We start from the raw sequence: 72,089 nt of genomic DNA on the forward strand, positions 1-72,089 counted from the left end.
TCTAAAAATGGTATATCATTACCATTACAAAGCTTAAATAACTGCCTAACATACTGTAGTCTGAAAGCCTCTAACTGTACTGAATAAAGAGTTGATGGGACATGTTCCCAACTAACTCTATCGAGAAATTGAATTGAAATAGTAAATAAAGTAATAATCATATCATCCTCGAATGAGAAGGACTCACTACAACTCTAAACACTGGAATACCACTGCTGATCTGGAGCTCGTACTTCTAAACCTATGGTGTAAAATAAGAGAAAGCACCATAGCTCAAATGTGTCAGTATGTCTGAATGTACTGAGTATATGAGTGAGGTAGGATAAATGCAAAGGGTTATATGCATGAACAATACTGACTAAAATGAACATAAAATTACATACAATCATACATAAGTGTAACTGAACTCGTGGAAATACTGACTACTGAGTTTGAATACTGACAACATGAGTTTATTGGTAATGAGATACCGAATGACTAAGCTTACTAATATCAATATATGAATCAGTAATAAGTGAGGAACTGATACTGTGTTAATGAATACTGGGAGACTGATACTATATTACTGATAAAAGAGTAATTGTTTTTGATAGTTCTGATTATGAAGAACTAGTTTGAATGACTGTATCTGACAGTCCTGAAACTGAGTACTGGTAGTATGATTTACTATATCTGACAACCATGAATATGAGAAAGTGATATGCTTGACCGTATCTGACAGTCATGAAAATAAATACTGGTAATATAAGTTCTGAGAACTGATAATAATGATAACATGAGTTTCTGTGAACTAATATGATTGATAACATAAGTGGCTTTATCTGATAACCCTGATACTGAATGCTGATAACATGGGTGACTGTATCTGACAACCCTAAATTTGATGGAACTATCTAAGTCCCGTACTGTATCTAAGTTGACTATATCTGACAGTATTGATATACTAAAATCTAAAGAACTATTTGAGTTTTTTTACTGAGACTGAGACTAAAATTATGGGTGAAAGTTATTTAACCGACATGCCCCACATGTGCCATTATGGCTAAGCTAGGGTCTAATCTCTTCCCCGATTGGAAGGGTGTCAATACCGTACCACCGGTAAAGAAATTATGGGTAACCCACATCTGAAAGTGTCCCCAAAAAAGAATGGTGAGGCCCTCATCTGACAGTGTTAGGCCACCTTATCAACCCTTATTTGATAGTGTTGATGTCTCAACCTATGCTGGCCACATAGTTCTAGAATGCAAGGATAACTTCTAAGAATCACACCCTCATTTGGCAGTGTGTGTTCCTATCCTTGGGTTCAATCGGTGCTAACTTCTACTCCCATCTGAAGATACTGAACATGAATAACTAAACTAAACTGATTCTGAGTTTACTAAGTTCTGTAGCTGACAGAATAATACTGATATCTCATAGCTAATTAAGTTCATGAGATTACTGAGAGTACTAAATTATGGAGAATTACTGAATTACTGGGTGTGGAGATTTACTGAGATTAACTTAGTACTGAGATTTCTTAACTACTGAAATTATTGAACTACTGAGATTACTGAACTACTGAGACTGCTGAGATTTTTGACTTTTCCTGAGTCATATGACTGACTGAATTCTGTAGATCTTGGCTTGACTAAGTATCATGATAACATGACATGGCTCTAGAAACACATCTATATTTTCAGGTATGAATACCCCCAGATCTCAATGGAAGAAAACTGACTAACACATGACATGACTTGATCACAAGATTGGAGTCCACAATTCACAATATCATAAGTAAGGGATAGTACACTTCATGTATTTATTCAACCTTTCAAACATGGTAGGGAAAGCATGGAAATATATATTTCGTGTACATAATTCATATCTCCACTATCATACATGCTTCATACCACAACAATATCAACACATAAATAGCATGGAAATTTATATTGAAGTGTATAATTAACATAGACTTGTCATTTGGATATCATGGAGTCATGTAAATATGAATTTCTAGCATCCTAGGAATTTTATCAAACACCTTACCTGCATTCTTTAAGGCATTGGGGGATTTCATACTTTCATTATATAAAACCTCCAAAAGTTCATGTTTTTCAACTAACAACCACATATATTCCATGAAAACATTCTTAGACATCATCTTGAAACATAATCAACAATCATCAACAAGTACATGCTCATATCTAAACAAAAAAGTTTCAAAATATCATTTAAAAGCATGATTCTTGAGCTCTATGAATGAATTGAATCCATAGATGAAAACTGAAATAACTATCTGACATGCTGTAGTCTGAAAGCCTCTAACTATACTAAATAAGGAGTTGATGGGATATGTCCCTAACTAACTCTATCGAGCAACTGAATAGAACTAATAAATAAAGTAATAATCATATCCTCCTCAAATGAGAAGGACTCACTGTAACTCTGAACACTGGAACACCACTGCTGATCTGGAGCTTGTGCTTCTAAACCTATGGTGTAACATAAGAGAAAGCACCATAGCACAAATATGTTAGTATGTATGAATGTAATGATTATACGAGTGAGGTAGGATAAAGGCATGAATAATACTGACTAATATTAATGTGATATTACATACAAGCATACATAACTGTAACTAAACTCGTGGAGATACTAACTACTGAGTCTGAATACTGACAATATGAATTTACTAGTATTGAGATACCGAATGACTGAATTTACTGATATTAATACGTGAATCAGTAATATATGAAGAACTAATACTGTGTTACTAAATATTGGGAGACTGATACTATATTACTGATAAAGGAATGATTGTTTCTGATAGTTCTGATTATGAAGAACTGGTTTGAATGATTGTATCTAACAGTCTTAAAACTGAGTATTGATAGTATGAGTTACTATATCTGACTACCATAAATATGAGGAACTGATATGCTTGACCGTATCTGACAGTAATGAAAATGAATATTGGTAATATAAGTTCTGAGAACTGGTAATACTAATAACATAAGTTTTTATGAATTAATATGATTGATAACATGAGTGGCTTTATCTGATAGACTTGATACTGAATACTGATAGCATGGGTGACTGTATTTGACAGCCTTGGATTTGATGGAACTATCTGAGTCCCGTACTGTATCCAAGTTGACTGTATCTGACAGTCCAGATATATAGAAATCTGAAGAACTATTTGAGTACTTTTATTGAGACTGAGATTGAAACTATGGGAGGTAGTTGTTTAACCAACATGCCCCATATATGCCATTTTGGCTAAGCTGGGGTCCAATTTCTGCCTTGACTGGAAGGGTGTCAATACCGCACCACTAGTATAGAACGCTGTGGGTAACCCTTATCTGACAGTGTTCCGAAAAAATAATGGTGGGGCCCTCATCTGATAGTGCTATGCCACCTCATCAACCCTGATTTGATAGTGTTGATGTTTCAATCTATCCTAGCTACATAGTTCTAGAATACAAGGATGACTGCTAAGAATCACACCCTCATCTAGCAGTGTGTGTTCCCATCCTTGGGTTCACTCGGTTCTAACTTCTACTCCCACCTAAAGCGATTAAACATGAATAACTGAACTAAATTAATTATGAGTTTACCGAGTTCTATAGCTGATGGAATAATATTGATATCTAATAGCTAATTAAGTTCATGAGATTATTGAGAGTACTGAATTATAAAGAATTATAGAGTTACTAGGTGTGGAGATTTACTGAGATTAACTGAGTACTAAGATTTCTAACTACTAAGATTACTGAACTACTGAGATTACCGAACTACTAAGACTGTTGAGATTTATGAGTTTTCTGAATCACAGGACTGACTGAATTTTGTAGATCTTGGCATGAATAAGTATTGTGATAACATAACATGGCTCTAGGAACACAACGATAATTTTGGGTACGAATACCCCCAGGACTCGATGGAAGAAAACTGACTCACACATGACATGACTTGATCACAAGATTGGAGTCCACAATTCACAATATTATAAGTAGGGGATAGTACACTTCATGTATTTATTCAACCTTTCAAACATGGTAGGGAAAGCATGGACATATATATTTCGTGTACAATTCATATCTCCACTATGATACATACTTTATACCACAACAATATCAACACATAAATAGCATGGAAATTCATATTGAAGTGTAAAGCTAACATGGACTTGTCATTTGGATATCTTAGAGTCATGTAAATATGAATTTGTAGCATCCTAGGCATTTTATCAAACACCTTACATGAATTCTTTAAGGCGTAGGTGGATTTCATACGTGCATTATATCAAACCACCTAAAGTTCATGTTTTCCAACTAACAACCATATATATTCAATGAAAACATTCTTAGACATCATCTTGGAACATAATCAACAATCATCAACAAGTACATGCTCATCAGAACAAAAAAGTTTACAAAATATCATTTAAAAGCATGATTATTCAGCTCTATGAATGAATTAAATCCATAGATGAACACTACACATACCTTAGTTCTTGATTTAGTGAATATTGACGGGGAGATTCTTGGAATTTGATGGTAGAATTTGCTTGAACTTGAATCCCCCAATTGAAATCCTAATGTGTTATTGAGAGGATTTTGATGAAAATAGTATATTTTGGTGAAATTATGGCTTAATCCCGTGTTTGGGAGCTTATATAGGGGTTTTGGGGAAGTTACCATATTTCCCTTGAGAAGTTTTAAATGAAAACTTAAAACTACGTAAAATTTATCCCGATTTTGGGCCCTGGCGCAACACGGGGCTTGGTAAAATACCAATTATTGCAAACTGGATGCTTGGCGTAAAGCTGGGCTATCACGGAGGCTTTTTGGAAATTGACGAGGGCCATTTTGGCCTCCGGAGCGCCACACCATGCACTGAAATGGCATTCGTCTTACAGGTGAAACTTAAAATAACCATAACTCATTCACCGATTATCCGTTTTAGGAGAATTTGGTATCAATGAAAATATTATTCAATTATCTATCAGTTGGTAGGTCATGGTCTCAAAAATTTGTAGTATAATGAGAGATGTGATCATTTGAAGTTTATGATACCAATATCCTTCTCAAGAATTCAATCGGTAGGGAATGTTTTGATTCGCACAATAGCTAGGACATATTTGAGAACTTAATTCACATCAACCTTGATCATGAAACTACCAAGGAACCATGATGTACTACGCATGAGCTTGAAACATGGAAATAATATTGAGTTAGATTTTTCTCGGGGTATTACAATATCTTTCCCTTGAGAACATTCGTCCTCGAATGAGACTGAGTGATAGGGGAGAAAGAAAAATGATGTGAGTACTGAGCATGAATGATTGAACATATTTCATGGCTGACATGACTGAAAATTGAGCGTATCATACTATACATGCATATCTGATGCATGGGTAGCTGATTTATGAATGTAGGACTGAGTGTTCCGATAAGCTAAGTTTCTCAAACTGAGAATGCATATGTGATGCATAACTTACAAGCTAAATCCATGCATATCTGATGCATGATTATATGACTGACATGATACATGAATGCATGACTGAAAGTACTGGTAAGCTTATCACGCATACCTGATGCGGGAATACATAACTAAACTAACTCATGAACATGTAATGGTAAAGATACTAAGTTTGAACTATAAACTGAGCATGGAACTAAATACCAAGTTTGGTACTAAAATCTGAATGTGAGAATGAGTAAGCTCACAGAAGACTGCTACTATGAACAAAAAATACTGATGAGTCTGATATTGATTACTCAATATGCATGAGTTGAAACATAAGAACATAACTATGTCTGAAACATGATACATGAACTAAACTGAGTCTATAATTCATGACATAGACAGAGTATCTTATTGTGAACTAAACTGAGCCATTGAGTACATGGATTACTACTGATTTTTGGAGCTAGAGAGTAACCCTTAATCCAAGATAGATTCATCAAAGAAAATGACATGTTTAAATCATCGAAGTTTGGGGGATATAGTGCATTTACCCCTTAGGACACTATGTGCCTTAAAGGATGCTGGACTGAACTTGCTGAGATATTGGGAAAGTTGAGGCGATGCACAAGGCACCTAGATATGAAAGCTTGACTGGTTATCTGAGATCTGAAATTGAAGTGTGATGCACGAATACATAGACATACTGACTTATCTGAATAACTGAGTAACTGGTAACTGAATGTTGGGTGTGCAAGACTGAATTATAATTAATCTGAATAGTTAGGCTAAGGCAATAAAGTATTATACATATGAAAAGGGGCTAACTGAGTAACATGAGGTAACTGATCACGGATTTCATGAAAGATATACTATTTGAAAATGCAGGACCAAGTGTATTACATAATTTGAAAACATTCCATGAACTGAGGTACTGAAATACCTATAACTGAGAAGCTGATAATTGTACGCTATGATCAACCAAGTCTAAAACTGAACTAAATTTCTAAGTTGGATACTGATCTGATGCTGACACTGTAACTTAAGGTTGTAACTGTGATCCATACTAGAAATAAATGTTGGGTCCTGATAACTGAATACTGAAATTGAGGTTTAGACTGATACTGAAGTGCTTCATTCTAAGACTGAGCACTAATTACTGAGTGTTGAGTACTGAAACTATAACTGAGATGGCAACTGAGTTATCATAGTCTCATAATGAAGGCTGACATAAGTCAAGGATCTGAATATACATTCACACTCTGAATTTTTTTTCAATTTTCTAAGTACTGCCTCTTGCTAGCCCTTTGCTTTCATACTAACACGATATTCAAGCCTATTTTTGTATTTATGCCCTCATATAAAACATACATGTAACAGTCTGTTCTTAACATAAAACATTAACTCTGTTCCATCTAAGTGACAACTCACCACTACATTGTTCCACAAGGAGAGCTTACTGAAGGATTAAATCAGGAAAACTTGAAACATGAATGGATACTAACTAAACTTAACACATGACTAAAACCTAAGAAATAGAATATCAACAACATAGATTTACCAAAAAGGTCTGAACTGAGTATATACATGATATAGTCTAAATTTATCTAATTAGTGGGGGCGTATGAGTCATGAAAATTGAGTATACTGGGGAGCATGATATGTGTACATGAGTCATGAGCTGCATGACCTAAGTCTATAATTTTTGAGTTCATGGAATATGATTTGTAACAATGAGTGATCTAGAACTGAACTCCCTATACTGGGAACTGAAAGCACACATGATTCTATGGAATGTGTGTGAAAAGCTGTATTCATGGAATCTGAGACATGAAGCATGCATAGGCATTGTGCTGAGTGAAGTAGAAAGCTTTACGCTGAGAAAAGGATGGGTCGGGAATCTCCTTCCCTAACTACTTTTCTTTACATACTAGCACTACTATTGGAATCTGAGAGCCTAACTTGGGTACTTGATATCTCATCTCCCCCTTGACTTTAAGCCATCATCATAAGTCTGTGAACACTAAACTAATCTTTGAACTAAACTGCAATCATCATCACATACTAACACTCTGATCAACTTATGCTTGCCTTACTAAACACATCATTTTCCCCTATTTTCTCACATACTACTAATATCATATTTACACCTTTATCCTTAATTTTAAGTCGATAAACTTAAATTTCTAACTCACACTATTCAAGCCTACTGATTCATTATATCACAACTATCCCCATGAATACATACTCTATTCAATCTGGATAATATTATCCCAACTCTACTCCTGCTAAACTTCTAGGTTCATGCTTCTAACTCGAGCTCATATGGTAATACAAGATTTTGAGAAGGGACTTGATGGCATGTCTAAATTTGGGTTCAAGAACGAGTTCTCATGATCATGAATAAAATTTGTATAACTTTGGGATATAACTGAATTGATAGGATACGTTTAAGCGTGTGGGGAATACCATAGCTGTCTATAGGGACTGTCTGAGAAAGCCCTATCTTTAGGACTTAAGCTTCACTATTTTCGTTACCTTGAAGGTTAGGTAAGGTTGACATGAGGGGAGCATGATGTGAATATACATAGGTTCTTTAGAGAACCTTTCTATAGCATGATATGAGACATGAAAGAAGGGAAACTATTCCTAAAACATCTCATAGCCTCCTACACATAAGTGTGGTGCACAACGCACGCATGTACAGGACTCTACTAGATGCCACTTTCATACTTCCTAGGACTCTATTGAACCTTATGCTCTAATACCAAGTTTGTAATGCCCCAATTTTCTAAACTAGAATGCTCCACGGTGCTCATGACCTTGAAGGACCACATGCTAACCCATGACTGATATCTGTACCTGAACACTGAATAACCATACTATAAAATATGTGTAAACATAATATTGTATGGCCATAAGGTTCAAAAATTGATATAATAAAAAATGTCTGATAAAATAATGTCTAAAAATGGTATATCATTACCATTACAAAACTGAAATAACTGTCTAACATGCTGTAGTCTGAAAGCAACTAACTGTATTGAATAAAGAGTTGATGGGACATGTCACCAACTAACTCCATCGAGCAACTGAACTAAAACATTAAATAAAGTAATAATCATATCATCCTCAAACAAGAAGGACTCACTGCAACTTTAAACACTGGAATACTACTACTGATCTGGAGCTCGTGCTTCTAGACCTATGGTGTAACTTTAGAGAAATCGCCATAGCATAAATACGTCAGTACATCTGAATGTACTGAGTATACGAGTAAGGTAGGATAAATGATAAGGGTTATATGCTTGAACAATGCTGACTGATATGAACATGAGATTACATATAAGCATACGTAACTGTAACAAAACTCATGGAGATACCGATAACTGAATCTGAATACTGACAGCATGAGTTTACTGGTACTAAGATACCGAATGATTGAGCTTATTGATATCAATACCTGAATCAGTAATAAGTGAGGAACTGATACTGTGTTACTAAATACTGAGAGTGATACTATATTACTACTAAAGGAATGATTGTTTCTGACAGTTCTGATAATGAAGAACTAGTTTGAATGACTGTATCTAACAGTCCTGAAACTGTGTACTGATAGTATGAGTTACTTTATCTGAAAACCATGAATATGAGAAACTGATATGCTTGACCATATCTGACAATCATGAAAATAAATACTGGTAATATAAGTTTTGAGAACTGGTAATAATGATAACATGAGTTTTTGTGAACTGATATGACTGATAACATGAGTGGCTATATCTAATAGACCTGATATTGAATGCTGATAACATGGGTGACTGTATCTGATAGCCCTAAATCTGATGGAACTATCTGAGTCCCATACTGTATCTAAGTTGACTATATTTGATAGTCCTAATATACAAAAATTTGAAGAATTATTTGAGTTCTTTTACTGAGACTGAGATTGAAAATGTGGGAGGTAGTTGTTTAACAGACATGCCCCATATATGCCATTATGGCTAAGCTGGGGTCCAATCTCTGTTCCGACTGGAAAGGTGTCAATACTGCACCACCAGTAAAGATAGTTATAGGTAACCCTCATCTACCAGTGCTCCCAAAAGAGAATGGTAGGGCCCTCATCTAATAGTGCTAAACCACCTCATCAACCCTCATCTGACAGTGTTGATGTGTCAACCTATGCTAGCTACATAGTTCTGGAATACAAGGATGACTGATAAGAATTACACCCTCATCTGGCAGTGTGTGTTCCCATCCTTGGGTTCACTCGGTGCTAACTTCTACTCTCATCTGAAGAGACTGAACATGAATAACTGAACTAAACTGATTTTGAGTTTACTAAGTTCCGTAGCTAATGGAATAATACTGATATCTGATAGCTAATTGAGTTCATGACATTACTGAGAGTACTAAATTATGGAGAATTACTGAGTTACTGGGTGTGGAGATTTACTGAGTTTAACTGAGATTAATTGAGTACTGAGATTTCTGAACTACTGAGATTACTGAACTACTGAAACTGCTGAAATTTTTGAGTTTTCTTGAGTCACATGACTGACTAAATTATGTAGATCTTGGCTTGAATAAGTATTATGATAACATGACATAGCTCTAGGCACACATCTATATTTTTGGGTACGAATACCCCAAGGAATCGATGGAAGGAAACAGACTCACACATGACATGACTTGATCACAAGATTGGAATCCACAATTCATAATATCATAAGTAGGGATAGTACACTTAATGTATTTATTCAACCTTTCAAACGTGGTAGGGAAATCATGGACATATATATTTCATGTACATAATTCATATCTCCACTATGATACATACTTTATACCACAATAATATCAACACATAAATATCATGGAAATTCATATTGAAGTGTAAAGCTAACATGGACTTGTCATTTGGATATCTTAGAGTCATGTAAATATGAATTTGTAGCATCCTAGGCATTTTATCAAACACCTTACATGAATTCTTTAAGGCATAGGTGGATTTCATACTTGCATTATATCAAACCACCTAAAGTTCATGTTTTCCAACTAACAACCATATATATTCCATGAAAACATTCTTAGACATCATCTTGGAACATAATCAATAATCATCAACAAGTACATGCTCATATCAGAACAAAAAAGTTTACAAAATATCATTTAAAAGCATGATCATTCAGCTCTATGAACGAATTAAATCCATAGATGAACACTACACATACCTTAGTTCTTGATTTAGTGAATATTGACGGGGAGATTCTTGGAATTTGATGGTAGAATTTGCTTGAACTTGAATCCCCCAATTGAAATCCTAATGTGTTATTGAGAGGATTTTGATGAAAATAGTATATTTTGGTGAAATTATGGCTTAATTCCGTGTTTGGGAGCTTATATAGGGGTTTTGGGGAAGTTACCATATTTCCCTTGAGAAGTTTTAAATGAAAACTTAAAACTACGTAAAATTTATCCCGATTTTGGGCCCTGGCGCAACACGGGGCTTGGTAAAATACCAATTATTGCAAACTGGAAGCTTGGCACGAAGCGGGGCTATCACGGAGGCTTTCTGGAAATTGACGAGTGCCAGTTTGGCCTCTGGCACGATACGCGATGCACTAAAATGGCATTTGTCTTACAGCTAAAACTTAAAATAGCCATAACTTCTTCATCCGTTTTAGGAGAATTTGGTATCTACGGAAAGATTATTCAATTATATATCCGTTGGTAGGTCATGGGCTCAAAAATTCATAGTATAATAATAAGAGATGTTCCCGTTTGAAGTTTACGATACCAGTATCCTTCTCAAGAATTCAATCGGTAAGGAATGTTTTGATTCGTACAATAGCTAGGACATATTTGAGACCTTAATTCACATCAACCTTGATCATGAAACTTCCAAGGAACGATGATGTACTATGTATGAGCTTGAAACATAGAGCTAATATTGAGTTGGATTTTTCTCATGGTATTACAGCTTATGTACCTGCACCTCAGTTCAGAGATATCAATCATGATGGGGCACCAGTCTCCAAAGCCCAAAGTAGTGTGAGAAGTAAGTGTACCTATCTATTTTATGGAGAGTGTGACATAAATCACCTTGGTGTGAATAGATCAAATAGTTAGGTATGTTTGCATATGGTAAGCTAGTCTACAGAATGCGAGATTGTAGAGTGCTAGCGTAGAGGGGTATAGAATTGGGTTAGTAGGGTGCCACTTCCAATGCTAATAGTGGTCAGCATTAGAACAGACTATATGTGCTTCAGATTCACCATGATTAGGAAAGGTTCCTGGTATAGATTCAGGTATATTATGAGTCCTCCATCTTTATGATATGCATCCTTAAATTCTTTTCTCCCATTTTGAGCTTAAGTTTTCAGTATCAGTTAGTTAGTAGAGCAAGCAAGCCAGTTTAGCAGTTAGACAGTTAGATCGTATAGTTTGTTTTCCCATATCTTCATCTAATCATGCTATCAGCAATCTCTGAAATATAACCATTCCAAGATAGAGTATCCTAGTAGTTATTAGTATAGCTCAGTTCGTGCATTATGCATTAGTTTCAAATCTCAGACGATCAATCATGACCCAGTTCGTAGGTGTCCCATGCACCGCCCAGTATTTTGGCAAAGTATTCTTAGAGGGACATAGATTCCCAAGGGGGAAATACCCCATAATATTCTAATGCTTTCATATCCTTAGACTCATTCAGTTGCATGTTCAGATTCTCCTTACAAAGTTAATACCGGTTATCATTGCATACTCAGTCATGCATTCAAGAATCAGTTATATTCATGCATTAGATATGCATATTCAGTAGTAAAAGTTTAGTTTATCATTGTATTCAGTATGCATTCATGAGAACAACCCAGTCATGAATCCATGCATCAGATATGTATGTTCATTATGAGAATTCAGCTTATGAGTAGTTTCAGTCGTATATTCCATACATCAAATATGCATGTCTGATATAAGAATTCAACCTAACAGTAGTTTCAGTCACATAAGAATGTTTCATATGCTCATGTCCAGTAATAAGTTTAGCCTTCTAGTATTCTTAGCTTAATCAGTCTCATTCAAGGATGAATGACCCCAAGGGGAAGATTTTATAATACCTTGTACTTCTATCTAGCTTTGATTCATCTTTAGAACATCAAAGATCTTTCTTCAAAGATTAGTTTATTTTATTCTATGTGAAATTTTTAAGATCACATAGAAAATCAAATAAGCTTTCCATCGATACCAAATTCGCCCAAATCCGACACTCGGGCAGAGAGTTAGAGCCATTTTAGTGAGACAATGTACCACTTGGTACTTTGGGGCATCGTGGAGTCATCCAAAATGGCAATCGTCAAAATTTAGTGAGCCTCTGTGATTATGGTGCATCGCACCAAGGCTCACTTTTAGAATTGTCAAATTCCAATAGCACACCGTGATTCCACCGTATTGCGGTAAAGCTTTTGTTGGCGTTCAAGTTTCGGATTTTTTAATTCCTTAGACTTTTCCTGATAACACTCAAATTACACTATTGAATGGATGTAAGCGATTGTTGTCAATACAAAACCAAACTAGATTGGGGTTGAATCCTACAGGGAATAAGGTATGAACTCAAGTTGTTTACGATATAATTTACTAGTAGTTTATTGTTTCCTAAAATGGGGGTTCAAGTTTTGCAGATAAATGTTTATCACTTTGAATTTAATGTTTGTAACCAAGATTTTATGAGATAACCAGGATTATGTTCACTAGGGCTTACGGTACATAATAGATGCTAAAATTAAATCAAGATTCTCATGGCGGTTAGGATGACAAACTATCTATTCGTTGATATGCTCAAATGTCTCTCGACCTATTCAAGCATCTAATTTCCTAATCCTCTTGGACTTAGGGAATCACAACTCACTACATAGATTTTAACTCAGGTTTATCAACGTTGTTACAGCGTTGATTATTAAACCAAGCCTTTTTGAGTCCCTGTTGATAATTCACTTCCTACTATTTATGATTTCTTTCTCAAGAAAACTAAAGTAGGTACACCTATTGTTTACAACCAACAGACATAAATTCTAATCTCAGAGTTACCAAGAAATCCTAACACCTATTAAACCTTGAGTAATTAATTACCACCATATCATGACCTAACCCTAGATCCCATAATCCAGGTTAAGAGTGTTTAGCCACTCATGATGCAAGAATTAAGCACACAAATTGAGTTGATAATTGTAAAGATTAACTTACAATAATGAAGGAAATCAAAAGTGAACTTGTAATTGAATCACAAGGCAAACACTAAAGTATTGGTTTTTAGAGAGAGAGAGAGAGAGAGTGATAAAAGTCGTATATGTCCTACTATATCGATAGATGGATGATGGATAATTCCCCCTTCATAAAAACCCTAAAACAAGGCTTTTAATAGTAAACCCTAAATAAGGAAATAAAATTAAAAGTTTTAGATTTCCCTCGAAATAGATGACGGTACCCGTGACGGCCTATCAAGGGCCTGACGTCCTATCACGGACGTCATCAGATTCTCATTAAGGTTATCTTTTGAAATCTCAGGCTGACGACGATTATGACGTCCTATCAGGATTCTGACGGCGTGTCATGGATATCGTCAGCTCCTCTTCCACTTTGATACGTTCTGCCTAAGTTTAACGGTAATTTTGAAGGCTTGTCACAACTCTGACGCCTTATCACGATATGCCATCATAGCTTTACAGAAATTTCCACTCTCTAGTTAAGGTTGACGGTATCCCTGATGGCTTATCACACTTTTGACGTCTTATCAGCAGATGTCATCACAACATTCACTTCATGCCAACTCTCTGGTTATGTTTGGCGACAACTATGATAGCCTATCATGGGGCTGACGACTTATCACAGATGTCGTCAGCCACACCTTTCTTTAGATTTCTCCATATTTCAACTTCTTTGCCTCCATTCTTGTAGGTTCTCTATCCCATTAGCTTAATCTATAAAATTAACATAAACACATCAAAAAAACAACAAAAGTTGCTTAAGGCCTTGCAATTATTCTAGGTTAAAGGCCTTAAATGTGTTAGCAATTACGCACACATCAACACCCTTAACTTAAAACAATTACTTGTCCTCAAGCAACTTAATTTAACTAAGAGAACACATAGCACATTCAACAGCCAATTTTTCATCTAAGCTCAACACAAATCTATCCCTTTATTACCAAACCAACTAATACCAACTGTGCATATCATTGAAAAATAGTACTGTAACCCAAAAGAATCAAGCGGCAGTATCAATTTTAGCCGCAATAACCATTCACATATATCTAAATAGGCCAGTAGCTAGCAACGATACCAGTGTGCCCTCATAACAAAGAAATCCCCCTCTTCTCATATAAGAAATCCAAAATTGCAAATATAGGGGTCGTCAAAAGACTCTCACTCTCAATAAGAAATTCCAGTCAGTGTATGCCAAGTACCATAGGCTTTCCCTTATTTTCGTTACCAAAATCCTTAGATAGGTCAGCTAGAATTACTATAGGACTTCTTTTAGGCTTTTAACGTGGTTTAGGGATGGTATGATATTCAAGGTCTGGGGGCTCACTTATTATCCTCTTTCTTGATCATCCATATTCAAATTAGGTGTTGCTTCCCTTTTTTTTTAGCACCCAACTTTTATTCTTTCTCCCTTATTTCACCCTTCTTCATACTCAGCTTACACCATGCATCCATATGATAGCCACACTTAACTTAGGCTATTTGCCTCGGTCAAGGTGCTCAGTGTTCAAGGAAGGCCAGGGATAAACAGGTTCATTGTGGTATAAATGGGAAGGTGAAAGGTTTCATATAAAAGAAATGGTCAATTTAGGCTTTAAGCAGGGATCAAGGGGTGTTATGCATACAGGGAAGGATATTTAGGCTAAAAGTGGGTTAATCAACAACGACCTGTGATCCTATCCTAAATCCTATCCTAAGACCATGGCAAAACCAACCAGGCAAGTTCTGCCTTTAGCATATAAATAGAAACAAGTAGTAGCTCACATACACCTGGCACACAAGTATCTCACATGCCACTACTTATCTAGTTCATGCAATTGTTCAGCAATGATCATCAAGCAGCTATACCTATTGGTGCAACAAGATTTACAATGGTTAAAAGTAAATGTAATCCACACAGTCTATCAAACAAGACATTTAAGGGGTGTTCAAAATTCGATCAAGAACATATCACTTCCTTTTGTGCTTGTATTTCTCCTAGTTACCACAACTATTTTACAACAACAGACTATCCTACACCCTCATCTTAGAATTAAATCAAAACTAAATTAAGAGTTAGAGTATACCTAGACTGGATCGATCTTGGGGATCATGGGTTGCCTCCTATGAAGTGTCTAATTTAACGTTGCGGCACGACTCAGGTATCTCGATTACTTCAGAATTCATCGAGACAGATAATGGTGATGATTTTCACTAATTCTTTTGAGCTAATATAAAGCTTAACCCATTGCCCATTTACCTTGAATGCTGTCTTCGTTTTTGAGTTCCACTACTCTAGATGAGTGGAATTTACTAACCTTAAAAGGGCCTGACCAATTAGATTTCAGCTTTCCCGGGAACAATTTGAGTTTAGAATTAAACAGAAGGACCAAATCCCCCTTTTTAAATTTTTGTTTCTCTATTCTCCAATCATGGTACTTTTTTATCTTTTGTTTATATAGATATGCTCATTCATATGCCCTGAGGAAGAATTCATCCATCTCATTCAGTTGCCCCAGGCTCATCTCTGTTGCTTCCTTCCAATTCAAATTCAACCTTTTGAGTACCATAAAGCTTTATGTTCCAGCTCTATTGGCAGGTGGTAAGCTTTTCCATAGACCAGCTAAAATGGTAACATGCCAATGGGTGTCTTGAAAGCAGTTCGGTATGCCCATAATGCGTCATCAAGCTTTCAAGACTAGTCTTTCCGACTAGCATTCACCATTTTGGCTAGGATGGATTTAAATTCACGATTTGAAACCTCCACCTGCCCACTGGTTTGTGGGCGGTATGGAGTAGCCACTCTGTGTTGTTTTACTCCATATTTTTCCAAAGCTGTTCAAAATAATTTGTTTTAAAAATGAGATCCTCTATCGCTTATGATAGTACGTGGTGCTCCAAAGCGAGAGAAGATATTCTTTTTGAGAAAAGCAATAACACTCTTTCCTTTGTTATCAGCCAAGGCCACAGCTTCGACCCACTTAGAGACGTAGTCAAGAACAACTAAAATATACTTCATTCTGTATAAGCTTACAAACGGCCCCATGAAATCAATGCCCTAGACATCAAATAACTCCACTTCAAGCATCTTAGTCAAGGGCATCTCATATCTTTTTGAGATTGACTCCTGCCTCTGACATTGGTCACATTTTAGCACAACTCATGGGCATCCTTAAACAATGTTGGCTAATAATATCCACTCTACAACACCTTCCTAGTCGTTCAGTCATCCGCATGGTGACCCCCAACTAGGGAAGTATAACATACTTCTAGTATGCATAATACATCTACTTTCGGTACACATCTCCATAGAATATTATCTGCATATCCCCGAAAAAGGTAAGGTTCATCCCAGAAGTAATGTGTTACATCATGCAAGAATTTCTTCCTTTGGTGGAAAGAAAGATTTTCTGGGATGACCTCACTCACAACATAACTAGCATAATCTGCGTACCAAGGCAATTTTTCCACATAGCTGCCATGATCTCCTCATCAGGAAATGAATCATTTATCTTTACTTCATCACTAGCTTCCTGTTCACCTTTCATTCTAGATAGGTGATCTGGAACCTGTTTTTCATAACCTTTCCTATCTTTGACCTCGAAATCAAATTCTTGCAGTATCAACACCTATATAATAAGCCTTGGTTTTGCATCCTTCTTATCCATCAAATAGCTCAAGGCAGCATGGTCAGTGTGGACCACCATTTTAGTTCTAAGTAGATAAGCTCTGAACTACTCGAAAGCATACACCACAGCTAGAAGTTTCTATTCAGTGATGGTGTAGTTCTTTTGTACTCCATTCAGTACTTTGTTGATGTAATATATCGGATAAAATAGTTTATCCCTCTTTTGTCCCAATACAGCTCCCAAGGCAACACCATTTGCATCACACATTATTTTAAATGGTTTCGCCCAGTCGGCAGCAATAACAATAGGAGCCTCAATTAGCTTCTTTTTAAGGCACTCAAATGCCTTCAAGCACTCGTCATCGAAGAAAAATTTCACTTCCTTCTCTATAACATTGCAAAGTGAATTTGCAACCTTTGAGAAATCTTTTATGAATCTCTGATAAAAGCCTGCATGACCAAGAAAACTATGCACTCCCTTCACTGAAATGGGAGGCGGTAGTTTCTCAATAACTTCCACCTTTGCTCGATCAACTTCAATCCCCTTTTTGGAAATTTTATGGCCAAGAACGATTCCCTCCTTTACCATGAAATGACATTTTTCCCAGTTAAGCACTAGGTTAAATTCAACACATTTTTTTAAGGCCACATTCAGATTCTGCAGACACATTTCGAATGAATCACCCATCACAGAGAAATCATCCATGAATACCTCTATGGTGTCTTCCACCATATTAAAGAAGATAGACATCGTGCATCCTTAAAAAGTGGTGGGTGCATTGTATAGCCTAAATGACATCCTTTTAAATGCAAAGGTGCCATATGGGCATGTGAATCCTATTTTCTCCTGATCTTTAAGAGCAATACAGATTTGGTTATATCCAGAATAACCATCCAAGAAGAAATACCACCCCTACCGGCTAATCAATTAAGCATTTGATCAATAAAGGGCATTGGGAAGTGGTCCTTCAGAGTCCAAGAGTTTAGCTTACGGGTAGTCCATGCAAACTCTCCACCCAATTACTGGCCTGAGTGGAATCAACTCATTCTTTTCATTAGAAACTACCGTCATACCCCTTTTTGGGGCATGCATTGAATTGGGCTCACCCATTTTCTATTAGAAATAGGGTAAACCACTCCTGCATCCAACCACTTAATAATCTCTTATTAACCACCTCATGCATTGGTGGGTTAAGACGGCGCTGATGCTCTATGGTCGGAACACAATCTTTCTCAAGTTGAATTTTATGCGTACAGATGTCAGGGAGAATACCAATAATATCTGTGATGGTCCATCCAATTTCTCTTTTGTGCTTCTGAAGTACTGAAATAAGTGCATTCACCTGTTGTTCTTCCAAATCAGCTGCAATAATAACAGGTAGTGTGTTCCCCTTACCCAAAAATACATATTGTAAGTGTCCTGGCAGCTCCTTCAACTCCAACACTGTGGGTTCTTCAATAGATGGCTTGGCGAGTGGCATTGGTCGATTAGCAAGGTCAAGGTCCAACTTTTTAGGAGCATAAGGATATGACCCCATGCCAGTCAAGGCACAAACTACCTCTTGAGACTCCTCAATGCCTTCACTATCTTAGTTTATCATGACCGTGGCCAAAGGTTCGATAACAAGTTGTTTAGTTATGGGAACATCCTATTCATCCTCAAAATACACATCAACTACTGATAACACACTCATTTCTTCATGCTGTTTCATTGATTTTCCCTCATCAAACCGTACCACTTTATCATTCTTCTCAAATCGATCAACACACTTCCGATCGTGAGGAAAGGTCGACCTAAGATTATGGGCACCTCAAAGTGCACCTCGTAGTCCATAATGATGAAGTCTACAGGGAATATAAAGTTGGAAACCTTTACCAACACATCATATAGAATGCCAACAGGTCATTTTATTAACCTATCCGCCATCATCAGTCTCATTTTGGTAGGTGTGGGATTCCCCAGATCCAACTTTTTATAAATAGTTAATGGCATTAAATTAACGCTTTCTCATAGATCACACAGTGCCTTAGTGAATTCCATCATTCCAATTGTACAGGGAATAGTGACTGCACCTGGGTCTGGCTTCTTCTACATTAAGGTCTTTGTAGAGATAGCACTACAAACATGGAGATCTACCTCCAATTCGCAGCTCACTACTTATTTCTTCGTCAAAAGATTTTGCATGAATTTCACATATCCTGGCATTTACTCAAGTACCTTAATCAAAGGCACATTTATTGTCAATTGCTTGAGCATTGCCATAAATTTGTTGAATTTGGCATCATCATACTTTTTCCTCAATCATTGAGGAAAGGGAGGTGGTGGTCTTAGGATGGTTTTCAGCACCACTTCCTCCTCCTTCTCCTTCAACTTCTCTGATGCATCCATAGAGCTATTCAGCTTCTCAGACTCCACTAGATTGTTTTCTTCTGGTTCATCTGCAACTACCTCATTGTTCACAGGCTCTCCCACAAAAGGGCAAGATAAGATCTTACCACTCCTAGTGGTAATCGCCAGACATGAGCCATCAGTCCACTAACTCTAAACCATTTTACTAGGCAGATTTCCACTTCTTCCCTAGTTTAGTGTTGCAAAAAATTGGATCATCTGCTGCTCCAACTGCTTTATAGACGTTGAGTGTGAACTAACCAACTAACTCAGAGTAGAAAATTCACTCTTCATAGTAGTTACCTCTTAATTGGTAGCCTTAACTCCCTACAACAATTTTGCCATCATGTCCTCTATAGACATCTTTCTCGAGCTAGTTGCAGCAGCTTCCCAGTTTCTTGGACGAATATATAGCCCACTCTTGTCATTGTTGCTTCTCTAATTTCCTCGCTCCCTGTCTCTGTAACCAGGCTTGTCATAAATGTTCCGACCTTGATTTCCATGGCTATTGCCTTGGAAACCCCCCTGATTATTAACATAAATAGCCTCTTCTTCATGCTTCACATCAACTCAATCCTGAGAAATTATAGCCTTTACTTTTTTAGTCCTCGCCGATAATAAATGATTGGTGAGCAGGTCCATCTAAGTCTTTAGATGGGCCATATATTGATCTCTCTCCTTATCTCTCCTATGTTGTTTAGCAGTTACTCCCACAAGAATAGTAGGGTTTGCCACCAAAGAATCCCAGGTGTACCAAGCCCGACTTCGTTTGGTCATCCTTGTACAAAGTCTCCATCAAATGCATGTCCGTCATATTATGGTTCGAACATTGTGTCAACTTTTTCTTGAACCTCTCCCAAGTTTTGTGCAATGCCTCAGTCAGGAGCTGCCTAAAGTTGTTCATCTCATCCCTCAACTGTACCCTCCTGGAAGGTGGAAAGAACCTTTCTAGGAAAGATTATTTCAACTGCCTCCAGTTGGTTATAGAATCAGGTGTCAGCTCATTCAGCCATAATATTGCCTCCCCAGACAGAGACAATGGGAGAAACATCAATTCGATAGTGTTCTAGCTCACTCCTAAGTTATCAAAAGATTTGCAAATGGTGACAAAATTTACCATATGCAGGTTGGGGTCATCCCCAGGAAAGCCTCCAAACAACCCCTCCAAATTTAGGAGTTGGATCATTGTGCTTATAATATTGAACATTGCTCCAGGTTCCCCCGGTGAAGGAATGATTGCACTTATTCCACCTGTTCCATCCACATCATCATCATCTAACTCATACTGCAGCGACTGTTCTACTATTCTGCTTATGCGGTGGAGTTTCGAATTGAGTGGTGCTTTGCGTACCCTATAAAGATCCTACAAATAAATAAAAACAACAAACAAATGTAAATCTAAAAAACTTAACTAACAACAAATTAGCACACACAAACTTTCAATTTACAACCGTATTCCCCGACAATGATGCCATTTTTGATAATGCTCAAATTACACTCTTGAATAGGTGTAAGCGATCGTTGTCAATATAAAACCCAACTAGGTTGGGGTCAAATCCCGTAGGGAATAAGGTGTGAACTCAAGTTGTTTATGATATAATTTACTGGTAGTTTACTGTTTCCTGAAATGGGGGTTTAAGTTTTGCAGATAATTGTTTATAACTTTGAATTTAATGTTTGTAACCAAGATTTTATGAGATAACTAGGATTATGTTCACTAGGACTTACGGTACATGATAGATGCTAAAATTAAATCAAGATTCTCATGGCGGTTACGATTACAAGCTATCTATATTGATGATATGCTCAAATGTCTCTCAACCTATTCAAGAGTCTAATTTCCTAATCCTCTCAAACTTAGGGAATCGCAACTCACTGCCCAAATTTTACCTCAGGTTAATCAACCTTGTTACAGTGCTGATTATTAAATGAAGCTTTTTACAGTCCTTGTTAATAATTCACTTCCTGTTGTTTATGATTTCTTTCCCAAGCAAACCAAAGTAGGTATACCTATTTTTTGCAACCAACAGATATAAATTCTAACCTCAGAACTACCAAGAAATCCTAACACCTATTACACCTTGAGTAATTAATTACCACCTTATCATGACCTAGCTCTAGATCTCATAATCCAGGTTAAGAGTGTTTAGTCACTCATGATGAAAGAAACAAGCACACAAATTGATTTCATAATTGAAAAGATTAACTTACAATAATGAAGGAAATCAAAAGTGAACTTGTAATTGAATCAAAAGGCAAACACTAATGTATTGGTTTTTAGAGAGAGAGAGAGAGAGATAAAAGTCGTATATGTTCTACTATATTGATAGATGGATGATGGATAATTCCCCCTTCATAAAAACCCTCAAATAAGGCTTTTAATAGTAAACCCTAAATAAGAAAATAAAATTAAAAGTTTTAAATTTCCCTCAGAATAGACGACGGTGCCCATGCCGGCCTATCAGGTGCATGATGGCCTATCACAGACGTCGTCAAATTCTCCTTAAGTTTGGCTTTTGCTATCTCAAGCTGACGACGATCATAACGGCCTATTAGGATTCTGATGGCGTGTCATGGATGTCGTCAGCTTCTCTTCCATTTTTTTAATTTCTACCTAAGGTTGATAGTGATTCTGACGGCTTGTCATAGTTCTGACACCTTATCATGATACTCCATCACAGCTGTATAGAAATTTCCATTCTCTGGTTAAGGTTGACCGTATCCCTAACGGCTTATCATACTTTTGACGTCTTATCAGCAGATGTCGTCACAACATTCACTTCACGCCAACTTCATGGTTACATTTGATGGCAACTATGATAGCCTATCACGGGGCTGGCGACTTATCACAGATGTCTTCAGCCACACATTTCTTCAGATTTCTCTAGATTTCAACTTCTTTGCCTCCATTCTTGTTAGTTCTCTATCCCATTAGCTTAATCTATAAAATTAACATAAACACATAAAAAAAACAACAAAAGTTGCTTAAGGCCTTATAATTATTCTAGGTTGAAGGCCTTAAATGTGTTAGCAATTGTGCACACATCATTTCCCATGACCCCTATCAGCTTTAATCACAAAATTAAATGCCCAATAAGCCCTCATTACATTATTTTCCTCACTTTTCTCTCAAGAATACTATATTCTCTCTCAAGAAGTCAAGAACCCTAGACAAGAAATCAAGAACAAGCCTAAGGATTTCTTCAAAAACCTTCAAGAAAGAGTCTTCTAAGGTATGTTAGATGTTGATTCTTTGGTTCCTTTCACCCAAGACGTTCAAGAATCCTTTTCTATATTCAAGATTATATATTTACGAGATTGTCATGATTTTTGTGAATAGAAATTGAAGTTCATGTTGTTGATGAGTTTTAATTCATGATTTGATTTCAAGGATCCAAGCTTTGATTCTACTAGGTGATGTTCATGATAAAATCCCTTCAAGTTGCATGATATTGATGTATTAATAATAATTAAGTATAGAATCTGTGGTATAGCCAAAGCATGATCCCCATATGTTTGATAAAATGCTTATGTGAAGGAATTAGAGCCATTATAGCATGTTAACTAGAAATCCCCAATTGTGTGTATGTTTATGCATGCCGAGTGTTTGTTGAAAAGCCTTAGTGAAAGAATGTGACATGTTAGCATGAAATTACCCAATTATATGTTATTTTATCCTTGGTAAGTATTTGATTCAAGACATTGTTGCATGGAGTACGAGCCAATAGAAATTCTTCCTATACTATCACATGTTTATGATTTACAAGGGCTTAAAAAGATGCTTTAATGACTGCAATAGTGAATGAAAGTCCATGGTCATGATTATTCAAGAATGGTTATGTTTTACTTTTATGTTATCGATTCTTGGGGGTATTCATACCTAAAAAATTAGCTACAAGCCTAGAGCCAGTGTCAGTTTCAAGATACTCTAAATCAAGCTATAGTAGTAGAACTCAGTACTCTCAGACAGTTACAGAACTTAAGAAATCTCAGTAATCTAAGTATCTTTAGCATTCCAGCTTTAGTTTAGTACTCAGCTAAGATCTTAGTAGTAGTCAAGAATTCAGTCTCAGACCTCAGTAGCATCCAAGTAATCAATTTATAAGTTAGTATCAACCAGTCAGATAATGAGATTCAGTAATATTCTGTCAGATAATGAAACTAAGTGAGCTCAGTCAGATCAGTCAAGAAATATGACAGTAATAGATTCAGCTCAGTCTAAGTTCAGTTAAGAATCAGTTCAGAGTACTTCAGTTGGAAGTAGTAGCTAGCACTGAGCGAGTACAAAGATGATGGCTTACCGTTAGAGAGGCAGAGTCATTAGTAGCAATCCCTGAACTCTAGAACTGCATAGCAAGTGCGGGACCAGGATTCACACGTTAGATTAAGGCTTAGATTAAGGCTTGACTATAATATTGTCTTAGGCTTGACCTCCTATTCAGGGTCAACCATTAAAGAGGCTTGACCATAGTAGAGGTATTTACCCGTGTCATGGTATTGACACCCTTCCAGCTAGGGTTACAGGTTGGACCCCACTAGATTAGATTCGGGGCATGTCGGTTAAGTAAGAACTCTCTCTATTACAGTTTCAGTATCAGTCTTCAGAGTAAAACTCAGAAATCAGGACTATCAGATACAGTCATCTATCTCAGTATGGAACTTAGATAATTCCATAAATTCATAGACCACCCACTAGATAGGCTTGGTCTCTCATAAATTTAATCATTATCAGTACTAATAGATCAAATATCACCCGTTAGATAGGCTTGACCTTAAACTCAGCCCATCATTTCTATTTTTAAAAGATTCAGAGATCTTCCGCTAGATAGGTTTGATCTCAGATATAATCATTTTTTATCATTGGTAGCAGATTTAGAGATCATCAATTAGAGAGGTTTGATCTCATATTTAGTCAGTCAATTGTAGTAATCTAGAACTCAGTTATTGATATGAGTAGATTTAGTTAATCAACTTCAGTATCATTAGTTTTAGAGATCACCCTCTAGAGAGAAATGATGTCAACTTTAGTACTTGGTTATCAATATCAGAAGATTCAGTTATTTAGTATCTCAGTATTAGTAGTGAGTTCAGATATCAGTAAAACAATATTCGAGTCTCAGTATTCTGAGTCATGATGATTTCAATTATGGTTTGTGTATTCATGCATATATCCTCATTTAGTACTCTCATGATTATTCAGTTGAGTAATTGTTCATGAATAAGCCCTTGCATTTAGCCTTACCTCATCTAGTCTATTAGTAAATTCAAAGTACTGATGCATACTTTCTTGCGCTATGGTTTCTTATACCATAGGTTCAGAAGCATGGGATCCAGAGCACCCTTAGCAGTACAGACTCAGTCAGCAGCAGTAGATGTAGCAGTGAGTCCTTTTTATTCGAGGATGATCCTTATTTTATTATGGCATTAGACCTAGTTTATTTTTAGTAGACAAAGTTAGTTGGGGACATATCCCATCAACTCCACAGTTCAGACAGTTAGAGGCTTTTCGAACAGATGTAGTAGTATTCAATTTTTAGTATTAATTATTTTAGATATTTTGAACCTTATGGCAAGTTTCTACTAGTTTTCCATATTTATTACCTATATTATGTATTGCTCAGGTACAGATATCAAAAAAGGGTTAGCTTGTGATCCTTTAGGGTCATGAGCACCGTGTAGCATTTTGGTTATAGAAAATTGAGGTGTTACAGTGGTGCGCAACACACCCATACACAAGACTCTACTAGATGTAGCTTTCAGACATCCTAGGACTCCGTTGAACCTTAGGATCTGATACCAAATTTGTAACGTCCTAAGTCTGTACCCCGAATGCTACATGGTTCTCATAATCCTAGAGGACCACAAGCTAACCCATGACTGGTACCTCCTGCAATAACTATGTAATAAATATTGTAATAATTGCAAAAATAGGCGGAACATATGCCATAAGGTTCAAATCAATAAATAAATCTAAATGTGGTATCAAAATACCAAAACTGAATATAAGTACTATAAAAAACTGAACAACTATCTGAAAATACTCTAGTTTGAAAAGCCTCTAAACTGTCTGAAGTGTGGAGTTGATGGGATAAATCCCCAACTGACTCCGACTACTGAAAATAATACAAAATATTAAAAATAGCCATGTCCTCAAACTACGAGGACTCACCACTACGCTGACTGCTGAAAATTTGAACTGCTAAGGGTGCTCTAGAGCCAGTGCGTCTGAACCTATGATATAAGACATTATAGTGCAAAAGAAAAGTATGCATCAATACTTTTAATGTGTTGGTATGCTGAGTGAGGTCGGTTGGAATGCATGAGTTCATATGCATGAAAAATAGTAATTGAATAACCTAAGGATAATTGAATAAGAATACATACATAAATATGTATACTGTAATTGAGATCGTGATAGTATTGAGTACTGAATCTGAATACTGACTTACTAATATCTGAGTTTGCTGATACTGTATTTTTGATAACTGAATGACTGTATCTGACAGTCCTAATTTTGTGGAACTACACTGAGTTTTGTACTAAGCAGAGTGACTATACCTGATAGTCCTGAATCTGTAGAACCGAACTAAGTTCTATTCTAAGACTAAAACTGAAACTGAGACCATGGAAAGTAATCATCTAACTGACATGCCCCTTCTCTAACTGATTTGGGGTACAACCTATAACCCCAATTGAAAGGGTGTTAATACCTTACAATGGGTAAGGACAAGTGCTGAGTCACCCTTATCTAGCAGGTACTCTGAATGAGAATGGTGGTACCATCAACTGGCAGGCATATCACCTCATCAACCCTCAATTGGCAGGTTGATGTCTCAACATATGCTGGCTATGTAGTTCTGGAATGCAAGGACATCTTCGAACAAGTCCACCCTCAACTGGTAGGTGAGTCCCCATCTTTGGGTTTACTCGGTGTTGAATTCTACACCTAACTGAATAGACACTAGACTGAATTCTAAACTATACTAAGCTAGACTGTACTATTACTGATCGTACTATATAACTGAACTAAACTGGACTGATTCTGAGTTCACTGGATTTTTTCCTAAGTTCTTTACTGATTGAATTCTACTAATTGTGAAATTACTAATTCTACTCTGTGACTGACCATGGATCTAGACAAGCATCTAAATTGTCGAGTATTAAATACCCCCAAGACTCGATAGCAAAAACTTAAAATACATGGCATAATTCTTGAGACATGGTAACTAACTACTTAGTCGTCATTCATTCATTTGCACATTCAAGTACAGCATGACATGAATACTAGCATACATGATAAACATGATATAATTTCACTATTCAACTCACATGGACAATTCATCAAACACATGTGGGGCATAATATATGCACATAATACTAAAAAAACATGTAGGCAACGTGATTCAATTCTAATTACATAATTCCAAGAGTTTCAACATGAATTCACATGATAAAGCACACATATCAATTAACTCTACATAAATCTTGCAATAAATAATGAATACACGTTAATTCAACTCATGGAAATCATGAAAGAACTCTACATGAACTTTAAAAGAGTTTCTTGGACTCCAGGGGTGGAAGGAACCCTTGGATGAACACGTCACATACCTTAGTTGATGAATTTCTAAAAGTTAATAATGAGTTCTTGAGTTCTTGATTTGAAACTTGAGCACCTAGAGTTTTGTTCTTGCACAAATTGGAGAATAATTTCGTATATTTGCTCTCCAAAGGGCTTAATTTCATATTTTGGGGGCTAAAGGACATGGGAAAAAAAATCAAATACCCCCAAGGATGTGGTTTTTTAATGACTAAAAAATTATGTTACCGACGTGCAGGCCGATGCATTGCATCGTTGGCATCAATGCGATAGCCAACACTCCGCATTGAGTCTACATTGGTTCACTGAAATTTGTACTGAAGCTGGGGAAAAACTATCTTTTCGATGCAATGGTCAATGCAACGCATCGAGATTGCATTGAACCATTAATTTGGGCAGTCAAACATGATCTAAATAAGGTTTAAAAAATCCAAAAGTTGTCCGAGAACACTTATTTTACATTCTTGATCATGAATTAACTCAAATATCAACAATTAATAGATGTAAATGTCATAAAATAAGATGGCCAACTTTCAAAGGCTAAAATAACACTAGGTCTAGGACCCCTTGACAAGCCTAAAGGACTGTTTTAAGATAAGAATTTTGTGGGGTCATACAAAGACTATTATTGTAGTGAGGGTTTTTATGGCTACGAAGTTGAGAAAGATTTCATAGGCTATGCAAATAGTTATGATCAAAACTTGGGAAGATTTGAGGGTTACGATTTTGAGGGAAAAAATAAGGTGAATGAAGTTTCTTGTGCTTATGGTGAATTTGGAGATGATATAGGAAATTGTGATAGATCTTATGATGACATTTGGGCATGTGAGGATTCTTACACTTCTCACTTCTGTAATGCCCTGAATCTGTGCCCCAAACGCTATATAGTGCTCATAATCATATAAGATCACAAGCTAACCCACGACTGGAACTTACTGCATTAACTGAATAATAATACTGTAATATGCAAAAATTAGGCAAAAAATATGCCATAGGTTAAATACTGAAATAAATTTGAATGCAGTATAACAACACCAAAATTGAAACATCTGTGAAAATACTCTAGTCTAAAAAAGTCTCTAAACTGTCTGAAATATAGAGTTGATGGGACAAGTCCCCAACTAACTCTGGCTACTAAAATAAATTGAAATGTTGCAATACTAATCATGTACTCGTACTATAAGGACTCACCACTAACTCTGACTACTAAAAATCTGAACTGCTAAGGGTGCTCGGGAGCCCGTATCTCTGAACCAATGATATAAGACATCATAGCGTAATAGAAAAGTATGTGTCTGTACTTTGAATGTACTGGTATGCTCAGTGAGGTAGGATGAAATTCATTGGTTCATATGCATGAACAACAATAAATAAATATCATAAGTATAACTGAATGAGAGTATATACGTGAATATGTAAACTGTACTAAGATCATAATAACATTGAATATTGAATTTGAATACTAATTAACTAATATCTGAGTATACTAATACTGAATTACTGGTAACTGAATGAATATATCTAACAATCTTAATTTTGTGGAACTATACTAAGTCCCGTACTGAGATGAGTGATTGTGTTTGACAGTCCTGAATCTCCATCGCACATCCCGTTTAGTTATTTTAAAGCCATTTTTAAAAGGGTATTTGGGTAATTTTCCACTCGATTAAATCCCTAATTACACCCGACCATAGCTTATTAGTTCATTATTCTTCTATGACAAAAAATTAGGGTTTATTTAAGAGATCAATCCCCAAGAACAAGAAACCCTAGGTGGTTGATTCCAAGCCAAGAATTCAAGTTTTCCTCTATAGATCTTCAAGAAATCACTTACCCGGGTATTATAGTGTTCATTCATGGACTCCTTTCGTCCATGAAACCCAAGAATCTCTTTTCAAAGTTCAAGTATATAGATTTTTATGAATTCCATGTTGGGTTTTGTTTTGTTCATGTTGATAATGAACAATTGAATTCTAATCCGTGTTTGGTGATAAATTTTAAGTGGAATCTATTATTATAGGTGTAGATTCACATGAACCTATTATTAAACCCTTGGATGATGAAATTAGAGTTGAATTATGATGTTTACTTATTGTATAATGTTGTTTACATATACTATGCTTACCATGTGTTTGATTAAATGCCTATGTGAAGGGGAAGTGCCCTACTAGTATGATAATATGAAATACCTATTTATGTACAAGTTTATGCATGACAAGTGTTTGATAAAATGTCTTAGTCAATGAACTATGGATTGTTTATGTTAGTCATGTATCCAAGAAAGTCCGGATTTTGTCATTTTCTTTCCATCGAGTCCTAGGGGTACTTGTACCCAAAAATTTAGTTGTATGCCTAGAGCCAATGTCATGTTTTCAAGATACTCTCATTCAAGCCATATTCAGTAGAATTTAGTCAGTCTCATGACTCAGGAAAACTCAGTAATCTCAGTCAGTTATCAGATCTCAATAATATTTCGTTAGTTAACAAAATTTAGTTAACTTAGTCCAGTTTAGTTCAGTTAATCATGTTCAGTGTCTATTCAGATGTGAGTATAAATTAGCACCAAGAGAATCCAAGAATGGGAACTCACCTGTTATATGAGGGTGTGATTCTTAAAAGCAATCATTGCATTCCAGAACTATGTAGACCACACAGGTTGAGACATCATAGCCTGATATATAAGGGTAGATGAAGTGGTTGAACCTGTTATAAGAGGATTCCTACCGTTCTCACTAGAGTTACTAGTTATGTGAGGGTTACTCACAGATTTTCCTTACCAGTGGCGTGGTATTGACATCCTTCCAATTGGGGTTAAGATTGGACCCTAACTCAGCTATATTGCATTATTTGGGGAATGTCAGTTAGATGACTACTCCCCACAGTTTTAGTTACAGAATTAGGACTGTCAAATACAGTCATTCAGTCTCAGTAATAGAACTCAGATAGTTCTACAGAATTCAGGATTGTCAGATATAGTCAACTCAAATACAGTATGAAACTTAGCTAGTTCCATCAGATTTAGAATTGTCAAATACAGTCACCCATATTATCAGATATTTCAGTTATAGAGTTATCAACATCTTATGGTACCAGTACTCAGATTCAGTAATCATGTTATCATGAAAACCTAGCTATAGTTATTATATATTCATGCATGTATCACATTCATATTATTTAGTCATTTAGTATAGTTCATGCATGTGAACCCTCTTTATTCAGCCTACACTTAATCATACTGATGCATTTTCACTATGGTATTTTATACCATAGGCTCAGAGACACAAGCTCCAGAGCATTCGTAGATTCCAGATATCAGTAGTTAGTCAGAGTTAGCTGTGAGTCCTCATCCTTCGAGGACATGATTATTTCTTTATTATCTCATTAATTAATTTATTAGTTGGAGTTAGTTGGGGACATGTCCCATCAACTCTTTATTCAGACAGTCATGTTTTAAAGGCTTTTCAGACTAAAGTATATTTAAACAGTTTTATTTTGGGTATTTATACCCTATTCCAGATGTTATGTCCTATGATGATTTATAAGATTTGAACCTTATGGCCTTTCAGTTCATGTTTCTGCATTCATACAGTATATTATGTAGTATTCAGGTATATATATCAGTCATGGGATAGCTTATGTTCATTTGAGGTCATGAGCACTGTGTAGCATTTTGGGTACCAAATTTGGGGAGTTACAAACTAACTTAGTATCAGAGCTGCTCTTGTCTCATCCCTATCGATGTATGCCAGAGTTCAAACTAAGTGTAGGCAAATTCTGATAAGGGGGGAAAACCTCAGTCCTGAGTGTAGGCAAATCCCATTCGGGGGGGGGGGGGCAAACCACAGCGAGGATGCTAAGTCTATAAGAAGTGGTATAATCAGAGTGGCACAGCAGAAGCATGGTGGTCCCATAACCCATAGGTCCCAGGATTGAAATCTGGCTCTAATACCAAGTTAGTTTGTAGCACCCCAAATCTGGTACCCAAAATGATACACGGTGCTCATGACCCTGAAGGACCATAAGCTAACCCATGACTGATATCTGTACCTGAACACTGCATAATATATTGTATAAATGGAAAAACATGAACTGAAAGGCCATAAGGTTCAAAACTGATAAATCATCATAGGACATAACATCTGGAATGGGGTATAAATACCCAAAACAAAAATGTTTAAACTTACTTTAGTCTAAAAAGCCTCTAAAACATAACTGTCTGAATAAGGAATTGATGGGTCATGTCCCCAAATAACTCAAAATAATAAATTAATTAATGAGATAATAAGGAAATGATCATGTCCTTAGAGGATGAGGACTCACTTCTAACTCTGACTGACTATTGATATCTGGAATCTACTAATACTCTGGATCTCCTGTCTTTGAACCTATGGTATAAAACAACATAGTGCAAATACATCAGTACGATTGAATATACTAGTATGCATGTGAGTTAGGCTGAATGCAGAGGGTTCACATATATGAATTATACTAAATGACTAAATAACATGAACGTGATACATGTATGAATACATAATAACTATATATGGGTTTCATGATAACATGATTACTGAATCTGAGTACTGATACCATGAGATACTAATAACTCTATAACTGAAATATCTGATAATATAGGTGACTCTATCTGACAGTCCTAAATTTGATGAAACTAGCTGAGTTCCATGCTATATCCGACAGTCCTAAATTCTGTAGAACTATCTGAGTTCTATTACTGAGACTGAATAACTGTATCTGACAGTCCTGATTCTATAACTAAAACTATGGCAAGTTGTTATCTAACTGACATGCCCCAAATAAGACAATATATCTGAGTTGGGTTCCAATCTGTAACCCCAATTAGAAGGGTGTCAATAACGCGCCAGTGGAAAGGATAATCTGTGAGTAACCCTTATATAACAAGTAACTCTAGTGAGAATGGTAGGAACCCTCATATAATAGGTTAAGACACCTCATCTAACCTTATATATCAAACTATGATGTCTCAACCTATGCTGGCTACATAGTTCTGGAATGCAAGGATTGCTTCTAAGAATCACACCCTCATATAATAGGTGATTTCCCATCCTTGGGTTCTATTGGTTCTAATTTCTACTCCTATATGAATAGACACTAAACATGATCAATTAAACTAAACTAGACTGAGTTAACTGAGTTTTGTTAACTGACAGAATATTACTAAAATCTGACAACTGGCTGAGATTACTGAGGTTACTGAGTTTTCCTAAGTCCTGAGACTGACTAAATTCTACTAAGCATAGTTAGACTGAGAGTATCTTGAAAACCTGACATTGGCTCTAGGATTACAACTAAATTGTTGGGTACAAGTACCCCCAAGACTCGATGGAAAGAAACTGACAAAAGCATGACTTTCTAGGATACATGACTAACATAAACAATCCATAATTTATTGACTAAGACATTTCATCAAACACTTGTCATGCATAAACTTGTACATAAATGGGGATTTCATATTATCATACTAGTAGGGCACTTATCCTTCACATAGGCATTTAATCAAACATATGGTAAGCATAGTATATGTAAACAACATTATACAATAAGTAAATATCATGATTCAAATTTAATTTCATCATCCAAGGATTTAATCATAGATTCACGTGAATCTACACCTACAATAATAGATTCCACTTAAAATTTATCACCAAACATGGATTAGAATTCAATTGGTCATTATCAACATGAAAAAAACAAAACATAACATGGGATTCATAAAAATCCATATACTTGAACTTTGAAAAAAGATTGTTGGACTTTATGGATGAAAGGAGTCCATGAATAAATACTATGCATACCTGGGTAAGTGATTTATTGAAAATCTTTGGAGAAAAACTTGAATTTTTGGCTTTGGAATCAAGCACCTAGGGTTTCTTGTTCTTAGGGATTGATCTCTCAGAGAAACCCTAATTTGTTGTTGTAGAAGAAGAATGAACTAATGAGCTATGGTCGGGTCTAATTAGGGATTAAATCAGGTGGAAAAAGACCCAAATACTCTTTTAAAAATAGCTTTAAAATAACTAAATGGGTTGTGCGATGGTGTATGCGATGGTCCATCACTGAGTCGACGGTCCATTGGTCCTGACCGTCGCACCTGGGCAGAAAAGGGGTTCACTGTCTCCCTTATAATGGCCTGAGTGACGGTTTGTCACTAGCCAGATGATCTGTCAGCCTGGGCTTTCACTTTTAGGCAGAAGGTGGTCTCACTTCCTTGCTACAACGGCATGGCCGATGGGCCATCGGCCTCCACCATTGCACTTGGGCGGTTTTGACTGCCTTCTGTATTTCGACCATAACTTTCTCTTCCGATGTCAGATTTTAACGAAATTGGTATTGTTGGAAAGCTAATTCAATTTTCCACATGACAAAAAGTTAAAATATTAATAAATCCATGTGTACAAAAATGGATTCATCTTTCAAAATAAGTTTCTAACATTCTTGAGATGATTTTAAGCTAGGTAGAAGTACGGGGTATTACAATATTTTCCCTTGAGAACATTCATCCTCAAATGAGACTGAGCGATAGAGGAGAAAGCTAAACTGATGTACATATTGAACATGAATGACTGGAACATAATTTCATGACTGACATGGCTGATAATTGAGCACATCATACTGGACACACATGTCTAATGCATGTGTAACTAATTAATGAATGCATGACTGAGTGTTCTAATGAACCAAAATTCTTACAATGAGAATGCATATCTGTTGCATGATTCTATAACTGAACTGATGCGTGAATGCATGACTGAATATGCAATGGTATTGAATACCAAGTTTATAATGGAATTCTGAACATGAAATGGATACCAAGCATGTCAATAAAACCTAAACATGAAATTGAAAAGCTTACGGAGAACTGTTACTTTGAGATAGATCTGAGTTGGCGAAGAAGAGGTGAGGATACTTGGTATGCATGTTTGCTTTGGCTTCCCAAGTAGCTCCCTCAATGGACTAATTCCGGCAAAGAACTTTGACTAGAGGGACTTCTTTGTTCCTCAGTATGCGAGTCTGATTGTCTAGGATTTCGACTGAAATCTCTTCATAAGAGAGGCTGTTTTAAGCATCTACACTCTGAATAGGGACTAAAAACTGCTGGGTCACCTATGCACTTTTTGAGCAAAGAGACATGAAAAACTGGATAAACTGAGGCTAGATCTAAAGGTAATTTGAGCTTATAGGCTACCTTGCCAAGACGACTGAGAATTTTGAAGGGACCAACATATCAGGGACTGAGCTTTCCATTCTTACTGAATCGCTTCACTCCCTTCATGGGAGAGATATTTAGATAGACATAGTCACCAATTTCATACTCTAGATCTGTTCTATAGACATTTGTATAAGACTTCTGTTGCCTTTGAGTAGCCTGAAGTCTTTCTCTGATCAACTGGACTTTTTCTAAGACATCAAATACTAAGAAGGACCTATAACTGAGGCCTCACTAACTTTGAACTAACCAACTGGAGATATGCATTTCCTACGATAGATAACTTTGAATGGAGCCATCTTAACACTAGAATGATAGCTATTTTGTATGCAAACTCAATCAAAGGCAAGTGGTCATCCCAACTACCCTTGAAATCAATTGCACATGCCCTTAGAATATCTTCTAAAGTCTGAATGGTCCTTTCTACTTGACCATCGATCTAAGGATAGAAGGTTGTACTGAGATGAACTTAGGTACCAAGAACCTTTTGGAACAATTTCTAGAAATAAGAGGTGACTTGGGTACCTCTGTCTAAGATAATAGATAACGAAACACCATGCAATCTGACAAACTCTCTGATGTAGAGTTTGGCATAATCCTCGGCTGAATAAGAGGTATGAACTGGAAGGAAATGAGCTGACTTGTTTATCCTATCTACAATGAACCAAACTGAATTATGCCGATGATGAGTATGAGGCAAACTCATCATAAAGTTTATGTTCACTTCTTCCCACTTTGAAGTAGGAATGCTAAACTCCTACATGGACCCACTAGGCTTCTGATGCTCTATCTTAACCTGCTGATATGTAGTGCACTTAGCCACAAACTCTGCAATATCTCTGTTCATCCAGTTCCACCAATAGATTTCCCGCAAGTTATGGTACATCTTTGTGGCCCCTAGATGAATAGAGTAGCGCACACTATGCACTTATGAAAGAATTCATTGCCTCAATTCATCTATACCTGGAAAACACAGATTACCCTGACAACGCAAAATGCCATCTCCCACTTGGGAGAAAAGCTCTTCTTTCTAATCCTTGACTGACTATTTTAACTTGACTAGACTGGTATCTCTATCTTGCTTTTTTTACCTCAAAAACTAAAGATGATTCTGAACTACTCTGAACCCATATATCACCCTTCTCTATATCAATTAAGTGAACACCTATTTTGGCAAGCTGATGGATTTCCTGAGCTAACTTCTTATTACTGTCCTTAACATGAGCAACACTACCCATACACAGTCTACTGAGAGCATCGGCCACAATGTTGGCCTTGCCAAGATGATAAAAGACACTCATGTCATAATCTTTCATGAGCTCTAACCACCTTCTCTAAAGAAGGTTGAGATCTTTCTAAGAAAAGACATACTGAAGGCTCTTATGATCTGTAAACACATCTACATGAACACCGTATAGATAATGCCTCCAAATCTTTAAGGAGAAAACTACAGCTGCTAACTCAAGATCATGAGTAGGATAATTCTTTTCATGGGGTTTAAGTTGTTTGGAGGTGTAGGCTATGACATTACCATATTGCATGAAGACTGATAACGCTCAACTTACACGTCAATTTAGTGCAAGGTGGTCATAGTCAATATATTTACCCAACTTTGGAGTTGGGGTCGAATCCATAGGAAATAATGTAAGTGGCGATTAAACTAATTTGAAACTAAAGCTACAAGTTAAATTCGAACAACTGACACAAAAAGATAAAATAGGGGTTTTCAATGAACAAACAAATGTTAAAGTTGTAATTTGCTTCAGAACTCAAAGACAAAATTTCAATAGTTCAAATCAATGATAAAGAATAAACTAGGGTTGTGATCACTATGATTACTAATCCCCATTAAATAAAAGCTATGGGATTGGTTTCTCATGACTTGCGGGAACCACTAGATTATTAGTTTCTACAGTTCATCCAAGTGTTTCTCAATCTACCTAGATGTTGAACTCCCTAATTCTGTCAAACTTAAGAAGTCATTCTATTCATACTAATTTTATCTCAAGTTGATCAATCTTGTTACAACATTAATCATTAGATGAGAACTTACCCTTCCCTCCTCGTTGATAATTCACTTCTTACTAGGGTTGATTTCTTATCTCAAGCAAATCAACAGTAAGCAAAGCCTATTGTTTGCAACCAACAAAAAATAACTAATACAAAAGAATTATCAAGATGTTCCCATAATCACTCGAATCTTAACCAACTACTAAATCAATGAAAGAATAGTCATAGATCCCACAAACCTAGTTGCGGGTTTTAGTTGTTCATAAGATAGAAAGAGATAACAACGATTGAATTCATAATTTAAAGCAATTAAACTTACAAAAGATGAAATCCAAAGTTGATTCTCCTCCAAGTACAATAAGAATTTCCTACAACTAAATCAAAGGATTGAAAATTTAATTACAAGCTCAGAGCCCCAAAAAGAAGTAAATTGGTCTTTGGAATAAGTATGTTTCGCGTTGATCTAGGGTCCAAGAGGACCAAGATGATTAAAACGGAGTTTGGGATGTTATATTTATAGTATACAAGTGATAAATCAACTTGGATTGGGTTTCCACTCTATTTTAATTCAGCTGGTCAGAATAATCCCGATTTTGGGTATCGGCGCGATGCGGAGACATGCAAATTCACAATTGTCAAAAAATCTGTCAAATTCTAGTAGTTGTTCGCGATTTCAACGCATCCCGGGGCCTCCTTAAACTCCAAAGTAAGCTACACGTGCCATATTTCCAAACACTTGGGCCTATTCTGAATCTATTGGTATTTTGAACACCTCCATCAAACATTTGTACATTCTACACTCGCCCAATACTTTTAGGGGTCCAAAATGCGTCCAACTTGCGTCTTGTGCTTTTGTCGAGTATTCTGAGCCTTATTGAGTTGTTTCCACTTGATTTGAAGCTTGTATATCCTTAATATATCATCATAATCCATGGAACAAGCATCCTAAATCATTAAACACATCAATTAAGAGCTCAAAACAACACAACATCCTCACCAATGAACTAAAAACATGAGCTAAGCATAGGCTAAATTCACATTGAGCTTTAGCTCATTGTTTTCACTCTTTTCTTGATCCAATTGACCCTTGAACATTATAAATAAGTTTTTTCACATATAAACACATAATAACAACCTTAGTAACTCATTAAAACACATTAGCTAGTCACGCTAGTTTTCTCGGTTGAACTCTACATGGTCGAATTGAACCAAAACTCATGTGGAAACACCATTAAACATTGTCGACACTTACTTGGACACATAATTGCTCATTTATATCGTTATTAACACATATAGAATAATAATCATCCTCAAAACAAGGCTAAATAAGCTAGAATAGTAGCGCTACAATGCATAAATTCAGCCAACATCTCCACCCCACGATTAAAGCCTTGTTCGTCCTCGAACAATTATTGACTATAAACACCATGAGCTAAAGAGACTCCACACTTCTACTACATGAAGACACTATAGATAGCACTACAATGACTACACGAATGCAAGTTTACAATATTAAGCATGTTATACACAATTGAAAGCTCATGAACACTACTCCAAAACTTCCTAGCCTCAAGAATTGGCTCACCTAATTGGCAAACTCATGCTTATTACGCAATCAAGGACATCATAGAAATCACCCACATTTATCAAAAATGTGCCCCTCACAACAAGAGAGTTACCCATAATCACTCAAAATAATGCAATTTATAATGTAATGGGTATAAGAATCAAATTATGCTCACTCTCACAAAGAATTCACAAGTTACACATAATGAACCATAGGCTTGCCCTTAGTGTAGTGTTCCACTAATAGTAGAATGTAAAGCTTAGGATCAATTAGGACTTTTCCGGTTTGTAATGTAGGCAAAGGGATGGGTAGGAACTATTTTGGCCAAGTATAGTAACTAACCTATCTAAGCGCTTTAATACACTATATTATAAATTTAAAACCAATCTCCAACAACCAAATTACACCACATTTGTCTATACATCTGTTTTATTTCTGCCCCATCTCTTTTAAGCATTTTCACAAACACTTGGTGGACACATAGTTTACTACTACAAGAATCAATTTTTCTCTTTTTAACAATCATGGCAATATTTTTAGCATAAATTATATCACAACCATCCACCACACATCAATTATACACCAATAACTATTATCTTAGGGCTTCAATTTCACCTTTTTCTTCTTCAATTTCTCAAACTCCTTTCTCAAATTCATTTTTTTTAACTAAAGCACTTAGAAGCCTTTTGGATCAAATTATGGTCTATCAAAGAAGGGATTAGGCTATTTATGAGGCTACCAAAGAAAAGGCTAAAGGCTCAATGGGGTTTAATTAGGATAATGCACAAGGGTAAGTAAAACATACGGTATAAAATAAGGCTACCAAAGAAATGCCTATATCATCTCATAAACCCACATTCTTTATTTAGCTTCACACACACACTGGGAAAGTTCTAGACATCACATGCAACAAGGAATATACAAAAATCTCACACGCACATGGAACATGCTCAACTCAATAGGATCATCATAGACTCCCAACCAAACAACAGCATGAATTCAAAATTAAGCCAACAAATACTAGAGTCACAAAACATGAGCCTAAGAGTCTAAAAAGTAGTAATTCTCCAAAATCACATGCTTTTACCAACAAACCCACTTGCATCAGATAATAAAAAATAGCACTAACAAAAATATCTCACTTATTCCTAACCTAAATTTTTAAAAAAATTGAGTCAAAATTTTGAAATTTCCCTACCCCATACTTAAAAATCTACTTTGTCCCCAAAGTGAATTTAAAAGTAAGAAATAGAAATACTCCTTGAGGCCTCTAGGTCTAGCTAGTAGCATCTTCACATAAAGGAGATCAATAGGACACCACACTCATTCTTTTTCATGCTTCAAGCTCAAGTTTATGGTACTCAGACTTCCCATTAACCTATGAATCAACCAAAAACAAAAACTACGTGAAATAAAAACTAAAACCTGAAAATAAAACCTACTTACCCTGGGTTGCCTCCCAAGAAGCGCCTAATTTAGTGTCACGGCACGACCCAATGAACTTTTTCCTCTACCTTGAGGATATGAATTTCACCCCCAACATCGCATCCATCTTTTTCCTCGATCATATGGAGGTGGTACAAAGATTAATTAATCGAGTAATGGATGATGCATGATAAACCACTTAGCCTTTAAGTGAGGTGTGTTTTTATATTGCTTATCCGGTGTAAATTCAAGAATATAGGATTATTGTTCCTCATCTTCACACTCTTCCACTATTTTAAATGATTTCACAGACAAGACATCATCTAAACATAATGTGAAAAAATTCTTTGAGTGAGACCCAACTAATTCTACTTTAAAATTTACACTATCTACTACACACTCACTTTTATTCACCTTCTCAATGTTAGTCTCAGGATTAAGATGACAATCGAGTGGTTACGATTCTTGAGTTTTCTCCTCAAATTGGCTTATGTCCTCCTCATATTCTTCTTTGTTTATCCACTGCAAAGATGGTGGGAGTGATAACTCCTTTAGCTCTGGCCACAGTTGTTCTTGATTCTCTAAAATTTGTTTTATCAATTTTTTCGCTTGATCGTGGCAGTACATATATCTTTAGAATGATCACTTTGACCACAAGTTAAACACCAATTTATAGTTCCATCTAAATATGGACAATAAGCCTCATAATGTGGTATCCCACAATAATTACAAGAATCATCACAAGAATTTTCATCACTCCAAAATCCATCTATCCAGGTTGACATCTCAAAAAGGTGTGAGAATAATAAAAATAAAAGAAAATAAAAAAACAAACTAAACAAATATTTAAAAATTTGAATCCAAGTAAGTAAACTAAAATTTCAAACCAACTCAGTATGCCAAATTGTTCCCAGGTAACGGTGCCATTTTTTATAACGGTCAACTTACACGTCAATTTAGTGCAACGCGGTCGTGGTTAATTATTCACCCAACTTTGGAGTCTGGGTCGAATACATAAGAAACAATGTGAGTGGCGATTAAACTAATTTAAAACTAAAGCTACAAGTTAAATTCAAACAACTGACACAAAAAGATAAAATAGGGGTTTTTCAATGATCAAACAAATGTTAAAGTTGTAATTTGCTTCAGAACTCAAAGCCAAAATTTCAATAGTTCAAATCAATAATAAAGAATAAATTAGGGTTATGATCACTATGATTACTAGTCCCCATTAAATAATAGTTGTGGCATTGGGTTCACATGACTTGCGGGAAACACCAGATTATCAGTTTCTACAGTCCATCTAAGTGTTTCTCAACCTACCTAGATGTTGAACTCCCTAATTCTCTCGAACTTAAGAAGTCATTCTATTCATACTGATTTTATCTCAAGTTGATCAATCTTGTTACAGCATTAATCATTAGATGAGAACTTACCCTTCCCAAATCCTCGTTGATAATTCACTTCTTACTAGGGTTGATTTCTTATGTCAAGAAAATCAACAGTAAGCAAAGCCTATTGTTTGCAACCAACAAAAAATAACTAATACAAAAGAATTATCAAGATGCTCCCATAATCACTTGAAACCTAACCAACTACTAAATCAATGAAAGAATAGTCATAGATCCCATAACCCTAGTTGCGGGTTTTAGTTGTTAATAAGATATAAAGAGATAACAACGATTGAATTCATAATTTAAAGCAATTAAACTTACAAAAGATAAAATCTAAAGTTTATTCTCCTCCAAGTACAATAAGAATTTCCCACAACTAAATCAAAGGATTGAAAATTTAATTACAAGCTCAGAGCCCCAAAAAGAAGTAAACTGGTCTTTGGAATAAGTTCAAGATGTTCCACGTTGATCTAGAGTTTCCAAGAGGTCCAAGATGATTAAAACGGAGTTTGGGATGTTATATTTATAGTATAAAAGTCATAACCCGATTTTTATTGAGTTTCCACTCTATTTTACTTCATATGGGTAGAATAATCCCGATTTTGGGTATCGGCACGATGTGGAGACATGCAAATTCACAATTGTCAAAAAACCTGTCAAATTCCAGTAGCTGTTCTCAATTTTAACGCATCGCGGGGCCTCCTTAAACTCTAAATTAATCTACACGCGCCATATTTCCACAAACTTGGGCCTCTTTTGAATCCATTGGTATTTTGAACTCCTCTATTGAAAATCTGTACAGTCCACACTCGACCAATACTTTTAAGGGGTCCAAAATGCGTCCAGCTTGCATCTTGTGCTTTTGTTGAGCATTCTGAGCCTTATTGAGTTGTTTCTACTTGATTTTATGCTTTTATATACTTAATATATCATCATAATCCATGCACCAAGAATCCTAAATCATTACAAACATCAATTAAGAGCTCAAAACAACACAACATCCTCACCGATGAACTAGAAACACGAGCTAAGCATAGACTAAATTCACATTGAGCTTTAACTCATTGTTTTCACTCTTTTCTTGATCCAATTGACCCTTGAACATTTTAACTAAGTTGTTTCACATATAAAAACATAATAAAAATCTCAGTAACTCATTAAAAAACATTATAACTCAACACAAATAGACTAGAAAAACACCTAGCTCAAGCTAGTCACACTAGTTTTCTCTGTTGAACTCTAAATGGTCGAATTGAATCAAAACTCATGTGGAAACACCATTAAATATTGTAAACACTTACTTGGACATATAATTCCTCATTTATATCATTATTAGCACATATAGAATAATAATCATCCTCAAAACAAGGCTGAATAAGCTAGAATAGTAGCACTAGAATACATAAATTCACCCAACATCAAGGACACAACCCAAACCTACTCTGGATGCATCACAATTCACTACGAACCCATCTGGACCATTTAGAAGAGCTGAGACTGGAGGTAAGGTGAGTCGAGTCTTCAACTCCTGAAAACTCTTCTCACAAGGATCTAACCACTGAAACTTGGCTTTTTTCTGAGTCAATCTGGACATAGGGGATGCAATAGAAGAAAATTCCTCAACAATCCTTCTGTAATATCCATCCAAACTAAAAAAACTCCTAATATCTGATGGAGAGATAGGTCTGGGCCATTTTTTTACTGCTTCGATCTATTGAGGATTTTCTTTGATGCCATCACCAGAAATGATATGGCCAAGGAATGCTACTGGCCTTAACCAAAACTCGCACTTGCTGAATTTGGTGAATAGCTGATGATCCCTGAGAGTCTAAAGTACAATTCTGAGATGGTCTGCATGATCACGCTCACTACAGGAATAGACCAGAATATCATCTATGAAAACTATGATGAATATGTCCAAGTATTGTTTGAACACACGATTCATCTAGTCCATGAAAGTTGTTGGGGCATTGGTAAGACCACATGACATGACTAAGAATTCTAAATGACCATATCGAGTATGAAAAACTATTTTTGGAATGTTGTATTCTCTAACTCTAAGTTGATTATAGCTAGATTGAGGTTTATCTCACAAAAATAACTAGCACCCTGATGTTAATCAAACAAGTCATCAATTTTGGGAAGCAGATACTTGTTCTTGACCGTGACTTTATTAAGTTGACGATAGTCAATGCACATTTGAGAGAACCATCTTTCTTTCGCACGAATAAAATTGGCGCACACCACGGGTATATACTGGGTCTAATGAATCCCTTATCTAGAAGATCCTTTAACTGTTCTTTCAATTCTCTAAGTTCCACTGGTGCAATTCTGTATAGCAGAATAGAGATACACTGAGTATTCAGAAGAAAATCAATTATAAAATCTATTTACCTTTCGGGAGTAATTCCTAAAAGATCTTCGAGAAAGACATCTGAATAATCATTCATTATTGGGACTAATTCAAGGCTGTGAGTTTAATAACTAGTGTCCTTAACTCGAATAAGATGATATACACATCCCTTAGATATTATTTTTTATGCCCAAAGGTAGGAAACAAGCTGACCTCTGAACGCTGAAGTACTACCCCTCCACTCTAGGACAGGTTTATTCAGAAACTAAAACTGGACTATTCTATTTCTACAGTCGACTGAGGCATAGCAAGAATAAAGCCAATCCATACCGAGAATGACATGAAAATTAGTTATCTTTAATTCGACTAAGTTTGCTAAAGTAACTTTTTGAAATATCATAATCGGGCAGTTCCTGTATGGTGCCAGGCTATGATGGTTTTACCCACTAGGTTAGAAACTAAAAGGGCACTACTAGAATTTTGAGACTGGCTCTAAAATAAACTGCTATATAAGGAGTAACAAAAGGCAAAGAAGCTCCTAGATCTAGCAAAGTGTAACCATGCACATGAAAGATCTAGAACGTAACAGTAACCACATCAGGGGAATTTTCTTGATCTTCCTGGGACTAGAGAGCATAGAGTCTATTTGGGCTTTGCCTACTAGTAGCACTGGAGATGGCACCCTTCTAGTTTAGGCAATCGGACTGAGCTGAGGAATGGTTCTACTAACCCTGAGGACCTAGCTGAGGACAGTCTTTGACTTTGTAACCTATCTTGCCATATTCTAAACAAAAACCAATGCAAGCTCTACAAATACCCTGATGGTGCTTGCCATAAGTCTGGCAAAGAGGATAGGTGCGGGCATTTCTAACATTGCCCTAAGACTTAGAGCCTGGTGCTCTATCTTTTTTACCATCCCTGAACTTAGAAGCTTGAGCGCTAGCTGAAGAAGGAGCTGTAACTGATGACTTAGGACAAAACTAAGAATGATTTTCTCCTTTTGATTTGGGCTGAGCGAAATTGAAACTACCCGTCCTTGCTCTCTTATTCTACTTCTCCCTCATCTTAATCTTTTACTCTTCTATCTGTTGAGCATGAGTCATAAGTCTGGCTAAATTTATGTCATTATTCAACATCGTAGACCTACACTCATTGACCACACTATTATTCACCCTAGAAACAAACTTACTTATCTTGGCCCTGCTATATCCAACCACATAAGGATCATATCAAGCTAATTTAGTAAACTTAAGAGAATACTCCTTCACCATCATGTTGCCCTACCTGAGGTTGATAAATTCTAAAACCTTAGCCTCTCTCAACTCTTAGGGAAAGAATCTATCTAATAATGCAATGACAAACTTCTCCCACTCTATCGGCCCTGCATCATCTAATCTCTCTGACTTCCACTTTTTGAACCAAGTGTGAGCAATATCTTGCAATTGATATTCATCTAGCTCATCACTCTCAATATGAGTAACCCCTATGATGTCTATAACCTTTTGAACCTGATCAATGAATTCCTGAGGGCCCTTATCTGACTTAAACCCGAGAAAGGATAGAGGAATCATTCGGGTGAAGTCCCGAATCCTGGATGCAGCTGAATTGGCCACTGGCTTGGTCGAAATGACAGCTGGTCATTCATTCTAATTAGCAATTGGCTAAGCAAAAATAATGAATATAGCTCTAAACTCTGCATAAGAAATATGTTTTCCCAAAGGTTGTTTGGGCTAAGGGGCTGACTGATTCCCGTTTTTTCTTTTAGAGGGCATTTTCTATAGAAGAAAGAGAGAAATAGATTAGACTAAGAGATTGACATGAGATTATGCTCACTGGCGCGACATGAATACTAAAAGAAGGAAAATTGTTCCTAAAACATCTTATATCCTCAATCACATAAATATAGCGTGCAACATACCCATGTATAAGACTCTACTAGATGCGAATTTCAGACTTTCTAGGTCTCTATTGAAACTTAGGCTTTGATACCATTCTAACACAACCCAGTCCGGGGCTCTGGCCACGATGGGCATCTCGAACCATACAGGCCTGAGATGCCCCTATCACGTCCCAACCTACTAGTAATATTGTTTGCTCTAGGCCCAGGCCCATACAACTTTAAAATGCATCACTAGAGAGTAAGTCTTTCTTACTAATATACCTAGTATCCCTCCTGTATTTTGCAATGTGGGACTCCTTCCTAAGTTGGGGTGTTACATAGGGGTACTCAGTTTACCTCTCAGTTCTTGAGAGCTTTTCATAAGGTTCTTGGCACCCAAGTTCATCTTATTTCAACTTTTCATCCGCAGATAGATGGTTAGGCAGAGAGGACCATCCAGAACTTAGAGAATATGTTAAGATATTGTATTCTTGATTTCAAAAGTAGTTGGGATGAGCATTTTCCATTGATTGAGTTCTCCTATAATAAAAGTTATCATGCTAGTATTTGGATGACTTCGTTTGAGGCTCTCTATGGTCGGAGATGTAGATCGTTGGTTGGTTGGTTCGAAGTGGGTGAAGATACTTTGATTGGGCCATACATGGTGTTTGAAGCCATGGAGAAAGTCCAGTTAATTAGAGAGAGATTAAAAGAATCCTAGAGTCATTAGAAATCCTATGCAAACATTAGAAGAAGAGATCTTGAGTTTTAGAGAGAGTTTCGTATGAAGAAGTCCCAAAAGAGATTCTTGATCATCAGATCCATATAATAATGAACAAAGAAGTTCCCTTGGTCAAAGTTCTATGGCCAAATCAGTCCATTGAGGGTGCTACTTGGGAAGCAAAAGCAAACATGTGTACCAAGTATCCTCATCTCTTCTCTACAAACTCAGATTCCGACAAAGGTAATAGTTTTCCTTCATTCAGTATTTTCCCATTCTTAGATTCATCTATATAGTTATTTTCATGAGAATTCATGCACTTATATATTAGTTCAGTAGCTCATTATATTTCAGATTAAGACATTCGGTTCATTTCAGTTGTGCATGATAGTTTATAGCTTCAGATCCCTCAGTATTTTTAGCTTAATTAGCCATATTCAAGGATAAATGTTCCCAAGGGGGACATATTGTAATACCCTGTACTCTTCTTAGCTTAAATTCATCCTTAGAATGTTAAGGGACATCTTCCAAACAAAAGAATTTTTAATTCATGCGAAATTATTTAAATTTATACTTTCCATTGCTTGGGAAATTGAATAAGCTTTTCATACCAAATTTGCCAAACTCCGACACTCAGTGAAGGAGTTAAGATGTTTTAAAGTGGATAGTGTGCTACCTGGGCAGTCACTGCATCGCAGAGATGGTTAAATTTATAATTATAATTTTCCAATGGACCTCTGTGATATTGGCAAGTCGCGAGGAGGTCCATTTTCCTATTTGTCAATTTCGAGTAGTTCAACGCTATAGAGGCACATTGTACCGAAGGCCAAATGGCATTCCTATAAGGCACCACAATGGTGGCGCATCGCGTTGAAGTTCTAGGTCCCAATTATCAAAATCCAGTGGGACAACATGATAGCTCCGTGTCGCGAAGGCCCCCAATTTCCCAATTGTCAAATTCTACTGAGCCACCACAATAGTGGCGTGCGGTAGAACATTAAATTAGGACCCCAGTTACGTTTTTCCAGCTTCGTTTTGGAGTTCAAAGAGAGTATTTTGGACTTTATTCAAGCTCCCAATGCATCCAAAACACAAGATTTTTCATACTCAAAGTACTTGGTGCTCATTATTCATCATTCTCTTCAAAAGAAAAGCCCTAAAGCTCTAAAGATCCTTCTCCAAGAAATCCAAATTCTCCATAGATTCTCCAAGAAAGCTTAAAATTGAGGATTGCCAAGACAAGATAATCAAGAACTTAATAGGAATCCAAAATTCAAGGTTCTTCATTTAATCATCCAACAAGGTATGTGGGGTTTATGAATAAGGATCTTCTTTTATCCTTATGCCCAAAACTTGTTTAAATTTCAAATTTATATGATTTTATATGATTTCCCATGAATTTGAAATTAGGGTTCATACCCAATGTTGCCATTTACAAGATTATAAAATTTTAAGTAAATTATAAGTTGAATTGCTGATAACGTACAAACTACACCTCTCATGTAAAAATGTAAGTGATCATTGTCAATATATAACCCAACTAGGTTGGGGTTGAATCCCATAGGAAATATAGTGCGAACTTAAGTCATTTGCGATTTAATCAACTGATAGTTGGATGTTTCCTAAAATGGGAGTTTTAGAGATTAGCAAATAATTGCTGGTCACTTTACTTTTAGTTTTTGTAATCAAGAGTTTATGGAAAACCAAATTTATGTTCACTATGGGTGTTGGGATTTGACAGACGCTATTCAAGATTCTTGTGGTAGGTAGGAACAACAGATTATCCTTGTTGAATTTATTCCTAAATGTCTCTCGACCTACTTAAGCATTTAAATACCTAATTCTCTCAAACTTAGGGAATTTATATTTCATAACAGGATGTTATCTCAGGTTAATTTATCTTGCTACAGCATTAATTATTAAATGAAAGGTTGGTAGCTTCCAAGTCACTATCGGTAATTAGCTTCCTACTAGGGTTAATTTCTTAGTTTAACCAAATCACTAGTAAACAGGACCTATTGTTTTCAACCAATAGATAAAGTGTAAAGCAGAGGGATTACCAAGAATTTACTACCACCGTTAGAATCCTGAATACTTAGTTACATTACAAACCCAAACCCATAGATCCTATAACTCGGGTTAACGGGTTTAGATACTCATACTGTAAAGAGCAATACAACTTATTGAATTCATAATGCTATGGCATAATACTTACATCAAAAGTGAATAGCAATAGTTGTATCTCAGATTAAATTGCAGTAGAAAAGTCCCGAAATATTGATGACAATCTCTTCAAAGTTAATTGTTTTGTTCAAGACAAAAAACTAAGAAAATAACAAAATACGTGAAATTCTAGTGCAGAATATCGAGTACCGGCCTCCCAAGAAAACCCTAAACGGTCCTTTAAATAGTTCACCCTAATTATGGAAACAAATTCACAGAGTTCAGTAATTTCTCGGACAGGTGACGACATTTTGTGATGCCTTATCAGGAGTCTGATGACTTATCACAAATGTCGTCAGCTCCTCTTTATTTTTGACATTCGCTACCTTAGGCTGACGATGAAGTGTGACGTCTTATCAAATATTTGATGACTTATCACAGATGTCATTGATAATTTACTTCAGCTCTCATGTTCTACCGTAGGTTAACAATGATCTTGACGGCTTATCACATGTCGTCATCACTTCTTCCAGCTGAATCCTATTCTTTGTGTAAGGTTAATGATGAAACTGATAACCTATCAGAGTGATGACGGCTTATCAAGAATATCTTCATCCTTAATTATCTTCTATTTACTTCATATTTCAACTCTTTTACTTCCATCATTGTTGGTTCTCTTTCATCTTGACTTTCACTGCAAAATCAAAGATAAAACAATCAAAAATGACAAAAGTTGCTTAAGACTTTGCAATTATTCTCAGTTAAAAGCCTCAAATGTGTTAGCATCTGATCACACATCAACACCCTCAACTTAAAATAATTGTTTGTCCTCAAGCAACTAAAACACAATCAAGAGGATACAAAGTACATTTGGCAGTCAATCATCTATATTATCTCAAAACCATATTTACCTTGTCCAAGGTCAATTAATTCCAAATCAACTGTGTATGCTACTGAAGAACAATAATATGACACACAATATTCAAGATATGGTAAAGTTCAGCACACAACCACCCATGTACCAATATGACACTATCCAAATAAGTTAGCAACTAGTAACATACTTAGTGCGCCCTCACAACAAAGAAATCCCTTCTTTACTCATATCAGAAATCACATATGCAACATTGGGATAATCAAAAGATTCTCACCCTCAGAACAAAATTCCAATCGATGTATGCCAAATACCATAGGCTTGCCCTAACTTTCATTACCAATATTTTCAGACAGGTCAGCTAGGATCATTATAGGCCTTCTCTTTGGCTTGTAATGTAGGCTAGGGGCTGGTATGATAGTCGATGATATTTAAAGTGACTAAGCCTCCCTAACACTACACTAGCTTCGGGGTCTCACTCATTTACCTTTTTCTATTCTTCTCTTTTCTTGATCACACTTATTCAAGATAGGTGCGGCCTTTTCTACAGTCATTTCTTTTTTTGCACAACTTTTCTTTTATTCTACCTTTCTTTATACTCATTTTACATCACACACCCCTATGATATCCACCCTCAACTTAGGCCATTTTTCTAAGTCAAGTTGCACAGTGTCCAAGGAGGACCAGGGCTAAAATAGGTTTATTATGATGTAAATATGGGAAGGTGATAGGTATCTTAAAAAGAAATTGATTATTCAAGCTCAAAATAGGGATCAAGGGATATTATGCATACAAAGAAGGTCATTTAGGCTAAAGTGGGTTAATATCAAAATGGCCTATGATCCTTTCCTAACCCCTATCCTTCAACCTTTGGCAAGACTAATCGGGCAAGTTCTGAATACAACATACAAAGGGAACTAAGTAAAATCTCACATGCATATGGCATACAAGTATATCATAAGTTACTACTTATACAGTTCATGCAATTGTTTAGCAATGGTTATCAAGTCACTAGAACTAATACCATACAAAGATGCACAATGGTCACAATTAGATGCAAATCACATAATTAAAGAATCAGACCACTTGAGAGGTGTTCACAAAATAACAAAACTATGTTAACTGCCTCAGGTACTTGTATTTATCCTAGTCATCTACAAAATGTTACAACAATAACTCACCCTACACCCTAAACTTAAAATCAAAGAAATATTTAAATAAGGGTTAGCGTATACTGGAGTAGATCAAACACGGGGATCATGGTGTCCCTGATCCTGCTGTTGCATCCTCAGCTGCCTTTTCTCCATCGGGAGTCTCCTTTCTTTTTCATGCATCTGTCCCAATAGTTGTTGAGGGCCTAATAGTTAAGGAACCTACGGCTCTCGCTTGGATGGCTACCTCTCATTCCTCATTTTCAACTAAGGACTCAATTATCACCTTCTTCATCTCCTTTTTTTAGCCTTCTTTCTCACCCTTTAATCTATCATCGCTATCAGGCCTATCTCTCTTACCCTTACCTTTATTCTCGCCTTTTTTCTTCTTTTTATTCACTAGTTCCTCCGTGAGATCAAGCAATGGGATTTCTCCCTCAGACTCATCAACAGCCGAATCTACCGATACCATAAGTTGGTGCTGCTGTAATACTCCAATGTCCGCCTTCACCTTGTCCAAGACTGCTCTAAATTGTGCAAGGTCTGAGCCCAATATTTCTCTTCCCCATGTATTAAAATGATTATCTAATTCATCAATTCGACCAGGCAAGGATCAGAAGGGCTCCAGTACGACCTTAATCCTCTTATCTACCGCAGAGGCAAATTGCTTGGCAAAGAGTTTAAACTGAGCCTCACACCACTTGGATTTCTTTGACACTCTCCTAAAATTCATAGCGTTGACAGAAAATTCTGTGGTAGACATAGCAGCTGAAGGATTTGTTTCATTTCTAGGCACTGATTCTTCTATTACTAAGAAGGTCACTGCTACAGCCTCAAAATCCTACACCATTACATTAGGTATTGAGCTGGTACCTGTAACTGGTGGGTCTGTTTCAACCCCTACTCCTCTTTCAAGTATCAATCTCAATTGATTTTCATTATATCGGATGGGGTTGTGGGTCTTCTTGGCAAGTAGTTCTTCGTCTAACCCCATAACCTCAGGTACATGGGCTGTCTTACATAACCTTGTAATTAGACAAGGGAAAGGATATGTCGTATCGGGCCTTGAGACTTAAATTTTCATCTCCTCAACAATGATCTCCCCGAAGTTCAACTTGAGTTTAGCCACAATAATCATGACCAATATTTCTCTATCATCTCTAAGGATATTATCTCCCTCAGTAGGCATCAAATGGGTGCACACTACACCCCACCAAAACTTTGCCTCTTGAGTCAGGCAAGCCTTAAAAATCCTCTTATTAGGGTTGGTCAACCATTCAGGTTTTCCTTCAGCTATGAGGGTCTCTGACCAAGACTGTTGATTCTCACGATGCTTCAATCAAGCATAAAAAGTAGGTGAAATAGCTTGTGGAGTAAATTTGGGGAGATGAAGAAATCTGTTGATTGTCGTTTCTGACAGATCCACCATCATACCTCGTACTGGAACTGTACCCAACAAGGGCTGATCTACTAATTTCTCCCCTTCTTTACACATGTTTTCCAATCGATCCTGATAGTTCGCATAGAACTCCTTAACTACTGTAGGGAAAAATAAGCTTCCTTCTTTTGTGGTCCATCCCAAGTAGTAGTTTTGGAATTTTTGCTCCACTTCAGGATATCCATTCAGCCCGGTAGTGATGATCTCCTTTTCTTCAAAAATTAGCCTTTTAATGGACCTTTATTTTATTCTGTGAAGACCATCATAGAAGATTTTTTGTGCCTTAGGAATTTGCCACCTAGCACTGTCTCGGACCCCGGGGTTCTTACATTTAACCATACCAACTTGCGTTAAAACAAAAAAAATTTGGGTTGCCTCCCAATAGTGCCTAATTTAATGTCGCGGCACAACTTGGTTATCTTGACTACTCAGACTTCGTCAAGACAACCTGCTGATATCTCTTTACCATCTTCATAGAAGACATCCACGATTGAGCAAACACTCATCTCCTTTTGCTGTGTCATGTATGAGTGTATTTCAAATCTTGGTTCATTTTCATTGAGCCTAAACTTTAGCTCATTCAGCTCCATTTCTACTATCACTCTCCCAGTTGCAAGGAATGGTTTACCCAGGATGATGGGAACTTCAAAGTCCACCTCACAATCTAGGACTACAAAATCAGCAAGCAGTATAAAGTCAGCCATCTTTACCAATACATCATGTAATATACCCACAGTCCGCTTTATAGACCTATCCGTCATCACCAACTGTACGTTTGTCGGGGTAGGATCCCTTAAAACAAGCTTCTTGTACACATCAAGTGGCATTAGGTTTATACTGGCCCCCAAATCACATAGATCTTTTATAAAATTTAGGGACCCAATAGTGCATGGGATGGTAAATGCTCCCAGGTCTACCTTTTTCTGCACTAAAGTCCTTGGGGAGATAGCACCACAATGATGGATATTGTCCTCCGACTCATGGCTAACCTTCCATTTCTTTGTGACAAGCTCTTTCATAAACTTAGCGTATCCTGGCATTTGCTTAAGTGCCTCCACCAAAGGCACATTTATTGTTAACTACTTTAATGTTGTCATAAACTTGCTAAACCTTGAATCATCATCTTTTTTCTATAATCATTGAGGAAAGGGAGGTGGTGGTACTGGGAGAGTTTTTACCACCACTTATTTTTCCTTCTCTTTTCTTTTCTACAGAGCATCATCAGAATCATCCAGCTTCTTAGACTTCACTAAGCATTCTTCTTTGGTTTCATCATCAACCACCTCAGTTACATTTTCACTCATACTTTTTCCCACAAAAGGGCCTGATAAAACCTTACCAATCCATGTGGTAATATCCATACATGAGCCATCACTTCGTGGGTTCTGTATCGTATCACTTGGTAACATTCCACTCATCCTTTGGTTAACTGTTGGGGAGAGTTGGCTTATCTACTGCTCCAACTGTTTGATTGAGATAGAGTGTGAGTTTACCAACTGACTCATAGAGACATATCGGTCTTTATAGTAGTCACACTAGAGTTAGTAGACTCAACTCCTTTTAATAATTTTTCCATCATGTCCTCCATGGACATCTTATTAGAGCTAGTTGTAGTGTTATCTCTATTTTTCGGAGGAACATATAATCCACTTCTATCATTATTGCTTCTCCAGTTTCCTTGCTCCTTATCTTTATAACCAGGCTTGTCATAGTAAGTCTAACCTTGATTACCTTGGCTATTGCCTCAAAAATCCCCTGATTATTTAAATAGTTTGCCTCTTCTTTTGGATTAGCATCAACTATATCTTTAGATCCCACAGCTTTTACCTTCTTAGTCTTACCTAATAGCAAGTGCTTGGTTAGCAAGTCCATCTATGTTTTTAGGTGCGCCATGTATTGATCCTGCTCCTCTTCTCTCCTGTGTTGTTCCATAGTCATCCTAACAGCAACAGTGGAGCTTGCTACCACAGAATCCCTAGTATGCCAAGCCCGACTCTATTTGGTCTTCTGATCAAGAATTTTTGAAGCATCTTGAAAAGAAAGATCAACAAATGAACCACCACCAGCATTATCTACAATTAGTTTTGTCATAGAGTTAAGAGCCCTGCACAAAGTCTCTATTAAGTGTAAGTCTATCATGTTATAATTCAGACACTGTATCATCTTTTTTATTAATCTCTCCCAAGTTTCATGCAAATCTTTAGTTGGGAGCTTTTTAAAGTTACTGATCTCGTCCCTCAATTGTACCCTCCTGGAGGGTGGAAAAAACCATTTAGGAACGTATCTTTCAACTGTCTCCAGTTGATTATCGAATCAGGCGTCATCTTATTTAACCACATTGTTGCCTCCCCAGAAAGAGACAACGGGAACAATCTCAAGTGGATTGCATTTTTTCCCACTCCTAGGTTATCAAAAGATTTGCAAATGGTAACAAAGTTCACCAAGTGCATATTCGGATCATCGCCAGGCAGGCCACCAAACAACCCCTTTAGATTAAAGAGTTGAATCATAGTACTCATAATGTTGAAATTTTCCCCAGGTACCAACGGTGGAGGAATAATTGCATCCATAGCACCTTCTCTATCTATTCCATCATCATCATCATTGAAATCATATTTGACAAGCTGGCGATCCTGCCTTGCTCTGAACGAACGGTTCCTATTCGCATTATGCTGTACTGGTGCAGCCATTTTTTTTGCACCCCTTGGGTTCAAATAATTCAGTATCTCCTCGTCTCCCAAGTCTTCATCCTCAGGTTTTGGATGACGTCCTTGTTGACCATCGTTCTGTATGTTCACCTGACCCCTATCTAAGGCTGCTAACCTGTCAGCCTCCTGCTGGTATGCCATTCTTCCAATTCATTGTGATTATGGATTAAATGGTAATAATGGTTCTTCAAAACTTCTGGTTCTTAGCATACTCTATGAAGATCCTACAATAGACAAAAAAACAAATAAACGTAAAACTAGGAAACTTGACTAACAGTTAATTAGAGCACACAAACTTTAATTTACAACCATATACCCCAGCAACGGTGTCATTTTTGATAATGCTCAAACTATACCTGTCGTGTGAGAATGTAAGCAATTGTTGTCAATATATAACCCAACTAGGTTGGGGTCAAATCCCACAGGGAATATGGTGTGAACTTAAGTCGTTTGCGATTTAATCAACTAATAGTTGGATATTTCCTGAAATGGGGGTTTTGGAGATTAGCAAATAATTGTTGGTCACTCTAGTTTCAATTTTTGTAATCAAGAGTTTATCGAAAACTAGATTTATGTTCACTATGGGTGTTGGGATTTGACAGACGCTAGTAACCATTCAAGATTCTTGTGGTAGGTAGGAACAACAGATTATCCTTGTCGAATTTATGGCTAAATGTCTCTCGACCTACTTAAGCATTTAACTACCTAATTCTCTCAAACTTAGGGAGTTTATATTTCATAACAGAATGTTATCTCAGGTTAATTAATCTTGCTACAATATTAATTATTAAACGGAAGCTTTGTAGCTTCCAAGTCCTTGTTCATAATTCACTTCTTACTAGGGTTGATTTCTTAATTCAAGCAAATCACTAGTAAGCAGGACCTATTATTTGCAACTAATAGATAAAGTGTAAAGCAAAGGGATTACCAAGAAGTTACTACTACCATTAGAATCCTGAACACTTAGTTGTGTTACAAACCCAAACCCATAGATCCCATAACTCGGGTTAACGTGTTTAGTTAGTCATACTGTAAAGAGAAATACAGCTTGTTGAATTCATAATGCTATGGAATAATACTTATAGAAAAAGTGAATAACAACATCTGTATCTCAAATTAAATTGCAGTAGAAAAATCCCGAAATATTGATGGCAATCTTTTCAAATTTAATTGTTTTGTTCAAGCTAAAAAACTTGAGAGAAAATAACAAAATACGTGAAGCTCTAGTGTAGAATGTCGAGTACCGGCCTCCCAATAAAACCCTAAACAATACTTTAAATAGTTCGCCCAAATTATGAAAATAATGATATTTTGAGATGCCTTATCAGGAGTCTAACGACTTATCACAGATTTCATCAGCTCCTCTTCACTTTTGACATTCCCTGCCTTAGGCTGACGATGAAGCGTGACGTCTTATCAGATCTTTGATGACTTATGACAGATGTCATTAATGATTTACTTTATCTCTCATGTTCTACCTTAGGCTAACGATGATCTTGACGGCTTATCACAACTCTGACGGCTTATCACTTGTCATTGTCACTTCTTCCAGCTGAATCTCATTCTCTGTTTAAGGTTGACGATGAAGCTGATAACCTATCAGAGTACTGGTGACTTATCAGAAATGTCGTTAGCCATACTTCTCTTCTATTTGCTTCAGATTTCAACTCTTTTACTTCCATCATTGTTGGTTCTCTAGTATCTTGACTTCCACTGCAAAATCAAAGATAAAACAATCAAAAATAACAAAATTTGCTTAAGGATTTGCAATTATTCTCAGTTAAAAGACTCAAATGTGTTAGCATCTACTCACACATCAATTGTATGTTCATTTTCATATTTTCATGCTTATTGCACTAATTTCCAGATTTTGAGATGAATTATTATTATTTTCATTATCAAGCATGATTATTATGATATTTTGACATGAGTTTGACACATGGATTTTAAGACCTAAGTTTATATGTTGGGATTTTAAGAAAAATGATGCTTTAAGCATCTTATGAGCTGATTATATCAGATTTACAATAAAATTTTGATCTTTTGATCCTCAGATTAGTTTTGGAATCCACTTTACAGATTTATTACATATTTTAGAAAGAAAAATAGCTTCATTTATAGATTGATTCAGATAAATGCATAACTGGTTTCATGATAAACCTTTATGCGAGTTTTAAAGTGTATTTCCAATGAGATGAGCATAGCAAAATTAAAGGTAGTAATATTTAGCATCCAGTTGGGTATGATTCCAAGGTCTCATACCCCAGAACTACGTGCCACCATAGGATTGAGATAAAGTACCCATAGTGGGCAGAGTTATGATCACTTAAGCAGAGGTTATACTCTCTGGAAAGAGTATAACACCTCTCCCCAAAGTGAGGTTTCTTCCTTAGGAGGACGAGACCTTGGACTCTATGTAGCTCGCATGGTTTATGTCAGTTAAGAGAACTTCCCTTGTAGAACAGTTTTTCTCTAAAAGTTTAAAAGCCTAAAAATAATGTTTTTAAGATAAAGTATTCTCCTTAATAATAAAAGAAGAACAGAAAAGCTTTTAGAAAACTAAGTGTAAAGGCTCACAAGTTTTACTCAGATTATATATTACAGAAAAGATAATCGCTACAGATTTTAGCTTTCAAATTTCAGATTTAGTAGTGAGTCCTTCTACACTTAGACAGAATGATTTAAAGGGACAATGTAAGTATAACTTTTAGAACTAAATGTTATGGCTCATAAGATTTATAAAGTATGTTTTGCTTCTTATTGCTACATATTTCAGTATTTCAAATATTCCAGCTTATGTGAGTCATTTATATTTAGCATGCATTGTTTTATAAATGATGATTATGAGATGATGTTTTACATATGCATATCACCCCCATATACTCAGTACATCCTCAAAGTACTAATCCACATATACGTTTATGTGCTACATTGTCTCATAATGTAGGTTCAAGTGATCAGTGTTAGCAACGTGAGTAGTTCGAGCATCTCCATCTACATCCAACAGTTGGTGAGTCCTTATAGTTTGGGGACTTATTCTTTTAGATTTTGCAGTTTATCAGTTTATGAGATTTAGCACTTCCTTTCAGACAGTTCGAGTTAGCTGGGGATTTGTCTCAGTGACTCTCTAGTATTAGTAGTAGAGGCTTATCAGACTACTAGTTTTAATGCAGATTATTCAATTTTAATGTTTCAGATATCATGTTCAAGTTATTCTTAGATATTATAGATAGTTTCCGCATTTAGTATGATTTTTATGTCTATATTTCCATTATTATAAGATTTAGTCTCAATAGTATGCAGACAGGGTTAGCTTAAGGCTACTCGTAGTCTTAAGCATCGTGTTACATCTTGGGGTCAAATTTTAGGGCGTTACAAAGACCATGTACTCTATATCAGATTAAGAATATTACTTCACCTTATCACTATAATCCAACAACCTCAAGTCTTAATTCAAGGAGTACTAACCACATACCACATTGGTTTGCCTTTTCATCAATCACTATATTCAGACCTATCTTTACTACACCCACTTTATGGACCTCCCCACTAAAAACCAGCAACTTTACTCTCACAAATATTTTCATCACATATTCACTTCCTAATTATTTTACATAACATAAGCTCATCTCCCTCCTCCCTTTTCCTCTACAACCTTAGCTCAAGGTAGTTACTCCAAAATTTAAAACAAAATGAAACAAACACTTTCTTATCTTAAACATTACTATTCTTCCATAGCCACTTACATACTAACATGAGGAGGTTAATTGGGGAACTAGAGCAAAAGCATCAAGAATGGAAGTAACACTATTTAATTATAACCTATGTTTGTTGATCTACTCAAGATGGGGTACGAGATGCCAGATATTATTCAATAGGCACGAAGTGCTTCATATATCAAATGTCCAGATCATATTTAGAGAGTTATTTGGACATAAACATACACAACATGAGTTCTTAGGACTGGGCACAATGAGTTTAGGTAGTCAATGATTGAGACAAGGATTGTCACTTTAAGCTATTGCTCCCTATTTAAAGAACCGATATTGTCCATGAGTTTGCATAAACTTTATTACTCTGGTTAATCCCAACATAAAATAAATTATTAATATATAGAAACCATAGTTCCTTAGAACTAATCATGAAATGAGACATAGATTTGTGGGTCATGAGCATCTTAACATAGAACTTGAATACTTGAAATATTGGATTATTGAGGGACATTATTACTTCTTGTTTGGAGGTTGGAACATGGACATAAGTGTATATAGAACTTGAACCTTAGGCATAGGCATGATTTGAATACATAAGACATTGTTAGAATGTCCTTTTGAATTGAAGTAGGAAGAGTTTGCTTGAATAGGTATAGGTTTATCATGACTATTCCTTACAACTTGCCACAATAAGAAAATTCGGTAACTATTTTAACACATCATCTCCTCCTTAGATCAAATTCACAATCCTAGACTTGAGGACACATCACCTCATTAAATCTATATCCATAACTCTTAACATAAAAAGGGGTATCACCATACACATAAATGCTGAACTCCCCCTAATAAACTATACTTTGAATGCATTGCTTTTCTGGAATACTACTCTTAACTTTCGCTAAACTCTATAGCCATCACCCTACAACTAACACTCTCAAGAGCATATACATCCACACTCCTTATCACATAACAATCCATTCTACACTACTTAGCATACTCGTATTAAACCTCTAATCACATACCCTTACAACGTAACAAAGTTTTGTTAAAAAAAAACTAAACCAAGAGCTTGCATCATCTATTTATATTCCCCCCAATTAAGCTCTAAATAAGATCATATATTAGTTCTCTAGGATTCTCCATACTACAAAATTAAAGAACATGAACTAGGTAAATATGGTACTTATACACATAAAATCTTATCTAACCACATGCTACCCGGGGTTTGACTTATTCTTATATACCTTACACTCTTATCCACTTAATGACTTAACCATAATTAATTATTTTAGCACTAGTCCTCATGTATATATATATATATATTACAATTATCCACTACTTTTTTCACAAGTTTCTAACTTAGGCTATTTAATACATCATATCCAACCTACTAACACATTTCCACAAAGCATGCATCATTAGTCTTAAGCTACTATTCCTACCTCTACAATCCACATCTAAAGTTCAAACCTATAGTATGGCATCAATCACATACCATCGATGAAGCGTACCACATACTATACTAGTCCATCAAATGGGAAAATCAACCCAAATTCCTCATTTCACCTAACTATGTCCCACAAGTTCATTCTCTACATGAAAATACTACAACACCTTATAATCTACCATATACCTTCTCACATGTTGTATGAGCTTACAACTACTAGAGAAAAGATAATCAAAGGGGTAAAGTCACCTAATAAGGAGAGTTGATCTTAATAATATAATATAACCCATTACAATCTTATTAGAATATTCTACTTTCTCACCTTATATATACGTTCCTATACATACATTCCAACTACCTTCAAGACCCTATAAATAATTCTGAGTCTCTACTTTTCACTTATTGGCTAATCTACCCCTTTTCATTCATAACCTATAAATGATTTCTACAACCACCATAACTATCCATTCTAAGATCCTTCCCTATTTAAATAAATAATACTTATAGTTAATCACTCCCTCTATGGGCTACCACACGATCTACAAACCTTGCTACAATATTAGCCTATCACCGTGAAAGGGCATACCACCCTCTACTTAAAAGTCACACAACTACATCTACCTTCTTCACTTAAGAGTTACCCCCACTTCTAACTTCTAAACTTATGGATTCATAGCACTAAATTTGGAACCATCGTATTGATCATAGGTTATGACACCGTATCACATACTACTACTTGGGTGGAAATACTTTTCCAACATTTGGACACATATCTCTACCCAAAAGCATGACATTTATAATAAGGATTATGAAAGGGATTGAATACACTTCTTACCTTAAGCTCAAATGTATGGTTTGATATAGATAGGGGTATACACTGGAATCAATACACTTTAAAGCACCAATGGACTCCTCTTAAGTCCTTCTGCTATATCATAACCTTTTATGACTCAATTAGAAAGGACCACATTGTTAAGACTCTAAGATTTTGAACTTGAATCGCCTCGTCAATGAGACATAGCTAATAAAGCTAGAGTAAAGAAGGAATTTATATAAATTCCATATGGACAACACAATGGAACAATCTAGTGTACGAAAGAATGGAAAACATTTCCTAAATGCCTTATAGCTTTCTCCTTATAAGGGTCACACGCTACACAACCATAAAAAAAATCTACTCGCCAGGGCTTTATAGACATACTGGGACCTAAACCATGCTCGGATACCAAGCTTGTCATGACTCGAGCCAAAGCCCTGGCCACGAAGGGCATCTTAAACCATGAAGGCCCAAGAGACCCCTTAGCATACTATCGTAAGCATAATCCATACATAAACTAAGTACGAAAGATATAATAATGTTCAACGGAAACTTATAATCCAAAATTTGTTAATGAAATTAGGACATCACAGTACTCAAATTCTATCTACAAAGCCTCTAATAAAAACTAACTATCTAGTCCAGGACAAAGCCCCCGTCTGGATGATATACTGAAAGACTCAATATATGAGTTAATGCCTTCTGAAAGATGGATGGCTAACAAATTCTGTCATATCCCAAGTGTTCTAATGGTGTGATGGATCATGAAGCTATACCACAGAACCAAAAATATGAGGGAAGGGGGGTGTCAATACTCAAAGTACTGGTATGTAGAATAATAAAAAAATAGCACATACTTTATGTAAAATAAGTGAGAGAATTATGAAAATAATTTATCATAATTTATAAAAACACATGGACATAATCAATGAGCTTCAAAACATTCTTATAATTCATGACTCAACTCTTTGTTTTACTTTTGAGCTTGATGGTACACCCTACAAGTCTATAATTCCATGGGGTATATGGAATCCTTCATTAACTCGTAAGCGAAGCCCTCAACCTAAGTTTTCCACAAGGGATTAAGTTCTAATATTTACTATGCCAAAAGGTTGTCGCCAGCGTACAATCCCTTATTTTAGGGCAAAATAAAACCTACGTCGGCATAATGCGATTCTGGGCATTGAGTTATCTGAACTTGTTCCTTCTTTAGGTAACCATCTAAATTTGTTTAAACCTAATTTTAACCTCTTAAAAACATACTTTATGCTTATAAACAATTATTTTCTTATTTTGTTAAGGGCATATCACAACAGGGTATCGTCATACCCAGACTTGCTAGCCAAATCATATCATATCAAATCCATAGCCCTTCTCTTTTAAAAATATGCAAATGACCACCAATATATTTATCAAATCACATGAGAGTAATTATTTTCAAAAGCATATAAAACTTATGCAAACACACTCCTTTTTCAAGACTATAACACATAGTAGTCAATTGTTTCATTAATCACATCCATTTTCCTCATTAGGAAACCATAGAATTTAGAATAGAAATCACCTCCATAAAAAACACATGAAAAGCCATGTATAATAACCAAGAGTCACTTACAAATCAAGAATTATCATCAATCATAAAACAATCCCAATGTTAGTGACACGTAAATCTCATGATTAGAAAAGGGCTTATTATTCATGAACTCAAACCCAATTCACAATTCATAACATTCTAAGACCATAAATTATATCATAGGGAAGGTAACACTTTTCAAACTCAAATCATGTATGCACAATATTATAAATCAATCCTGTGGATAAACCCCATAATAATTATGTACTTTTATCAAAATGGGTTTATGATGCATGCTCTTTAAACGATTTCCAAAACCTATTACATATACATACATACATATATATATATATATATATTTCCTTAAAACTTGTTTAAAAACATAAAATTTATGACCATGTGATTTAGGGTAGTCCCACATACCTTTTGACTGAGAAAAATCGAAGAGAACGTAGAGAGCTTTGTCATTGGAGATCAAAATCATCAAACCCTAGGTGGTTTCTCCTCTCTTGCTTAAGGAAAGATGATTTGCGGATTTGAGAAGTGAAATAATGTGTGTTAAGACTTAAGTTTTGTCCATATATGATTAGGAACAGTTATAGTATATGAAAAGACCCTAGCGCCCTTAAAATAGAATAAAATAAAGCACTTTATGATGCTTGGCTTTTGCTTGGCAGCGCATGGCCAAAGCCATTCTCATGGTTGGCAGTGCACAACCAAATCCAACCTCAGGGTTGACGGTACTCAACCAAAGCCAACCTCAGAGTTGGCAGCGCATAACCAAACCCAACCCATTCCAGTGGCGTTCGGCGATTCCCTTCGCGGGCCTAACACTTACCCTGGAGAAGGTCTTACTAAAATACTCATAACTTTTGATTCCAAACTCAAATTGTCAAATGGTAAGTTGCGTTGGAAATAGGACTCAAAGATCTTTAATTTGATATATTGTGGTCCACATAAATCCTTATATTCTATAAGTCATGATCGCTGGAATTTGACCCAAGAAAAATCATTGACGAAAACTCAACCAGTAAGAAAGTGCTCAACTTAACTTTGAATAAAAAATTAACCTCAATGTTGTATCCATGGTTGAGCGATTCAAACTTTAGAGGTGGAAGATGAACAAAAGGGTATAAATCTATTCTTGATTCTAGGGGGTTCATTTTTTTAAAAGCTAGTGCTTGAAGAACTTGTTGTTTGTTCTAGTAGTATTTGGGAAGAATATGAAAAAGGATATGAGTGGTCCTAATGGAAGATTTTTTGATTTGCATGTAATAATCCATATATGCCATTACTTCTCTTATTTTACGCACAGATAATTTTCAAGATACAAACAGTCCAATGCTCCATTTACAACTTTGTTAATTTGTAAATAAAAAATGTTGTTAACAATAATTGTGAGTCCCTTGCCAAAACATACATATCATCTCTAGTTCGAACACCTTTCGGTAATCTAGCAGTTGTATCTCTTACCAAAGAAAGGATAGTAAAATGAGACGGTTTGTTGTGCTTAAGAATGTTGTGATGCGAACCTTTTTTAACGGTTTTCCTTTATACCTTTTCAGTGGAGCAACAAAAGATCTCTGAGTATCAATGGTCATATATGAGAAAGTATTTTGTACCATTGAGCTTTTTCTTTAAGGAAATAAGCTCTTAGTTTCTCACAGCAGGTGCGAATTATTTTGAGGATCTTCATGATTCTTGATTCATTGAAACCTTCCACCAAGATAAAATATGGATGATATACCTTTGGCCATTTAACTTTCTTGTCTGGCATGTAACCAGAGAATATTCTTTTCACCCTTAATGCAGTTAGTAAGCAAAAAAGAATCTGTTTCAGACATATCAAATCTGAAATTACTGTAAGCATGCCATCATAGTTCAAAAAGAAAAGTTGCTTCTTTAGTTGTGTTGCTTGTACTCTTTCTAATAGGTATTGATCAGTAACACAAAATAGTGATTCTTGTTCCTTGTCCACAGGTACCTTGTCATTGTCTGTTACGCTTTACTAAGGGAGAAAGGTTCTTAGCCACTTAAAATATTGAAAGTTCTTTGGTGTAAATTGGCTATACATGCTTGTCATATGCTTCTCTGATCTTCTCCAAATCTGGCTTTTTTGAAAATCTTCTTCGTAAACATGCATAAGTGTAAACATAATACTAGAAAAGATATAGTGTATGGACTGCGCTATATACTCAAATTTGTTACTACATATTTCCCAACAAAAGGGGAGGAGGTGTTGTCTTGCAATGTAGCTTGCAAAAGGATGAAGGAATTTGTGATTCCATCAATTCAGTAGAATACTAGCAATGTAGGTTTGGTAATACTAATATTTACATTGCCTTTTGAGACTTTCCCTTTCTATACAGTCAGCAAGTGCATTGATAAACGTGAACTTTCTGGAACCACTAGCACTAATACTAACATTCTTGTGATGAGTTAAGCTTTTCTGCGTTACCTATCCTGCCAACTTTGATATTATTTTTTCTTTAGTTTTTTCTGTTCTTTTGGTAAAGGTACTATGTAAAGTATGGAATAGGATAGAGTTATTAATTTTCTTTCACTTACTGTGTGGCTTTGATACGTATTTTAGGATTTCCCTTAAATTTGCAAATAAATAAGAATGATAAAGAGAAAAGAATATTAACAAGGCGTGTAAAGGATTAGCACGTCTCAACAGTTTTACTTCTATATTGAGATGGGATTGTTGTCATCAATTTTACTTTTAGTATTTTACATGCAAATAGGTAGCATGTGTCAAATGTTTGCATAATCTTATTTGTATTTTTATAAGAAAAACATACACAAAATTCATTTCTTAGTAATTAATTCACCAGGTTGTTGTGGAGTTTTATTCATATTGTCAACTAGTCATATTTTTGCCAAAGTAACTTAGAAACTAGCATAATCATGATTGAAATGGCATGGTTAAATTAATAGGCGACTGGTTAAAATATCATCAGTTCTTCTTTCGGTCTTTTACATATAAATAGGCAGAACATGTCAAATAAACAGTGCTAGTATTCTACTAAATTAGTTAAATTATCATCATTCTTCTTTAGGTCTTCATAATCTTATTTATATTTTTATAAATAAACATACAAGCACTACAACAAAAACTGCTCAAAATCTAGTATAGTAATGATAGTGTTATTTTCTTAGCTATTAATCCGTAAGGTCATTCGAGAGTTTTACTCTATGTATTATTTCCTCATGTTGTTGGACTTCTTATTGGAGAATACACTTGCCAAAACTGCTCAAAATCTATCATAGTCATGATAGTGTTTAGAAATGGTATGTTTCTTGTTAGAGTTGTGACCCAGATTTTGTTGATCCGACCTAGAAAATTTTGCAAGTTTCGTAGTGCGACCCATGTTTCTGATTTGCAATGGAATCTGTGATTTTGAATGGGGTCAATGGGCCCAAGACTTATTTGTATGCACATATTATATAAGTGCATTTAGTGGGTTATTTTGGGTATTTAGAAAATATGTTATTGAGATAATTCGTTTCCACGTTGTACTCTCTCTCTCTCTCTATTACAGTGAATTCTTATGCCTCTGCCTGTGGTTTTTCTCACAAAAGTTTCCACATAAATCTGTGTGTTATGGTTTTTCTTCTTTTGGTTTGCTTAATTTGTCTGAACCATAACAAATTGGTATAGATCTTGGTCGATTATTTTCTCGGGGATGGCATCCATGAAATATGATATTCCATTGTTGGATCACAACAATAGATTTTTGTTATTGCAGGTTAAGATATGGGATGTGCTCGTGAAGAAGGATTTGGACGATGCTCTATTAGGGTTTTATCATATTCTCTTATCATTGACAGTTGATGACAAATGACCTAAGGATCAGAAGGATCTATCTCAGACCTACCTTCATTTATCCAATCAGATTCTATAGGATGTTTTGAAGGAGACATCGCTATTGCATTGTAGTTAAAACTGGAATCTTTATGCATGATGAAGAGCCTAGCTATAACGCCCTAAAAATGGTCCCAAGACTTCACACAGTTCTTAGGACCACTAGTGATCCCAAGCTAACCCTTCTACTGACATAACTCATAAGCAACTGAATAAAATTCACACATTTGAATGAAATAAGTGAAAGATTACTCTTTTCTAAATCTAATAAATACAAAACTAAATTAAAATAAGTATAATTCTTCTTTTACAAACAAAACTAGAATCAAATACCTTAACTCTACTGACTGTCTATGAAGCCTCTACTAGTATTGCCTATAGGTGGCCGGGACATGACCCCCAATTATCCCAAATTAATACGACTGAATAAAATATTGCTCAAACTATATGATTGACTCGAGCCCTTGAATCAAGAGGACTCATCACCTACTAACTAGAAGCTGTAAACTGTCTGAATATGGTATGCGTGCTATAACTGAATTGATACCTATATTATGAGATAATGCAGAACATATACATATATATGGATCATTACTTTGAGGATGTAATGAGTATACGGGGTTGAATGCATAAGTAAAATATTATCTCATTATTATAATTAGTAAAACCAAGCATGCTAAATGAAAATGACTCATATAAGCTGGAATAACTGAAAACAAGAATCTGTAATAATAAGAAGTAAATCATACTTTATAAATCTAGTGAGTCATAACATTTAGTTCTAAAGGTTGTACTTGTATTCTCTCTTTAAATCATACCTTTTATCTGTAGAAAGGACTCACTCCTAATCCGAAATCTGAAAGTTGAAAACTGTAGCTAATATATTTCTATAGAGCATACTCTGAGTAAAAATTGTGAGCCTTAGCATTTAGTTTTTCTGAAAGCTTTTTTGTTATTCTTTGCTTTTAGGGAAAACAGTTCATCTTATGGGAAGAATGCTTTTATCTTAAGGCTTTAAATCAATAAACTGTTTTAAGAGTAGGGGACTTCTTTTGGGAGGTTCTTCTAACCGACATACACCATGTGAGCATTCATGGAGTCCCACGTCTTTCCCACATTGGGTTGAGTTGTTCTACCATAGACATCAGAATAGAACTTCTTATCTTATGTGATCACAATCTTAGTCATCTACGTAGAAGTGGGAATAATCTTAATTCTGCGGTGGCTCGTAGTTCTGGGGCATGAAACCTAGGTAACATACCCATCTCATTGCTAAATAATATCTCATTCTTATGCTCAGGATCTTAAGAAATCCACTTCAAAAAAATAGCACAAGGATTTACAAGAAAACCAATTATTCTCTTTCTTTCTTTAAATCTCAACTCATATAAACAAAGTGGATTCTTTATCTTAGGCTCAGGACCAAAAAGGTCAAATATTCATAGAAAATCTGAGAATAATCTTATCTTAGGGTGCTCAAAGAACAAACAATCTTGAAGTAGCAATCTTAATTAGGGCTTAATGACTCATGCATCAAACTCGTGTTAAAACATCATAATATTCATGCTTGGTGATGTAAACATTTATAAATCAACTTAAAATCTAAAAAATTCTGCAATATACATGAAAATATGAACATAAACATGCAATTCAACTTCTAAATCATTGTAAATCTTATAAACTAATAAGTAGCAATATTGGATATAAATCCTAACTTCAATTTCATGAGAAATCATATAAAATTTCAGTAAATTTATAATTAAAATAAGTTTTGGGCACAAAGATGAAAGGATTAAACTTGTTCATACCCTACATACCTTAACTGATGATCTTAGATATTAAAACTTAAATCTTGGATCTCTTTTTGTGCTTTGAATATGAATTCTTAGAGTTTTTGTATTGGAATTCTTAATCTTGAATTACCTAAGAGAATTAATGAAGGAATTTGATTTTCTTGGGGAGAAAGATTTGATGATCTAGGGTCTTATTATAATTGAGAGAGAATGCTTTGATTTGGGAAAAATTCAATAAATAATGACCTGAGAATGATTTTAGGGATTAAATCCCATATTTGGATGAAATAAAGTTATGGGAAATATCAAATTTAAACTTGGACGAACCTTTTAATTTCCATCAAAATTTTTTGAAATAGGTACCTGGTACAATGTGTTGTGATCGCTTCGGGCCACTGAAAATAGAAAAATGGGAACTGAGGGCTTGGTGCGATGCGGAGGAATCGTGGTGCCCTTTTTAAAAGTTATTTTGACCACCAACGCGATGCGGTAAGATTGCATTGGGCTACTGGATTTTGACATATGGGAAAATGGACCATTCCGTGATGTGCCAATATATCGAAGGTCTACTGGAATTAATGATTGCCATTTTTTCCTTCTCCGCAATGCGCTGAGAGTCCAGGTGGCACACTGTCAACTAAAAAATGCTCTAACTTCTCAACTGAGTGTCGGATTTAGGCGAATTTGGTATCGATGGAAATCTTATTCAATTTTTCACACAATAAAAATTTGAAATCATGAAAATATGTCATGAAATAAATGGTATTCATCTTTGAAGAAAATTCTTGACATTCTAAAGACGAATTTAAGCTAGGAAAAGTACGGGGTGTTACACTAACTAGTAAGTTGTATATCAAACAATAACTTTATTAACATCGTATATCTGAGGGTGCTTCCTTGGAGGATAACCTATTTATATTTAAGGAAATCATCTTTTATTTAGAGACTCTGGAGGTTAAGTACGATGAGAAAGATCTATGGTTGATTCTGTTGTGTTTGCTGCTTGCATCATACTCGAACTTTAGGGATACGATTTTACATAGTTGTGATACCTTGACCATGGATGAAGTCTATGATGTGTTGTTCTATAAGGAGAAGATGAAGCATCTTGTGAATGGGTCAGAGACTCAAGCAAATAGTCTCATAGTTCGAGAAAGGAATCGTGAGAGAAACTTTGGGGGCGATGATAAAAATAGATAGAAATCCAGAAATAGAAACAAAACTTATAATTACTATAAGAAAAAGGGTCATATCAAATCCAAGTGTTAGAAGTTACAGAACAGAGAGAAAAGAAAATCTCCAACACCAAAGGGAAACCAACTAGAGAAGTCCAACGAAGCTAGTTTTATAGATAATGGCGGTAGTAATGGAGAACTCTTGGTAGTTTCTGATGATAAATCCAAACCGTATAAGTATTAGATTCTTGATTCAGCTTGCACGTTTTATGTGTCATAATCAATATTGGTTGACAACATATGAAACAATCTCTAAAGGTGTTGTGTTAATGGGAAATAATACACCTTGTAAGATAGCTGGTATTGGAACAATTAAAATTAAGATGTTTGATGGGGTTGTGAGGACACTTGGTGATATACGGTATGTCCCAGACATAAAGAGAAATCTTATTTTCTTGAGTACCCTTGATTCGAATAGATATAGGTACACTAGTGAAGGTGGAGTTCTTAAGGTTACTAAAGGTGGTTTGTTGTGATGAAGAGATAGAGAAAGTCTGCAAATTTGTATGTCTTTCAAGGCTCTACAGTTATAGGTGATGCAATATCTTCTACCTCCCTCTATCAAAAAATGAAATTGCTAAACTTTAGCATATGCGTCTAGGGAATATGAGTGAAAACGAGATGGCTAAACTAAGCAAAAAAGGACTTCTTAATGGGCAGATTATTACGAAATTAGAGTTTTATGAGAACTGTGTTTTTGGGAAGCAGAAGAGAGTCAGATTCACTAAAGGCATCTACTCAACTAAAGTCATACTTGATTATATCCATTCTGATCTCTGGGGTCATTATAGAGTACCTTCTAGAGAAGGTGTGAATTACTATTTAACTATTATTGATGACTATTTCATAAAAGTGTAGGTGTTCTTCCTGAAGCAAAAGAATAATGTGTTGCCTACTTTTAAAGAGAGAAAAATTATGATTGAAAAGAAATCAAGGAAGCATGCAAAATGCCTTTAGACTAATAATGGTCTAGAGTTCCGTTCTAATGAATTTAATGCTCTGTGCAAGTCAGAAAGAATTGTGAGGCACTTGGCAGTTTGTCATACTCTGTAGCAGAATAGTATGGTTGAATGAATGAATAAGACTATAATGGAGAAGGTGTGTTATATGCTCTCTAATGCTGGTTTACCCAAGTATTTTTGGGCCAAAGATGTTTCCATAACTTGTATTCTTATTAACCGCTCTCCCACAGTCGCAATTCATAAAAAAAACTCCACAAGAGGTATGGTCTGGTACTCCTGCTAGTTATTCTGATTTGAGGATATTTGGATATCCTGCGTATACTCATAGAAAGATAAAGCCTAGATTTGTTAAGTTCTTATTGATGGGTTATAAGCTTGGTGTTAAAGGTTATAAGATTTGGTGTCCAAAAAGAAGAAAGGTTATAATTAGCAGGGATATTGTGTTTGATGAAAATTCCATACTTCGGGCTCCCTTAGAATTTAGGGCTTAACCTCCAGATGAGCTTAGTGACATGAATCAGCAAAAGTCAAGCACCCACATTGAATTGCAGATTAGAGAAAAGTCTACACCAATGCCTACTTCTCAATCTAGTCTGAAGATCTGGAGTAGTACTATTTCTATTTCACTAACAGTGATGCCACTATATTCTATTGCTAAATACAGGCCTAGAAGAGATATTAGACCTCTTCAAAAGTGTGCTAAAGATGATTTGATTGCTTATGCATTGAATATAGTAGAAGGTATTGATTTTGGTAAAGAACCTTCTTCTTACTCAGAGGCAGTTAGTTGTGATGATTTTGGCCGATGGATGATTTCTATGTAGGAGGATATGGAATCACTTCATAAGAATGACACATGAGATTTTGTGAGATTGTCTAAAAATAAAAAATTTGTCCATTACAAGTGGGTATTCAAAAAGAAAGAAGGAACATCGAGAGTTGAAGATGCAAGGTACAAAGCAAGACTAGTTGCTAAAGGCTACAGTCAGGCTCCAGAAATTGACTTCACAAATATGTTTTCTCCAGTTGTAAAGCATAGTTCGATTCGAGACTTGCTTGGTATTATGGACTTGCATAATCTTGAGTTAAAGTAGTTATATATCAAAACTACATTCTTACATGGAGAACTTGAGGAGGATATCTATATGCAGCAATCAGAGGAATTTGTAGTTTCAGGAAAGGAGGACTATGTATGCTTGCTAAAAAGTCTCTTTATGGCTTAAAACAGTCCCCCAGGCAGTGTATAAGACGTTTGACTTATTTATGAACTCTCATATGTTTTGAAGGAGTAGTTATAATAGCTATGTATACTTCAAGGAGTTAAGTGATGATTCATTCATGTATCTTCTCCTGTATGTTGATATGTTGATTGAAACAAAGGATATGAGAGAGATAATAAAAGTCAAAGCCCATCTCAGCAAGGAGTTTGAGATGAAGGATCTAGGAGAAGAAAAGAATATTTTTGGCATAGAAATTATGAGGGATAGATAAAAGTGTAAGTTATATTAAGTCAGAAAAGGTATATTGATCAATATGAAAAATTCCAAACATGTAAGTACTCCATTGGCATCTCACTTCAAACTCTCAGCTACTTTATCTCCAAAGACAGATGATGAGCATGACTATATGTCTCGAGTTTCATACTCTAGTTCCTTTGGGTATCTTTTGTATACGATGGTGTTTTCTCGACCAGATTTATCTTATACAGTTAGTGCAGTTAGCAGATACATGGCAAATCCTGGCAAAGAACATTGGAAAGTTGTTCAGTGGATTTTTAGATACTTGCATGGATCTGTTGATATTTGTTTGCAGTTTGGGAAAATCTCCTGTAGGCTATGTTTTCACCATTGATGGTTGTTCTATCAGTTGGAAAGCTACCTTACAGACTACGGTTACTTTGTCGACTACTGAGGCAGAGTACATGGATATTATGGAGGCTTTCAAGGAAGCTATTTGGTTGAAGGGTTCATTTGGTGAACTTAGCAAAGACTTACAAATTACTACGGTCTTTTGCGACAGTCAGAGTGCTATATTCCTTACAAAAGATCAGATGTTTCACGAGAGGACAAAGCGCATCAATGTTTGGTATCATTTTATATGTGAAATTATTGCTCGTGGTGATATTGTGGTGAGCAAGATTAGTACCCATGATAACCCTGTTGATGATGACCAAGACACTACCAAGTGCCAATTTTGAGCATTACTTGGACTTGGTTAGTGTTAGTTATTGAGATGTGCCCTTAGGGGCTTTTGTGAAAGAGGTGTAGAGTTTGTCTTGAAATAGATGTGAGTTCTGATTTAGAATTCGTGTCAAGGTAGATATTGTTAGAGTTGTGATCCAAATTTTGTTGATCTAACCTAGAAAGTTTCGTGGTACGACCTATGTTTGTGATTTCAATGAGGTTGTGGGGGCGAAGCCCCCGCAGTATGGACCTTTATGTTTTTGGGCCTAG

The sequence above is a fragment of the Capsicum annuum genome, chromosome 10 (genome assembly GCF_002878395.1).
Source record: "Capsicum annuum cultivar UCD-10X-F1 chromosome 10, UCD10Xv1.1, whole genome shotgun sequence".
Taxonomy (NCBI): Eukaryota; Viridiplantae; Streptophyta; class Magnoliopsida; order Solanales; family Solanaceae; genus Capsicum; species Capsicum annuum.